Consider the following 72,089-nt stretch of genomic DNA (forward strand, 5'->3'; position numbering starts at 1 on the left):
AGATTCAAAGGTACATAATCCCCTGAGGGGGTGATCTCAGGAAGCACAGGTAGGAGAGCAGGAAGCCCGCAAAGGAAACGTCATCAGGCAACTCAAGCTTAATCCTGCGGAGCCACTTCGGGAGACACCTCAAGTCCCCCTGCCCCCGGGGGTGAAGGTCTGTGGGTGTTGCTTGGGGATTGCTGGGGAGGGCGGCCAGAAGTTCCTACGGCCTGCCTGACACATGGGTGGGGGGCGGGCAGCCTAGATGGGCCCCCGATGGGAAAACTCTCAGACAGCCACCCAGGGTGCTTTCATTTAGGGCCACCGTGCCCAGAAACGCCGCAGGCCACGGGAACGCAGGCAACAGCCAACCGTGTCTCTGGCACCAGGAAAACGAGGACAGGAGTTCAGACGGGGAAGCGGAGCAAGGAGGAGGACAGAAGGGTGGCCGGAGGAAGAAGATACACGGTCCGAAGAAGTAAGGTTGAACTCTGGCTCCATCTGGGGAGCGCATGCTGGCGTGAGCAGAGGAACCCGAGGGGTGGGGGGCCGTGAACCCCTCAAGGGGTGTGAGGCACACGTGTCCACACACGCACGCAGCAGAGTGGAGTCTGCCATTGGTCTCAGTGTCCTGAGTCCGCAGGCGTGGGCTTACCCACCTGCCTCCCCAGGCGCGTTCTCCCTGACCCCCGCTGTCCCAGCCCAACCCACGACTTGCCCTCATTGCCGATGTGCTGATCCGCAACGTGCTTCCGCCATGAGGACCAGACTCATCTTGGTCATTCGGGCTGATATCACAGAACACCTTACACCCAGGGGCTTCGACAATAATTCCACGTGTCTCTCAGTTCTGAAGAACTGGAGAGTCCAAGATCGAGGTGGCAGCAGACCCAGGGTCTGGAGAGAGCACTGCTTTTTCTTTGTTTTCGGACAGACATCTCCTCCTCGCAGCCTCAGGAGGCAGAGGGACCGATTTCCTGTCTCTTTCTCTTCTTCTAAAGGCCTTAATCCCATGACTGGGGGCGGGGGGGGGGGCCCACCTTCGTGACCTCATCTAACCTGTTAAAAAAACAAGATCCAACCAAGTAAATTTGAAGACTTGAATTGGCTTTATGAAGCGATTCATCAGTCGGGCTGCATCCCACCCAGCACAGCAAGTGGAGAGATGCTCCAAGCAGGTGTACGAAACAGAGGGTTTGTAGAGGGCCAGACATTAGCAGCCAAAGAAAGGATTGCTTCATCGTCCTTTTAGAGGGAGAGGAATGCAAGGTGGTTTTTTTTTTAATGTTTACTTATTTTTGAGAGAAAGAGAGAGAGAGAGAGAGAGAGTAAGTGGGGGAGGGGCAGAAAGGAAGGGGAACAGAGGATCCCCAGTGGCTTCTGCCCTGACGGCCTTGAACCTGATGCGGAGCTCAAATTCACGAACCTCGAGATGATAACCTGAGTCGAAGTCGGATGTTCAACCGACTGAGTCGGGAATGTAGCATATTTGATCCTGCCGATGACCTCACAAGTGCAAGAAAATTTCAGATGGACTGCCAAAAAGTCTTATTCCTGGGGAGATTGGAGCTGTAATTAAGTCTCGGTTTGCTGTCGTGGAGGGTTAATGACTCCAATTTGGGCTTTTTTCTTTTCTAACAGACCCTAATCTTACCTCCCAAAGGTCCTGCCTCCAAATGCCATCACCCTAGAGACTGGGGTTTCAACCTATGAATTTAGGGGACACACACTTCTAGTCCATAATAAGCCCTCTCCTTGAACACCAACCACCTTAGCTGGATCCCTCCCTCCTTACCTAACTCTTGCCAAACCCGTATTTCTGAAGTCAAGACGCTGCCCTGAAACGTTGGTGCCACTCAGACTCCTGCAGGTGCAATAAGTTCCTCTATAACCAAAGCCCCACAAAGTCACCCAACTTTGAGAAATGTCGCTCTTGGGAGATTCCTTCCGCAGCCACACGGGCCCTGCCTTTGGGGGTTTTTCCAGAAACTAGAGGCAGCTGGATGGAGCCAGAGTTTACCTGAGTCTCTTAGGCTCTGTCATTTGAGCAGCAGGCTCTCCCTCCCCCATCTCCACACCCTACTGGGACCAGTCCGGCTGTTGGGTTCACCACGTCTAACCTCCGACGGTCTCCACCGTGTCCGTCTCCAGTGTGGTCTAGCTGTGCGCTCCTTTGGTTCCTTGGTGCGCTCCTCCATTCCGCCCTGGGTCACCAGCACCCACCCTGTGCCGTGCCAGGCACCGCTTGGGATCCAGGAGTAAGAGGGCAGAAACCCCTGTCGTCTGGAAAAGGCAGTGCACTTTAGCAGACAACAGGGAGAATGCACACAACAGCACTTTCTCACCGCGAGAGCTCTGCAGCTGGCTCCGTGTAATTGCGTCAGGGTCCTTACCCAGCAAAATAAATAAATAAATAAATAAATAAAAAATAGAAGCCTTTCTCCAACCCAGGATTGCAGGAGACAAAATGAGGGGGGAAACCAGACCTTGACTTGCTAACGCTTCCCAGGCCGGGAGGGGTTCCCGGCGACACGAGCTGGTAAAGGAGGAGGGTCCGGCTTCCCAGCGCCCGGAATCTGAGCACAGACGCACCAGTGGGAGGCTGCTTTCCCGTGGAGAGGCTCTGGTGAAGTGTTCGCAGCATCAGAGAGCTCTCAAAATGCCCAGTGTGACAAGCAGCCGGGTCTTATCTGAAGCGCCATGTGCTTGGCGTGAAGTCTGGCGGGGCCTGATTCACAGGAACCCCTGAGGGCGGTGGACAAGGGCGTTTACAGACCTACGTGCTCTTTTAATTGTTTTTTTCTTCTCTCCCCCGAAAAGCAGAAGCGAAGAGGTTTAGGGGGCCTCAGCCGGGCCCTTTCCCCATTCTCCTGGCACTCCCGCTGGTTCTGAAGCAGCCCTCGTCCCTGCCACTGTCCAGCAGCCAAAGTACGAGTACAAAGTACAAAGTACGAATTCACTTTCCTCATCCCTGGAAAGAGATGTCCACCTCAACGATTGAACAAAGGTTATTGAGTGGCAGTGGAGCTTGTTCCTGGAGAGCAGAGGAATTTGCAACCCGGGACATGCACGCTTGGGGAAACCAAGGCACGTTTGGAGAACAGAGCGGGAGAGCGTCCTTCCACAGAGGAAAGGAGGAGCTGGGAGGGAGGGGTTTGGAACAAAAGCTGATACAGGAGGGAAATGAGAGCTACAGGTGGTGACGGTTTCTCATTGGCTACCGGCTGCTGCAGGGCGGAGAGGAAACCCGTCTTCCTGCGGGAGGTAGCTGAGAGATCTCCCTTCCTGGCTTCCCCACTGCCTTGGGAACGAGGTTTCCTTCACATGCACACAGCGCCAAACACGGGTGCAATGATGGTCCGCGGGTCCTACCTTCCCTTGAAGATGCCTGCTATGGCACAATGTCTGTCTGCACTGAAGGTCCCGCCACCAAAGACCCAAGTGGGACTTCTCTGACTGTAATAGCAAATGCGCTCCTAAGGCCCGGCCCTGCTCCAATCCCTTCTACACTGTAACTCATTTATTCCTCACCAACACCCAGCGAGGGCAGTGGGGGCACCTGCCCCGCTCACAGATGTGGGCAATGAAGTGCAGCTCAGTTCTGGGCTTGCCCAGTGTCACCAGCTAGCTAGCACGGTGGGCACCCTTCTGCTGTTCCTCATTCCCCATCAGGGGCTCTGTGCCCTGCACCCCGGGACAGCGAGTGCCAGGGCCCTCACCTTGGACTCTAGTTGCTATGGGTCTGAGGTCCGTGGAGGCCTCGCGGGATCCCCTTGCTGAGCCCGCAGAGGTCCCGGGATGAAAGGAATTATGTTAAACGTCAGCATGTTTTTCTTGTTAGATCGTCCATGCTTGCCTTTCCACGCATGCCCATTTCAGTCTCTCCTTTTCCTTTCCAGACCCCAGGAGCCAGAAACAAACACACACAGTCTTCACATCGATGTAAATAACCATTGGTTTTATTGAACCCATCTGCTCTGGCTATTGGTTGAAATCACAGCTCTGGAGTGTTCGCCAAGCCCCCCTTGGGCATCAGGTTTAGCTGCTTTCCTCCCCGGGCACGTCCGCTGTGCTCCCTTCCAGAAGGACCCGCACTGCAGACGCTGTGGGCTCATTTTCTTGGTATCCTTAGAGCCCAAAGTCTACCCGTTTTCTCCGCACTAACAATTACGTTGTCTCTCTCTCCTCCCTCCTGTCACCCCAAAAAGCTGCCTTCTTCCTCCTAGTCCCGCAGACTGCCCAGCCCCATCGTTCTGTCCTTAGGTTTGAAGGTAGACAGAGCCAATGCGAGCTGGAGACACGGCCTCTGGTGCCCGCCAGCCCCACCCTGGCCCCCGTGCAGCTGTATGTTGCTTCTCCCCTTGAACTGAGCACCCTTCCCTTGTAAATAACTCTTAACAATTACAGCTCAATGTACCAGGCATTTGTTATGTGATAGACACTGGACGCCTATGCAAGTTTTATTTTGTTTACCCTCATAACCACCTCCAGGAAATAGAGGCACGCATAAAGGTGAATCATCTACACAAGATCATACGGCTGGGAAGAAGAGGGGGCCCCTGGATCTGAACCCCGCAGTCTGGGTCTCGTGTGAAGCTTGTGTGGCTGATCCTTGGTCTTCTGGTTGCATCGCCTTTCGCTTTCTGGGTTTTGGTGGGTTGTGTTGGCACCTTTTCCTTATTTTCTGTATCCCCAGTGTCGCTCATGATTTGACCCTATGTTACAGTCAGTGGCCTCATCCTTACTTCTTCTCTTCTGTCTCTTGCCCCCTACCTCCAATCAGTCGTCAAGTCCTGTGGATCCATTCCTTTAGGAAATATTTAGTGAGCACCTACTATGTGCCAAGCACACAGTAGGGGAACGTGATCGATGGGAGTCCCATGCAGGGGGTTCTTTCCAGTCGCTGTGCCTCTTACCCCTATATCTTCTACCCTCTGCCTTAGCCCTCATTCAGGCTGATTTGCACACCCATCGGTAGAATCGCCCCCCACCCCGCTCCCCGCTGTGCATTTTGCCTTTCTCTGCACGTGGCTGACAAATATATCTTACATAAGCCCACCTCAGAGCAGGTCTTAGCTAGCGCCTTCGCCTGGAGCTCAGACTCCAATATTCTCTACAAGATAGCATGCCAAATCCCCAGTTCTGGAGCTCTGGGCTCGCCTAGACCTGTTGGTTCCTACTTGTCCAAACATTCTCCCCGCTGCACTCCTGCATTCAGGGAAAAGACAGCATTCCTCGGCGGGCGACCCGCTCTGAGCCCTGCATTGAGTCACTTCGTGTGCTCCCATCGAAATGCACCTTCCCCTGACCTTCCAAATCAAAATCTCCGAAGGTGGGGGGCGCCTGGGTGGCGCAGTCGGTTAAGCGTCCGACTTCAGCCAGGTCACGATCTCACGGTCCGTGAGTTCGAGCCCCGCGTCGGGCTCTGGGCTGATGGCTCGGAGCCTGGAGCCTGTTTCCGATTCTGTGTCTCCCTCTCTCTCTGCCCCTCCCCCATTCATGCTCTGTCTCTCTCTGTCCCAAAAATAAAAATAAAAAAAACGTTGAAAAAAAAAAATTAAAAAAAAAAAAAAAAAAAAAAAAATCTCCGAAGGTGGGATCCAGGAACCTGCCTCTGAACCGTCTCCCTGGTGACCGGCATGCGGTCCACGGTCTGATACCCACTGGCCTAGGGGACAGTTCGGGAACTACACATCACCACTCCCCACGACCTGGCTGTCCTGCCAGGCCGGGGTTCACTCTGTTCCACACAAGGGACCCACATGCCAACCCTCCCACTAGGTCTTCATCTCCAAATCCTGCCCGTTCTTCAAGGCCCGTCTCAGGTTCTTCCTCTGATTCCCACCCGCCCCTCACCCCCTCTGAAATTGATCCCACTCTCTTCTTTTGCTATTGGAACCGTCAGAGGCTCTGGGTGTTTCCGTTGCATTTGCTATTTTTTAGTTGGTTTGTTTTTTAATTTTTAAAAAACATTTATTTATTTTTGAGAGACAGAGACAGAACGCAAGCAGGGGAGGAGCAGAGAGAGAGGGAGACACGGAATTCAAAGCCGGCTCCAGGCTCCGAGCTGCAAGCACAGAGCCCGACACGGGGCCCGAACCCACGGACCGCGAGCTCCTGACCTGAGCCAAAGTCGGCCACTCAACCAACCGAGCCACCCAGGTGCCCCTATGTTATTGTTATGTATGTGCCAGACTTAGCTCCAGGATAAGACTGTAAACGTTTCAAAGAGCTATCTCTTAATCACCTGACCAGGATGTCCCAACACAGCAGCCAATCTTTAAAAATGTCTCGGTATGTCACTCTTCTGCTCAAAACCCTCCAATGGCTCCTCGTGGCATTGGGAGTGAAAGTCACAACTCTTGTGACGCCCCTTAAGGCCCCGTGTGGTTTGGTCCCCTTTACCTTTGTGACCTCCCCGCCCACCACTTGCCACCTGCCAGACCTCCAGCATGCTCCTGCCTCAGGGCCTTTGCACCGGCTGTTGAATCTGCCTACATGCCCTAACTCGGTATAGCAGTGGCCTACTTCCCTACGTCCTTTTAGAATGCGGTCAAGTGTCACTTTCTCAAAGTGACTCCTACACTCTTGTTACTCTGCTGTACTTTATATTTTGTCCATTTGCTATAAGTGGATTCATTTAAGATACTGACTGCTTCTTCTCGTCACCCTCCACTGCACTGCAGCTCCTGGTGAATCTTCATTTTGCTCACCGCCATATCCCATGCACCCACAACAGGGCCTGGCAAGAGAAGATGCTCAGTGAATATTTGTGGAATGAATGAATAAAATAATGAGTTGGAAGTCCTCAGCCCTGGCTTAATGCTTTGCTTATCATAGGTGTTTAATTATTGATTACTGATGGGAAGACTTCAATGCCGATCCAGTCCACTTTCTGGTGACAGCTGCCCAGGACAAACAGGTACAGACCTCAGTCTTTCCGCTTGCATTTTTCGGACCAAACCAGAGTCACGGATGGACATAGTCAGGAAGAAGGCACGTTCACGGCTTACTTGGCACCCTGTCCTCACGTCCATCCGAGCCAGGAGGTGGGCTTATTTGCCCTCTACCTGCCCCTGCTCTGGGGACAATTCTCACCGCAAGCAAGGACCCCAGCTTGCAGCCCTCAGGTTGATCTTGCTTCACGTCCCACTCTAACCTTAGCAACCGCACCTGTTGGTGGCTGGTCTTGACCTTTCGGCCCATTCTCTTGGAGCTGTCTCTTACCCTTTCCTCCAATCTTCAGCAGCTGCCTCCTGCTGCGCTGTCCCCAGAGCCCGGTTCGGGGCGTTAATTCCGGTCTTCTGGGTTCTGCTCCTGCCCTTCTTTCTTCTTTCCCAGTGCCTGACTCCTGATTCCATTTGCCTGGCCACTGGTGTCTGAAACACCAAGACCCACAGGTCAATGGCTCCCAAAGAGAACCACCAATCTGATTTTCAGTAGGCACCCTGCACATGCTTTTGAAGTTCAGGACGCCATAGCTGCCTGTCCCATCCCAGGCTGGGGCAAGGGCAAGGATGCTGGCCTCCATGTTGCCCACAACTAGGCAGGTATCCAGGTCCTGCCTTTCTTCCTCCGTTTATAACCAACCAACCACTCGTCTGCTTTCCAGGCTCACCATTCCCTGGTATCCCTACCTCCCTGGTGTGCTCCTGCATCTAGAATCCCAGCCTTAGCTGGACCCCAGACTCCTTTGAGTTGGCCTCTCTTTTATTCTGAGTTCTACTGTTATTCGGCACCCAGCATCTCACCACCGCGTGGACTTGGGTCCTGGGAAGCTGGAGGGAGGTGGGGAAGTGGAAAGCGGAGTGGCAGACCTGGATGGGGCCCACTCCGTGTTTCCCACAAGCCCACGCCAAGAATCGGGACCGAGAACAAAGAGAGTTTTGTGCCCTGGTGGTGGGAATGCAAATCGGTGCAGGAATGGGGGTTCCTCAAAAAAAATTAAAGAGAGAATTACCATATGATCCAGTAATTCCGGTAATTTCCCGGAGAAAATTTTGAATTCGAAAAGATATACGTGCCGCCATGTTCATTGCAACGTCCTTTACACCAGCCAAGAGACGGAAAACGCCCCCTGGGCTTGAATAAAGAAGGCCAAGGGGACACAAAGAGTCAGTGCTGGGGAAGAGAGGCAGAGAGAGGCCTGGGCCCTCGGGGTCACGGTGCCACCTGCATGTACGAGTTTCCTGTTTGCTGCCATAACAAAAAGTACCACTAACGTAGTGGCTTAAGACAGCAAGGTTTCTCGTCTTACAAGTATAGAGATCAGAATTCTGAAATCAGTCTCACCGGCCCAAAGTCAAGGTGCTGGCAGAGCTCTGGTTCCTTCTGGAAGCTCCAAGGGGGAAATCGTTGTTGGTTTGGTTTGTTCGTGTAGCGTATTCAGCCTCCCACACCTCCCCAGCTTCCAAAGCCCCCCTCACCGTACCATTGGGCCCGCTTATCCCTTCCTAGCTTTACCTGGGAAATCCGTGTCCAGGTGGACCCCCAGGTCGGAGGGGACACGAGGTCCCGGGGGATCTATCAGTGAAGGGACCCGTGAGCAGGGACCTCCTGCTCGGGTTTAGGTAAGTCTCCCACGGTCACTTGCATTCCCGCTTTGGAAAACCTTCTCTGGAAGTACTTCCTCTCCAGTCCCCGCTCTACACTGGTTTCTAGGGGATCTGGACGGAAGAGGACGCCAACCAGCCACACCCCTCTTGACACTGCAATGGAAGGCCTCTCGGAAGACGTGTTGAAGATCCCTGAAGAAGGAGATGAACTATGGGGCCAGGGGGCGGGATGCTCCCAGTTGAGGGAGAAGAAGCACAAAGGCCTGAAGAAAGCGCTTAGCAAGCTGAAGAAACAGAGGGAGGCCAGCATTACGTGTGACCTTGGCGCCATGAGAGGACTCGGGGGGCGGGGTTTCTAAGAGAAACGCAGAGCTGACCATCCTACGCGCGGTGACGCGTGCGTCCCGAGACTTGCGTGTATAGTATCAGATACTGTTTCAGTGCTTTATTTACATCAGTTTAACTCTCAGAATTGTGCGTGAGTAGGTACCCTTCTCCCCGCGTCACAGCTGAGACAACTGAGACACAGAGAGGTTAGGTAAGTTGCCAAACACGCAGAGCTAACAGGTGGTGGAGGCCGGAACTCGAACCCAGGCCATCTGGTTGCGCAGTCCCTGTTTTAAGCACGGGGGCTGTACCTCCTTTCCCGAGGACTGGACACAAAAAGATCACTCTGGGTGTGCTGGGCGGGGGGGAGGCGCGAAGAGGTGCACAGAGGATCATCACACCCGGTACGGTACTATATGATGAATACATGTCTTTGTACACTTGTCCGAACCCATAGAACGCACACCGCCAAGACAACCTATGACGTGTCCACGGAGGGGCATCGATTGTAACAAACACACCACTCCAGGGGGGCATGTTGGTGATGGGGAGGCCAGGCACGGGGGAGGCCAGGGGGGTAAGTAGGAAAACCTCCACACCTTCCTGTTAATTTTGCTGTGAACCTAAGACTTCTTGAAAAAACAGAAACTTAAAAGAAGTCCAGGATGCGGAAATTAAATGACGCAGCCCTTCAGTTCCTAGATATTTACCCAAGAGAAGTAAAAACGCATGCCTACAGAAATACTCGAACACGAACGTTCTTAGCAACTTACCAACTTGGAGGGCGTGTCTGTACTTCTTCACGGTAGCCAAAAGCTAAAATCAGTGTGAACGTCCCGCTTAGGGGAGATGATCAACAAATCGCAGTCTATTCCTATAATGGGATATCAATAACAAAAAGAAACAGACTATTGATACACAGTAAAAAAAAAAAAAAAGAAGAAGAAGAAGAAAAGAAAAGAAAAGAAAAGGTACAATCTCAAAAACAAGCCTTCTGATTTGGTGGATCGTGGAGGGGTGAAGCGAGAGAACAGACGGCCAAATTAAGAGGGTCTTGTAGCGTCTAGGTAAGACATGTGGTGCCAGGCCCGCGGTGGTAGCAGCGAAAACAGAGGAAAATGAATGGAATTAAGAGAGATTTGCGATCTGGAAGAAATCAAGGCTGATTCCTGGGTTTTGAACTTGAGCAACAGAGTGGATGGTGATGCCTTTACTGAGAGAGGAGCAGGATTGGCGGGGCTGGTCCCCAAGCCCGGTATCCTTGCCCTTGGGTAGTCTCTGAGCCCGCGCCAACCCTCAGCCCCACTCTAGAGAAGGGCCAGCGCCCAGATGCCAAGGTTAGCCTGCGCTGGCGGGCCCATGCCAAGAACCACAAAAGCCTCATTTTATTTAAAACACGGGGCTTGGCAGAATTCCCTACCTAGACAGAGACAACCCATTATTTCATCTCGGGAGCTGCATTACAGCCTCTGTTTTCGTGTATCTATTAGCCAGGCCTCGCAGCCGAAAACCCAACCATTCCATCAATCACTCCCCCCACCCCCGCCCCTCGCCCAGAGGCAGCAGAGGCCGGGATCCCGCAGTGGACATCCGACATTCCAAGACGTTTGCAACTGGGACCAAGCCCCAAAGACTTTCCTGTTTGTGCACAGGGGGCCTCGTTGCTTTATATTTTTAATTAAAAGCAGATTTTTATCAAACCCCCCAAAATCTATTGGGGGAACTGTAATTTTGCTTCCAATCTTCCTATTTAATACTCCCCTAATGCCCATAAAAAGCTTTGGAGTTTCAGCTCATGATTTGAATCTTTACAGATAATTAGCTAGTAGGGTGACTTGCAGAGAGAAGCAGGTATATATTTTCACAACTTGGTCGGGAGTGGGTGGGTGAACCGTGGGAGAAGCATCCCCAGGCAGTCTTGGGACATCTCCGCTCCCGAAACATAAACACGCAATTCATTTAAAGGCACGATCATTCAGGCTCCTTAATTGCTGCCATAAAAACCACTTTCCCCTCTCACTTCTGAGGCACCTTATTCTAATGCCTCTTGGCTCTCCCCGCCTCGACTTCCCCCTGCACGACCCCCACCCAGCGTTTCACTGACCCTGCTCCCCGGCACCGTGGCTCCCCCCACTCGCCCCTCACTCCCCATGGACAGGCCTCTCCTGTGTCTCCCTGCCCTCCTGCTCCTCCCTCTTCTCCATTTCTCCCCCTTTCAGACCCGGCGACTATTGTCACCCCCTTCTCTGTGGGTCAGGAACTGTGTTTTCACATATGTACTTATAAGCCTTACAATAATCACAAGAAATAATAGCGTTACACACACACACAACCACACATGTACTCATTCACACTATACACACACACACACACACACACACACACACACACACAAACACGCTTTGACATTTAAAGAATCTGAGGCTCCTAGAGGTTAGAAAATTTACTCAAGCCCATTCGTTTCTACTTTATTTTTTCTCCTTTTCCACTTCTCCTTCACATATGATAGATAGATAGATAGATACACAGAAGGACAGACAGACTGACAGAAGGGCAGACGTTAGCATAGTTAGATAGTAAAAGAAGGGTAGGGGGACACCCAAAGACATAGGTGATAGAGAAATAGATGGATAGGTAGATGAATGATACATGGATGATGGATGGATGGATAAATTATAGACGGGTAGGTGAATGGACAGATGGATGGATAGGTAGATCTACTGAGCAGTTGATAGATGATAGATGGGTGGATGGGTGGATGGAAGGATGGATGGATGGATGGATGGATGAATTATAGACGGGTAAGTGAATGGACAGATGGATGGATGGATAGATCTACTGATCAGTTGATAGATGATAGATGGGTGGATGGGTGCATGGAAGGTTGGATGGATGGATGGATGGATGGATAAATTACAGACGGGTAGGTGAATGGACAGATGGATGGAGGAGTAGATCTACTGAGCAGTTGATAGATGATAGATGGGTGGATGGAAGGATGGATGGATGGATGGATGGATAAATTATAGACGGGTAAGTGAATGGACAGATGGACGGATGGATAGATCTACTGAGCAGTTGATAGATGATAGATGGGTGGATGGGTGGATGGAAGGGTGGATGGATGGATGGATGGATGATAAATAGACAGGGGGAAGAAGTGGGACTTGAGCAGCTGGCAAAAAATTAACCAAATACCTCACTCCACCTTTTTGTCCATCTTCTCATGAAGCCCTCTCAGTAACATTTCCCCCCTCCACCTTTCATCTCTGTGCTAGCTTACTGCTAGTTCAGTGAAAACTCCATGAGGTAGATTTTAAAGGCTGGAAACAAGAAAGTAATGGAGAGGCCACTTGCCTGCCCAGGTGTGAATCAGGACACATGAGATGGTGGGTGTGAAGGCTGTTTCTTGAAACACAGTAAGGCTCTCAAAGGTGGGAAGGTGTCAGAATCATCCATAACTGAACAGAGTTCAAGGGCCCAGGGAAGGTGGCTTATACCAGTGGTTTTCCACCTCACTGTGCATTTGAATCACCCAGATGGCTTCTCAAAATACAGACTGTTGATTCGATAAGTAGGGCCTGAGAAATCACATTTCCGGCAAGTTCCCAGACGCTGCTGCTGCTGGGCCAGGGACCTCCCTCGAAGGACCTTTGCTTCTCGAAAATTCTTTGCAGTGATCAAAGGTTAATTTGGCTGTTATGATGATGTTCCATCATGTCTCTTTTAATTAAACTGTGTAATCCGGCACATTTGAAAATGAAGGAAACAATGGTGGTTCGATTGTTTTCGAGGTCAAGATTTCAGAGGATGACCGATTAGAAATGATCCACTGAACCCCCCCACCCCCCGTGTTTTCTGACACCGTCTGGAACTCTCATCCCTGCCCGCCACGGTCCTACCCACCGGCCTCCTCGTCCTGCATGATGAGAGCAAAATCTTGTCTGTCTTGCTTTCCATTGGAACTCTGAGCTAAAACTCTGGAATTTGTGTGTGTGCGTGCGCGCCCGTGTGTCTGTACGTGTAGGTACATGTATATAGACTCACACAATGTAAAAACGTGTGTGAGTGCTGCGCCTGGTGAACGAATGAGCCGGTGAATGGATAGGTTGCCCTGTACAATAAGACTGCCATGAAATGGGCAGGAGAACGGGCTCAGAGATGACCCACCTGGGCTGGAGGCCCCGCTCCACCATAGAGACTGGCTGTGCCACTCAGGGCTCAGAGCCCTGAGCAGGAAATCTCTGATATACCATTGCTCCTTATCCTAACAGGACCCCCTTCCCCAGGCGGGGTCCCTTCTGTAAGTACATTTAGCTCCTCGACGGAAGGCATCTGGCCTCCCCAGCCCTGTGCTCATTGCTTGCTGGCACCAGCTCAGAAGAGCCCCAGTGAAGTGGAAAAGTCCTTCCAGCAGTATAAAAACTACTCGTATTGATCTCCCCCTTACCGTAGCCTCTCTCTCTCTCTCTCTCTCTCTCTCTCCATTCCTGGTGTTTCTTGCTCTTCTGATTTTACACACCCTCCTGTAGGCTTCACGCTTGACACGAGATCCCCTGGACTTTGCAAAGAGAGCGTGTGACCCTCCCCACTGTGTCACATTCAACATTGTTTCTCGCAGCCGGGAACCTAATTGACAAGGCCCAGCGCGTAATGAGAAAGGGGGTCCTTGGGTTCAAAAGTGATCAGGAATGTCAGGACAGGGACAGTGGAGCATGAAAGCACGTGCAGGACCCTTGACGTGTGGGCTCCTGGATAAGTTTCTGCACAGAGCAGAGAGACTCGGCATCCTACCCGCCGCCCCAGCTCTGGGGGAGTTCTGTCCTCATCTGACATTTTGTCTGTGGGATTACAGGGTGGCCCTTGAATTTATCTCCCTCCTGGGCGTTCTTCGGTTTCCTGTACAAGCGTTTCTTGCCCGCCAGTCCTGTGGGGTCCCTTTGAAGTAGCTTCTCAAGTGGCCCTCCCTGACCTGATAGAATACTCAAACAGGTGGCTAGAAGAAACCCCTCAGGGGACGGTTCGCATCCCCTTCCTTCCCCGCCTCGCCACAACCGCTGACTCCTGGCAGAAACGGTGTTCGTTCTCCCTCCAGAGCAGTGGGCGTCGTGAAATGGACTTGAACGGAGTTGCTCGCAGGTGCCCGCCGAGATGGGCATTTCCTCTTCCGGTGAAGGAAAACAGCAAAGTCTTGGGAACCACACCCCGATTCTCAAAATGGGTCAGCTCATTATCGGCAGGCATTCTCAGAGGCCTCAAGGGGAAAATAAGTCAAATACAAAACGGCTATTAACTTCCCCAAGTTGCAGACCAGCTGGGGAAATTAGGAAAACTAATAGAAAAATAAATCTTGCGACCCTGACACCGAGGCAACTCAAAAATGGAAAAGAGGAGATCAGTCACAGGGGAAGGGTCGTTTCCCTCAGACGGCATCTGTCTAGTGGGGCTGCATTCCGGATCCCCCTGGGGCAAGGTTAAGGAGAATTAAAGAGGGTTCTGGAATCGGGTTGCACCTTAAAATCAAGCAGGGAGCTTTAAAAAAATGTTTTTTAATGTTTTTATTTTTGAGAGAGGGAGAGACAGAGACAGAGTGCCAACAGGGAAGGGGCAGAGAGGGAGACACAGAATCCGAAGCAGGCTCCGGGCTCTGAGCTGTCAGCACAGAGCCCGACGCGGGACTCGAACTCACCAACCTCATGAACCGAGAATCATGACCTGAGCCGAGGTTGGATGCTTAACGGATTGAGCCATTCAGGTGCCCCTCAAGTTGGGAGCTTTTAAACCAAAACTAAAGCAAACCTGAGCCCAGGCACTACCATGGGCAATTCAAAAGAATTCCTTCTCTGTGAAAAGTTACTTTTGTAGCTTTTTACATAGAACATTTTAATAAAATGCAACATACACAGAACACTATGCTCAAGGTTCACAAATCTCATCCAATTTTCACAATTAATTAATCGGTCAGGACCAATCTTGCCCTCCATCCTCTCTCCACCCCCAAAATACAATTCTTTTGAAGCAAATCCCAGATGCCAACTTCAGAATGTTCTCTTAAAGATGGTTCTGTAAAAAAAAAAAAAAATAACCACAATACCATATCACACCAAAAAAATTAGCAAACAAACTCTGTAATAGTAATTCCTCAGATAATCTGTCAAAATCTAATTTCTCATTTGATATACGTTTTAAACTTTAATGTTTATTCTTGAGAGAGAGAGAGAGAGAGAGAGAGAGAGAGAAAGTGAGGGAGGGGCAGAGAGAGAGGGAGACACAGAATCCAAAGCAGGCTCCAGGCTTCCAGCTGTCGGCCCAGAGCCCGACGCGGGGCTTGAACTCACGGACCGCGAGATCATGTCCTGAGCCGAAGTCGGACGCTTAACCGACTGAGCCACCCAGGCACCCCTCCGTTTTGTTTTGTTTTGTTTTGTTATTTTAGAGAGAGAGAGAGAGAGAGAGCATGAGCGGGGAGAGGGCAGAGGAAGAGAGAGAGAATCTTAAGCAGGCTCCACACTCAGCACGGAGCCTGGTGAGGGGCTCAATCCCACAACCCTGGGATCATGACTTGAGCTGAAATCAAGAGTCGAACACTCAACCGACTGAACCACACTGGCGCCCCTCCTTTTTTTTTTTTTTAAATGAAGAAATGAAGACAGGTGTCCTGTGCAGCTTCTCACCAGAAAACACACGTTGTCCCCTCTTTTCTTAAATAAATGTAGAACACCACACTCTTTAGCTTTTTTTTTTCTTTAAAGAAACTTTGTGTCCAATGTGGGGCTTACATTCAAGATCCTGAGATCAAGCCACATGCTCTAGTGACTGAGCCAGCCCCACACCCCACACGCTCTTAGCTTTTTTCACTGATTCCTGGAGCTTGCTCTCCCTCCGCCCCCCACCCCCCACCCCTGCTCTACAGAGAGGCTCACTCCTTTCCACAGGTGCCTGATACCCTATGATGAGGATGGGCCACGGATCGTTCTGGGCTATTTCTAGTTTTTTGCTAGTACAAATAGAGCTGAAGTATGGAAATTTATATGTATGACTTTTATTTTCTGCCTCCCTGGTGGATCTGACGGGTAACCAGGGTTGAGAACTTCTGATCTAGAGAGAAAAGCAGGTTGTTAAGAGACCTAAGTTTGGGTCCCAGCTCTGCCCTTAACGTCCCTCTTGGAAAAGCTGGATAGAAAGATCTGGATAAAATATCTGGATAATAAGCTACCCCACAGAAGGTGGAGAGAGTTTAACGAGCTAACGCGGGCGAGGTGCTTAAATTCACTCTCAGCACATTTTAAGAGGTTCGTGTGGCCGCTGTTGTTGCTGTGAATCTTTAAATGTCTGATACGGCTTCCCTGCCCGGTTCCTCGGCGGTCCCGACCCCCTCAGGATGTCGGCACAACAAACTCAGATCATCGCCGCGAAATTTCTTGAAACAGCTCTAATCTCCCGAGGATGCAGAGAAGGGGTATTGTCTTCATCACCACGATCCCCGAGGGGGAGGGGCCACGGGGCAAGCGGTCACTTCAGTGTGGTGACACCCTCGTGTCTGGAGTTGCCCACCCAAGGCTCCCTGACCCAACCGAGTCAGTGAGACGACCTGTCAATTCACTCAAACCAGTAATTTCATCGATTTTTTATTTTCTACTAAATTGACAGACTGAGTACATTGACCACATCGACTGGCTGTTTGGATATCATTTAGACCCAGCTTGAGTGGAGCTAATCGCGAGGAGGGAAATGATTATTATTGACATTGCCGCAATGAATCAGACACCCCGCAAGCTGGGACCCTCCCCGTGTCTACCTCTTCCTGTTGTTGCCGGGTCCAGGCCCGGAGAACAAACCCACTGCACCGCATTACAGAGGAGATCAAAACAGAGGGCAGAGGGGGAGTGGGGGCTTTGAAAAGGAGCGATCGATACAGAAGTGTGCATTATCATTACTACCCAGTTCTACACGTGTGGCAGAGCTAACAGAGCCAAGGGGAGTTAGAGGCTCCCCCGGGAGGGTGAAGGATGAATGGCCCCCAATCCCTGGAACTGGTGAGTGTTACTTAACTTGGAAAAAGGGACCTTGAAGATGTGATTAAAGATCCTGAGAGGGGGAGATTTTCCTGGACCGCGTCGGTAGGCCCAACGTACCCACTGCCGTCCCCATAGGAGGGAGACCGGGAGGGGATGTGGCCACGGAAGGGCAGCAGAGTGGGTGACGATGGGAGCGAGCGGGTGCGGGGACGGGAGAACGCCCAGAGGCCCGCAGTGCAGACAGACTCCGGAAACTGGCAAAGGCAAGCACAGGGATTTTCCTCTAGAGACTCTGGAAGGAACCAGCTTTGCCAATGCCTCGATGTGGGCCCGGTGACACCAGTTTGGGGCTTCTGGCTTCCAGAACTGTGAGAGAGCCCTCGGGAACCAACACGCTCACACCGGTGGTCTCCTAGCTGCGATCCTCAGGGTGGGAGGGGCGCCGAAGGACTAAAATGGATCCAAATCCATTGTTCTCGACGTGGGTTCCATGTAAGATTGCACGGGGTGGGGGCCGGGGGGGGTAGACAGCAACCTGAAACAGAGGAAGTTGATAGCTGCACATCCGAAGCACAGAAAACACTTGGCTCAGTGCCTGGCACATCATGAAAATAAGACGCGGTCGTGAAAGTGGTTGTGGTAGTTATCACCCTGCTCCGATTCTTTCGTTTCCCCGGTGACAAACCTCTGCTCAGTGCTGTTGAGTGACTCATCCAACGGCATCCAGCTCTTAGCAGGAGGATCAGTAATAATAGAACCCGGGTCTGTACAATCGCAGCGACTACTTCAGCCGGGACCCTGGATCTCCCCCCGCAATGGTTAATGCCACCAGCTGCCTTACGTCACCGTGGCCTTAACTGTCGCATTACAATACCGTGCCTTACGTTAAAATCAAACTTCCGGGGGGGGCCTGGGTGGCTCCGTCGGTTGAGCGTCCGACTTCGGCTCAGGTCATGATCTCTCGGTCCGTGAGTTCGAGCCCCGCGTCCCGCTCTGTGCTGACCGCTCAGAGTCTGGAGTCTGCTTCCGATTCTGCGTCCCCTCTCTCTGCCCCTCCCCCGCTCATGCTCTCTCTCTCTCTGTGTCTCAAAAATGAATAAACATTAAAAAAAATTTTTTAAACTTCCGCATAAAGGCTGTTTTTATCTTATGCTTTATTTTAAGCTTCTTTATTTATTTTGAGAGGGGGTAGGGGCAGCTAGAGATAGGGAGAGAGCAAACTCCAAGCAGGCTCCACGCTGTCAGCACAGAGCCCAACACGGGGCTCGAACTCACGATCGTGAGGTCAAGAGTCGGGCGCTTAACCGACGTAACCGCCGCCCAGGCGCCCCGATTTTATGCCTTGTGTTTCCGAAGCCACTGCCAACTTCCAAGGGAGGGGGCCGGCCAGTCCGGGAGCTCTGTGTGCCGCCCATCACCTTGGCGGGCCCAGGTGCCAACGGGTGATGTCGGATCAGAAAAGGGGGGCTGCGTCTGGTCCTCCCCCGCCTCTGTCCCCAGCAGCCGGAGACATGAACTCGGCTCTGCCTGCTGAGCAGATTGTCGAGGAGATGGCGGGGCGGGGCCGGGGCATGGGGACAGGGACAGCGAGGCAGCGGCAGAAGCAGCTGCTGGCTCATTAAGGGCACTCGAGTGAAATCTGGGCCACACGGGCCCAGCCATATGCTCACGCGCGAACCACAGCTGTCTGCCGCCGGGTCTGCTCGCAACAGCAGCAGCAGAGGCGACACGTTCGCCCAGCTTCTGGAGGCGATTCTCCTGCTGCTCAGTGGCTGCTCTGACGTCCCACCGAGGAGGCGGCCCCTGGGCCGGGCATCAGGCAAGAGGAATAGGGCTTGCAGCCAGGGCCAGTCCTGCGAAATTGCACTGCAGGAGAAGGAGAAGAGGGAAAGGACACACAGCCCGTGGTCACGGCCACACCCAGCGCTCTCCGTGACCTCGCCTACAGAGGCGTGGCTTCTTTTCTAAATAAAGCTCCTCCCCTGCGTTCGCTCGAGGTTCTCGGCCACCTCATCCCTACTCAGCCCTCCAAGGCTTCTTCCCATGCTTCCAGTCCGCCCAAACAGGATGAGGTAGTCGCTGGCCCCTTGGAACACGAGTTTCACGAGGGAGGTGGCTTTGAGCATCTTTTCAGTGCTCTGTCCTCATTCCCCGTGGGCCTGGAACACGGCGGGCCTTGGAAATACCTGTGAAGGAATGAGCGCCACTCATTCAATACGTGCTGGGTACTGAACACCGTGCCAGGTGGCGACTGGTGCGAGAATTTTGCCGGGTTTCTATACCTCTTTGTGTCTAACCCTCACTTACAGGATGTCCGTAAGTCTAAAAACGAAGACAAATCTCCACAATGCCCTCAAGGATGTCTCCGACGGGTTAAAATAGAAAATAACAAGATTTCCAGACTTTAAGAACACCCTGGAGGCGCCTGGGTGACTCCGTCGGTTACGCTTCCGAACTTCGGCTCAGGTCACGATCTCGAGGTTTGTGAGTTCGAGCCCCGCGTCGGGCTCTGTGCCGACAGCTCGGAGCCTGGAGCCTGCTTCGGATTCTGTGTCTCCCTCTCTGTCTACCCCTCTCCCTGCTCACGTTCTGTCTGTGTCAGTCTCTCAAAAATGAATAAATGTTAAAAAAAAAAACTATTTTTTTAAAGAACACCCTAGAAAGCATTGGGTTAATAACACGTTTGTTGTTAACACTGGGTATTGACTATACTTCGATAAAATGTGAAAATCAAATGAGAGACTGTGGGTAAAACACGGAGCCCAGTCGCTGACCCAGAGTACAGCTCGGCGGTTAGCGGTTATTCTTATGTTGCTATTTTTACAAAGATTAATAAAACAGCACTCAGTGTAGGAGACAAACAAGCAAACAGTTACCGTCCAAAGTGAGAGGGGCTGTCACAGAAGTAAGGACAAGGCCCCGTGTGGCCCCAGACTCTCTCTCTTAAAACGTATCTAGAACCACAACCTTTGCACATCATATCCACTGGGCCTATTCTAGTCCAGGCCACCCACATTCTCAGATTATTTCAGTGGCCCTCCCGACTCTTCTCTCTTCCCACCCCGCCCCCGCCATGCCCTCCCCCCACCCCTATAGTCTATTCTCAACCCAGCAGCCAGGGATCCTGCTAGAATGTAAGTTGGCCCTTGTCGCTCCTCTGTTCAAAATCTCCAGTGCCCACCCCCCCCCCCCAACCCTCTCCAAGTGAAAACCAAAGTTACGGGGCAGCCGGGTGGCTCAGTCAGTTTGAGCATCTGACTCTTGACTTTGGCTCAGGTCATGAGCCCAGGGTTGTGGGATTATACCCAGCGTGGAGCCTGCTTGGGATTCTCTCTCTCCCACTGCCCCTCTCCCCTGCTCACTCTCTCTCTCTCTCTCTCAAAATAAAAATAAAAAACAGAGTTACTACTGCCATACCATGATGATTAATTTTACATGTCAGCTGGGCCACAGGGTTTGGTCAAACCCATGTCAGCTGGGCCCAGACGTTTAGTCAAACCGTATTCTCAGTATGTCTGTGAGGGCATTTCTGGATGAGATTAACACTGAATCAGTAGACCGAGTCGAACAGATGGCCCTCTCTAATGCGGGTGGGCCTTGTCCAATCAGTTGAAGACATGAATGGAACCAAAAGACTGAATAAGAGGGAACTCTATCTGCCACACTGACTTGAGCTAGGATGTTGGTCTTTTTCTGCTTGGGACTCCAACTGAAAGATTGGCTTGGGTCTCCAGCTTGCAAATGGCGATCGCAGGACTCCTTAGCCACCATAACTGTGTGAGGCAATTCTTCACAATTCTTTTAGTTATATATGTATTATCTATATTTATGTTATATTATTATATATATTAATCTCTTCCGGTGTAGATACAGATACAGATCCTAATGGCTCTGTTTCTCTGGAGGACCATGCCTAATACACCTAGAGGCCATGGGTGGTCCGCCAGCTGCCCCAACCCCAACCCCCTCCCTTGTACCACCGTTCCTCTGTCTCCTTTCCCCCTCTCTCTCCTTCTGTTCCAGCCATGTTGTCTTGTTGCCCCCCAAACATGAGAAGCCCTCTTCCTAGAATGTTCTTCCCTCCAGGATACGAGTGCCTCACACTTTCACTTCTTTCTGCCAACTATTAGATGACTATGAAGCTTTCCCAGATGCACGTACCTGAAATAGTGCACACACACACACACACACACACACACACGCCTTTCCACTTTATTTCCCTTAAATTGCTTTAATTTTCTCTATAGCATTTATCAGTATCTGCCATACCGCATGTTTACTCCATGTTTTTAAGTTTACTTATTTATTTTGAGAGAGACAGAGAGAGCCTGCCAGGCGGAGAGGGGCAGAGGGAGTGGGAGAGGCAGAGAATCCCAAGCAGGGAATCTTCCCCTGAGAGCGCAGAGCCCGACGTGGGGCTCGAGCCCCATGAGATCATGAGATCATGGCCTGAGCCGCAATCAAGAATCAGATGCTTAACCGACTGAGCCCCCGAGGCTCCGCAGTGTTTACGTGTTCTATTTGTTTAATGTCTATCCATGTGTCTCTTCCAACTAGAATATAAATTCCTTGAAAGTAGCAAGTTTGCTATACTCCCAAAACCTTGACGACTACCCAGCATCTAGTACCTAGTAATGCCTTATGCCTATTTGTCGATTGGATTAATGAGTAGATGAAAGTTTTAAGTTTGACTTTAGAAGGAGAGAAAGGCATTCTACGTAGATGTCAATAAAGGACATATAGACAATCGGTAGAAGATTAGGGTTTGCTGAGTGCTGCTTACGAACTAGGCAACAAAGAATTCAGGGGTTTGCCCTCTAACAAGGACCCAGAGGACAGACTCTCCATGCTGCAGATTAAAGGCTGATCTTTATGCTTTTACAGCCTGCAGAGCAAAGAGCATATGTGACATTCTGGTCTATAAATTAAGGAGCCCAACCAGGATATAAGCTTGAGGTGAGTGAGTAGCCCTGTGAAGGGCCAAGCCTGTCCTCAAAAAACAGCTCTGGGTCAGCTCCAGCACCGAGATAAATTAGAGACAGAAGCCCTAAAGTTCAATGCCAATGAGAACAGCTGCGATAATTTTTCATTGGAAATAGCCCACCAGAGCCATAAAACCTCAATGAAGAGATCAAACAGAGAAGGTGTAGTTTTAAGCAATGTGACATCCCAGTAACATCTCCAAGAGAAGCTGGGGGGTAAAGTATTGCCCCAAGTAAGTAAAGGGGCGGTCCCGCGATAGACGGCTATCAGAAGAAAGGCGAGACAGTTCAAGTTGTGGTGCACCTCGTGCACCGGAAGAAAGGGACAAAGGGCTGGAGCCGGGGAGAGGTGGCTCCAGGCTGCGCTAGAGTAGCAACGAAATGCACGACCCAGCGCTCGCTAACTTCCGCCAGCCATGACACGGGGGGTTAACCGCTCTACCCTGTCCCCCAGGGTAACAAGAGTCCAGTGAGAAAAGTTTGCATTAGACACTTAGAGAATGATAAGCCCCACGTAAGTGTGAAATAATAGCAAAAAGCCATCAGCAAGGAGTGTCGCGTGAGATGTCCCACGGATGTAAGTTAGGTGGGAGACAAGACCAACTTCCGCCACAGCTTGCCCCACTCAGCCACAAAAGGGCTTCCTGCCCGCCTGCCTGCCTCTTCCGCCCATCCTAGTGTTGTTTCAATCGATGCTACATTGTCAAGCCGGGCATGGACAGCAAGACGTCTCCTGGAGCCCTGTTGACAGGTGCAACGAGCCATCACAGACTATAAACATCATGCATGTTTGAAATGACGTATGTTCCAGGTTATTTATCACGGCATTGTTTATAACAACAACAACAACAAAGACTGATAGAGGTTCCCCGGGCAGCTCGGTCGGTGAAGCGTCCGACTTCGGCTCAGGTCGTGATGTCACGGTTGGAGAGTTTGAGCCCCACATCAGGCTCCGTGCTGACAGCTCGGAGCCTGGAGCCTGCTTCAGATTCTGCGTCTCCCTCTCTCTCTCTCTGCCCTTCCCCCGTTCGCACTCTGTCTCTCTCTCTCTCAGAGATAAATAAACATTAAAGAAAAAAAAGATTGATAACAGTTTCAGGGTGGATTTCAGCAAATCAAGATACCGCCAAAGGATGGAATTCTGGGCAACAATTTGTAAACTCCAAGAAGCTTTTTGTGTACTGAAGTGACATCATTGCCAAAACAGATGAAGTTTTAAAAAAGAACAGAATGGTAGGTTTGTTACTATTTGTGTAAGAAAGGGAGAGGAAAGGAAGATATGAGAGGGGTTACTTAGATTGCACAGAATATCTCTGAACGTATACCCACGAGCCAAATAATATTGTTGCCTCCAGGGAGAAGAACTAGGCAATGGAGGGGTGAATGAATGAGAAAAGAGAGTGGGCAATTGACTATTCACTCTACGTCCCCATGCCTTTTGAGTTTTGTCCAACATGAATACATTTCCTAAAAAATTAAATTAGAAATAAAAGGCCAATATAAAATACATTAGATGTGCTCATTTGTGGAAAAATTCAAACACAGCAAAGTATACAGAGAAAATAAGCATGACTTCATAGTCTCATCACTGAAGATGAACATGACTTCTTTGGAAATGATCATTATTGATGTTTGATATATTTCTTCCCAGTTGGTTTTTTTCTTTGCATATTTTGCATAACTGAGATCAGTTGGCCTATAGATTTCTATCCTACCCTAACATAATAGCATAAGCATTTTCTCTCAACACTAAAATGTTAACAGAAGGATTGTTTCAGTGAATGATCTCTCCTCTGTCATATGCACGTACCATGACTTAACCAGGACCCTTAAACATTTAAGTAGTTTTCAATTTTTGGTCATCATTTTTGGGCATTGATCTCTGTGTCTCTGATTGCATCCATAAGCCGAATCCCTAAAAATAGATTTGCTGGATGAAAGGGTATGAATATTTTTCAGTTTCTGTAATATAGATTGCCAGAGTCCCTCCAGGAACCTTGTATATGACAGCGCCCTTTGCACGGTGACCCAGGACCACTTGCCGTCACGGTAAGATGCCAGAACTTCAAGAAAGATGCCCTTCTTTCTCCAGCTTTGGATCAGAAATCAATACAAAAGGACGACCTCTCTGAGAGCCTGCAGACATAAATTATACGAGTTTGCTGCTTGTTTTCTAAAACCATCTTTTCTGGATTCCTGAGGAAGATAACCAGACTTGGTAGATATTCGTAAAGAATAACACTCCTCCGAGCATTTTTGGAAATACTTGCTGGGAGAAAACCTTATTTCATAAGACAACTTTCTCTACTTACAATCAGGCACCCCCAGCTTTAATTTAAGCCACGCAACCGTGAGCCAAAAGAATTACCAACGGTATGTGGATTTCAAGTTGGTTTGAGAAGCAAAACTTCTGGTATGAATGTGGCGACCACTTTGCCTCGTTTTACTTCTTCCCCCACTAGGAATCACACAAAAGCAAAAGGAGAATTATAAACTGTGCGACTAGTTTCCACGGAATTCAGAGACGGAGATCATCCAAATTCCAAAGCGCCTGGAAGGGCCCCCCAGGTTGGCTGAGACTGGGCTATGAATTGGGGGGACCGAAAAATAAGAAGCAGTGGGGTGACAGAAGAGCCCAGTGGGGACAAATTTCAGAAAGTGCCACTTAATTGATGCAGTCAGAAGGTAAGGGCTGCTTCCAGGGACTGGGGGAACAGAGCTGGTGACTTAGGCCCTCCGGGCCCCAGCTGGCGCACGGCAGCAGAGAGGAGGCAAGACGCACAGAGTCACGGGCTGGGCCATGGCCAGGTGGTGATCTGTCTCTGGGGAGCAGAAGAGGAAGCATCAGGCGCTGCCTGGGCCCCTCCCCACACACGACCTTCTAGCAAACAGCTGACTCAGAAAACCCAGCCTACGCTGTGATGAATTACATGATGAGGGACAACAGTGGGACTAGTGGGGGTAGTCATTGCTGGATTAAGGATACGGATGCAGCCGACCTTTGAGCAACACAGGTTTGAACTGCACGGGTCCACGTATATGAGAAATTTTGCACAGTAGATTCAGTACAATACTTCAAATGTATTTTCTCCTCCTTATGACTTTCTCGATAACATTTTCTCCTCTCTAGCTTACTTTATTGGCAGAATACAGCATATGATACATGTAACGTACAAAACGTGTGTTCATCGACTGTTTATGTTAGTGGTAAGGCTTCCTTCTGGTCAACGGTAGATTTTTAGTAGTTAATTTTGGTTTGGTTTTGGTTTGTTTTTAAGTCTATTTATCCATTTTTGAGAGGGGGAGAGAGAGAGAGAGAGAGAGAGAGAAAGAGAGAGAGCTAGTGGGGGAGGAGCAGAGAGAAAAGGAGAGAATCCCAAGCAGGTTCCGCACTGTCAGTGCAGAGCCTGACACGGGGCTCAATCTCACAAACCGTGAGATCATGACCTGAGCCAAAATCAAGAGTTGGACGCTTAACCGACAACCACCCAGGCGCCCCTGGTAGTTAAGTTTGTGAAGAGTTTAAAGTTATATGTGGATTTTCGACTGCCTAACTCCTACATTGTTCAATGGTCAAGGTGGCAGTTATAGTATGTATAACATCATATAGATTATAGCTAAAAACAACAACAACATAGTAATATAATAATATAAATATAATATATTTAAATAATAATATAAGTATAATAAATAAATATTAATAATAAAAAATATATATATAATAAATGAATATAAATATAATACTAATAATATAAATAATTCAGCACCCACACAGAGACTCCATAAGAACAACTGTGGGCAAAAGGCAGAAAAATCATCGATTTCTAAAATTTCTCAATGAAACGTGGCTGGCAAAACTCAGGAGAGAAGCAGGGGGGAAAAAATGGAACAAACATCACAGAAGTGAAAACGAAACACCGAGGGACAAAAGAAGACACTGCAGAAAACATAAAAAGGGACGTGGAGACAGATTTGCAAAACTGGAAGAAAAGCCACAAAATAAAATAGGGAGATGCAGCCCGGGAAAGGTACGAGTACGGATGTAAAAGACAGGCAGAGGAGAGCCGATATTAGATGCCCTTAATAAAAAATAAAGTGAGCCAGCGCGATGAAGGAGAACAAATATTTAACAATACAAGTCAGGAAAATTGTCCCAAAAGAAAAGGCCTGACGCTGCCTGTTGAAGAGGAACACCGTGGTCAGGGAAATCGACCCGGGAGAGTCAACACTGAGGCATCTCCTGGCATAGCCGTTGGACTAAATTTAAAGGTAAAGAATCCTTTGATCGGGAATTTAAAAGTTCGATTTCAAGAGGAAAAAAGAAAAACAAACAAACAACAGGCTGACTGCAGATTTCTCCCCAGCAACAGTCAACCCTTGATGACACCGGAGAAAGGCCTAGAACGCCCCAGGGATTCGACCCCTGAGCCAAGAATTTTCTGTTTATCCAAATTACCTTGCAAGTATAACAAACGACCCTGGACAAACAGTTGTGAACCTGCACAACCCAAGGATCGCTGGCCCACAGCCCTTCTTGAGGAAACTTCTAGAGGATAAACTGTAGCCGTGTAAGAAATCTCTAAGGCTCCAGAGCAAGAGAATTGGCCGGGTCCTCCACATGCGCGAGCTCAGAGCGAAAAAATGAAACACACACACGGATTTGGGTGACAGAAGACAATGTGAGTGTCACATGCCCTGACAAGCTAGGAACGAGGCAGGGTAACAACAAAGTGGGCGAGAGAGGCCCAAAAAGGAAATAGGTCTGCTATTTGCCTCATGGGTAACAGAGGACAGAGGGAGAATATTACATAAAGCTGCCAAGTCAAGTAATCGAGGTGGAGGAGAGGTAATAAAAGCCTGTTGACAGTTCAAATATAAACTGCAAGAAAGATATTGTTATTGACCAAATTTAGAAGAAGACTGAATTAAGGAAAAGGAAGGAAAGACAAAAGGATAGGAAACATTTTAGGTTTATAACTGTACATACTAGGAAACCATTAGATGCTGTGTAGAAAAATCGGGACTAAGAGAATTAGATAAAGCTATAATTAATTTTGCGAAAGTAACAACTGGAAAAGTACCAACCCTCTTAAATATCAGAAGTACACACACACACACACACACACACACAGAGCAAAGATCACAGAGTGAAACACTTAAGAAGAAGCAATTATAGATCCTCGAGAAGGACACATAAAATATGAAAAACTAAACCCAGGCAGGCATATCAGTATGCAAACGAGCCTCAATTATTTTTAAAAATAAAAGTTTTTCAGGCCATATCGCAAAGAAAATCCAAACTCCAGGCTCTAAAGAGACATATGGAAAACAAAGCAATTTTTAAAAATAAAAGCCTGGACAAAGGTATGCCAGGCAACTACACGCAAAATGAAAGCCGGGTTTATGATATTAATATTAGACAAAGTGGCAGTGAGATCAAAAAGTATTTAATGATACAGAGAAGGGCCCTTTTAAATGCTAAAGGGTGCAACTCGCAATTAAGATAAAACAGTTATGAATATTTATATATCCGATTACCTAGCAGCAATATTCCTAAAGCAGAAATTACCCAGACATATAGAAAAATAAACAAAAACCTGCCAGCTGCAGAAGACTTTAACTTCATTCTCTCAGTCCGTGGTAGGGCAAGTCAGCAAAACAGAACATAAATCTCTGGCCCTTCACACCCAACCCAGCCACCTCTGGGATGTATCCTTCAGATATCCTTATATGCACACAAAACGACATGGGCACAGACCATTTATTTCAGCATCGGTTCGCAAAAAAAAGCACGGCTCTCTTTTCACCAACAAGGGACCAGTTAGATATGATGGTATAACAATTCGGCGAATTGTCCCACAGAGAGAAAAAACAGAAAAGAGAAAGGATGAGGCTCTGCACGTATTCATGGAAAGAACTCTGATATATGTTTATTTCAAGTTAAAAAGAGAAATCAGGAAAGTACTGGAAAGTGTGTGTGGTTCACTGCAAACCACACACACACATATACATATACATACAGGAGTCTGGGTATAAGCATGACTGCATTACCCATGTATTTAAAACCCACAAAATCAGGGGCGCCTCGGTGGCTCGGTCGGTTGAGCGTCCGACTTCAGCTTAGGTCATGATCTCATGGTTCCTGAGTCCAAGCGCCTCATCAGGCTCCGTGCTGACAGTGCAGAGCCTGCTTGGAATTCTCTCTCTCCCTCTCCCTCTGTTCCTCCACTTGTCTCTCTCTCTCTCTCTTTCTCTGTCTCTCTCTCAAAATAAATAAATAAACTTAAAAAACAAACAAACACAAAATCATATGTGCAGAAGGGCCCTCGCCATTGTTCCTATCTGCTACTAGATAAAGATTCAGATCTGGTTCCGTGGTCCTTCAGTTCACGTGAAAATCAACACAACAGACCTTCTGCTTTGTTTACACACGTTTATCAGTCCCCTTCGCAACATGAATCTGGGCCCAATTAAACAACCCATAGCAAAACAGCCTGTGGCATCCCCCTAACCAAGTCACTACAGAGCCAAGTCTTATACTCGAAGCCTCTGATCCGGGCTGGCCGATGTGGCAATGGCTTGAGCTGTGACTCACTCCAACTGAGATGTGCCGCGAGCGTAAAATACACCCCAAAGTTCAGGGGCTTTGGATGGGAAGAAAGAGCGTAAAACATCTCGTTAATTTTGGACATTGCTCACATGTTGAAATAATATTCTAGGTCTTTGGGGTTAAATAAAGGACGTTATTAACAATTCATTTCCCCCGTTCTTTTTTACTTTCTTAAGTGGGCTACTGGAACATTTACCATTACATAAGTGGTTCCGTGGACAGCACTGCTTTTGTGGGGGAAACGTCAGCAAACAAGCCGGAGGAGTGAGCTGATGCTGGAGTAAGAAGGAACCCTAGAAATCTCACTGACTGTGACAGTGTTTTTTTCTCAGCCATAATGCGTGTGCAACGCGATCAGCAGGGGAATCTGTTGCTGTCATCGGCGCAGTACCCAGGCTGACAGAGGCTTCATCCCGGCTCATAAGCTCCTCGTCACTGGGACCACGGGAAGGGAACACGGTGAACCACGCGTTGGCTCTCAAAGCATCCTCTTGGAAGGAAGACACACATCATCAGTGGTCACATTTCATCGGTCAAAGTGAAGCCCTTGGAAATGCCTGATTTCACGGTGGGCGGGAGAAGAAAGGTGGAAATACACACACGACAGCGGTAAGTGACCATGACCTCTCACCGAACGTCCTGTACAAGGCTAAAGCTGGTGTCGAATTGCCCACACGTGTTGACCCCAAATGACTTGATACTAACTATCTTTCAAACTTCCGAAGGGTTGACTTCCATTCAGAAGGAACCCGATTTGGGGGAACACACGATGAAACGAAGCCCTGCTAACTCATCTCTTTTGACCTGCTGATGTCACCACTTAAATATTCAACCCGCTCGACCGTAAAGAGACCCATTGCCGAGTTCGGCAGCCCGTTTTATAAGAATTGATGCTGATGGGGCACCTGAGTGGCTCAGTCGGTTAGGCGTCTGACTCCCGGTTTCAACTCACGTCATGATCCCACAGTTGCGTGAGTTCGAGCCCCGAGTCGGGCTCCGCCCCGACAGTCAGCGCAGAGCCTGCTTGGGATTCTCTCTCTCTCCCTCTCTCTCTGCCCCTCTCCTACTCGCGCTGTCTCTAGCTCTCTCAAAATAAAGAAATAACATTTGTAAAAAAAGAATCTATGCTGAGCCAAATCTGCTTCGTGCTTTGTACTCTCATTCAGAGCTACGCGGAATATATTTCCTCAATCTGTCACCAAATAGCTTTCAGATATCTGGAGACCTCTACGGCTTCAGAAGCTCTCCAGGCTACCTATTTCAACTGCTCCTCATGTAAAATGGTGCCATATCTCCTCATCGCCTTGCTTCTTTACTAGAACGCTGTATTCTTCGGCCAAACATACCACCTCCTTCACCGACAGGAAGCCATGCATTTAGGTCCACCGCTATGTGGTTTGTCTGGGCTCAGCCATGTCACAGCCAAAGAGAAGCTTTAGATGGGATTGCGGGGGTCTTCTCAGATCACGTGACCTTCCCCTCTGTCAAAAGGGTGGGCACATCCACACCGGGGACCCGCCTTCCGCCTGGGCCCCAGAGAAAGGAAATGCAAGGAGCAGAGACCCGCAGACCCACAGCGGTCCACCTAAAACATAAGCAAGAAGTTACTATCTGCTTCTGTAAGCCACTGAGATGTGAGGCTGTTTATCGCACGGGCAGAGCAGGCCAATCCAGAAATAACCCCAAAGCGGCAGTTTTAGGAAAGGTGGGATTTTTACGAATCCTGCCCCACTGACAGGAGATTTTCTTCCAAATGATGCTTCACAGTGCGATACCTAATTTTATTTATTTCGTGAATATTTACATAGCAGTGACTATATGCCCAGAACTATTCCAAGCATTTTACGCAAATTCATTTACACGATCATCAGTTGCCTTCCCTTCTTATCCCTGTTCACAGGTGAGAATACTGAGGCAGAGAGAGTTCAAGGTCACACGGCAGGTAAGCACCAGATCAGAGTTCAAACCCAGGCTATCCAGCTGCAGAGCCCACGTCCTTGACCACTATGTTATGCAACTATCATAACCATTAACGTTTGTTGGGCTTTGTGACACTAAGCACATCCAATCCTATGTGATTCCCCTAACACCTCCAGGAAGCCGGGGAAACGAAGACTCAGAGATGCAAAGTCACTGACCCAAGGTTACCCAGTGACTTGATGGCAGTAAAGTCCATGCTCTATAAAGAGGAGGCTTTTTCCATAGAGAAGGAACCTCCCAATACTAATGGAGTCAATCAGTTGAAGTCTTCCCGTTCAGATCTGGCGGGAAGCACAGATGTTATCAACCAAATCTTACCACCTCTATTATTTCCAAGACTTCCCTTCGTGCTTATCACTGTCACCGTCGCTGAAACATATTTGCTGCCAGGAAAGGCATGGTGCTGGGCTCCCTTGCCCCCGTTACGCTAATGAGGGTGAAAGATGAAATGAACACACCACCCCACCCCCCCCCCCCCCCCCCGTGGGTAGGGAGGCATCCGGCACCCCGGTCGGGAGGCTGTGGTTTTCACAAGACTGTGCAGCAGCGGGCTGCCCCGGACAGTAGCAGGAACAGAAAACACAATCTTCCCATCCTCCTCCTGTGTCATTATCGCCAGGGAGGGCCTCGGCATTAGAGGAACGGTGTGAAATGGACAATTCACACATCTTCAGTTTCTCAACAACGTCGGTGCCCGCGGCTGCCACCGCTGCCTTGAAATCTTCTCACAACAAGAAAAGTATTAGACACGGACCAGCGGGGAAGCTCGTGGAAACAGGCATGTGCCCGTGTGCGCGCGCGCGCACACACGCGCACACACACGCACACGCACGCATACTGCCTACACCCCTTTCTCTACTCCCCGGAAATGGCAAGGAATATGGGGGCGGGGGCGGGGGCGGGGGGGGGGAGGGGTGGGGAAGGAGGCAGCAAACATTCGAGGAAGGGCTCCTCTTTCCTTGCCGGGATCATCAGGAGAGCAGGGGACGTCTGCAGCCCCAGGTAACAGGCCGATGGCCTCAGGGGAATCTCCCTTCTCCAGACTCTGCCTTCAGAGTCAGACCACTTCTGGAACCAGGCCCCGTGGTACAAGGCCCTCCCAGACCTTGTCTGGTACCCTGGCCCCCTGCAGACAGCATACAGCCAGGGAGAACAAAATCCCGCCTTGATCCCTGCCTGAGCAGCCCTCCTGGAGCCTGCTGGTCCCGGGTGAAGGCTCAGCCCCTCCCACACCTCTGAGCCACTCTGGCCTTTAATTAGGAACAATTACAGAGCTCAAAGTTCCATACTCTGAGCGTTGAGACTTCAGGCAGTTCTGCCTAAATCCTAAAACAGAGCTGCTTCTCCACTGGCACCCATATTAGGGTTCTCCAGAGAAATAGAACCAATTATATATATATATAAAATTTGAGAGAGAGAGAATGAGATGGATTTATGCCTAGGATTATGGAGGCTAAATCCCATGACCTGCCACCTGCAGGCTGGAGAACCAGGGAAGCCAGTGGTATAGCTCTACTCTGAGATCTGGGGACATTGAGAATGTAAGTAGAGGTCCAAAGGCGGGAGAAGACCACTGCCCCAGCTTGGCAGGCAGGCAGGAAGCAAAAAGGGCTAATTCCTCCTTCCTCTGCCTTTTGGTTCTATACACAGGCCCTCGACGGATCAGACGACGCCCACCCGTGTTGGGGAAGGCAATCTGTTTTATGGAGTCTGCCCATTCCAGTGCTAATCTCATCCAGAAACATCCTCACAGACATACCCAGAGATCGTGTTTAATCTGGACACCCTTGGCCCCGTCAGGTTGATATATCATATTAGCCATGACGGCACCTCTAGCCCAGGCCACAACACCCTGTTCGATAAACTGCCTGTAACACCAGTTCCTCCAGGAAAGAGACCCGCCATGTTTTGGCCGGTGTCTCCTTTCGAGGCCGAGTTCATTGTCATAGAAATCCACCTGATTGCTTCTTGCTCAGTCACTGCCTGCCTGCCTGTCGCTGTCATCGCGTTCGGTCCTGTTCTAACACATTTCATACTCTAATAAAATTTTGAGGCTGTATGTCCCCCCACCAAACCCTACAGTCTCTGGAGCAAGGACCGTGTAAGTTCTGTGTCTTATTCATCTGGGTATCCCTAACAACCAGCCTCCCCGGAGGAGGCCCCCAGTCAGTAGTGGTTGAATGGACCTCGTTCACCAGCCATGGTGGTCTGGCACTCCCAGCTGGATGGTTAAGATGCAAAGGGCTGGAAGGCTCAGATCAGCCCGGGCGAGTTACCATCAGAAGCCAAAAGACACCCTCGCCTCACAAAGCCCAGCTGAAAGAGACTCTAAGTTTTGCCATTTGCGGTCCCTGTTGCTATGGGAATAGAATGCCTCGTATGTGGCGTATCCATGTAAGAGGAATGTGTCTTCCAAGCATGACCTTGAGTGGCATTCCCACATCTGGCAGCACCAGAGGCCACTATAGGAGCCCTGGAGTCTAAAAAAGGGGGCACACACCTCCTCTGCCCTTCTCTTTATCCCCTCCCCCTCCGTCTGTCCCCCTCTTCTCTCTCTCCCTTCCTCTTAAGCCCAAACACTCAGACAACCAACTGGCTTCTCAGAATCTCCTCTCCTAAAGATCAGTGTCTCATCTGTGCAAAGGCGGGTAACTAAATACCCCCCCCCCCCCCCGCCCAGGTCATGGGGACACTTCGGGCAATTTTGTCTGCTCCGTAACGGCGGGGTCCACGTTAACGCAGCCCCTCTCACTGGCTGTGGCCTGGATGGCGGACAGGGGTAGAAAAAGAAAGGAAGCAAACATTGACTGAGCAATTACTCCGCGTCACTCTGTCCAGGGGGGGCTCTTCCTCAATTTGCTGAGCCGTGCCAGTCAGGAGGCATTACTACCTCCGTCTTTATAGATCAAGCAGTTAAGGCCTACTGATCTCCAGGAGCAATTAAGGTGTGAACCCAAGACTCGAGCGTGACTTAGATTCTCTGTATCCCCCTCGGGTCCCTGAGTTTCGTCTCACGGATAATGAGGGATCAGCAACTCCAGTACTTTCCCCTTCTAATCCACCTTCAGGGCTTCAAGCAGGTTGCCTTCCGTTGAACCGCTGACCCCCCTCCCTCCTTCCCTCTGTATCACGGAGATACTCAAAGGGTTGGGAGGGCAACAAGCGAGGGGGAAGAAATCAGCCACCCCGCATCGTAGGTCCCTTGGTCCTCGTTCGTTGGCCGGTGTGGGCTCATGTTTCCCACCTACCGGCCACGTCGGAAAGCTCTGATGTGCCCTCTGTGCGATTTGGGGGACACTGCCTCCCCAGCCCCATTCTCTCGTTCTGGTCCCTATTTCCACTCTGCCCTACGTGAAGGCAGTGATTCTCAGAGTGCGGTTCCGAGGCAGCCGCTTCAGCCTCACGGAAGAACTTGCTAGAAATATAGTTTCAGGCCCCTCCCTGGCCCCACTGAATCAGCAACGCTGAGGGTGGGGCCACCCACCAGCAAACTGTCTTTTAACAAGCGCCCCAGGTGACCCCCCAGCACTCCCACGTTTGCAAACCCCTGATTTTAAAGGCTGTTCTCCCGCCCTACGAACACGGTACCTCTTTCCAGCCCACCCTCCACCCCCTTTATTTCCCGTAGGACCCAATTTGAGAAGGGTGGCATTTCAGTGGCAGGTGAGATTTAAACACTGCTAAAACTGACATTTTTCCTCATTTCCAGCTCTGTCAGATACCTGATTGCAATTTTATAATACTCCAGAGGCCCCCCCCCCCCTCAGAAAATACCAATGCAAAATAAGAGCAGATTATTTTAAAATGCCTGTTGGCACATTGATGCCACTGGCCGGTTTATACTGACTAATTAATCCTGATTTGACCTGAATTAATGCCTGATCCATGTAAAATGATGGAGATTTGCTGGCATGCAGTAAATTCGAGAATTAAGACCCAAAGGCATGCGGGAGAGGATTCGGCATCAGACAACCGTGAGGAGTAAAGTCCTTCTTCAACGGGTGCGTTCTTTGAGGTCCAGTATTTCTCCCTTTCTCCTCCCCACCCCCATGCCTCCTTCGAGGAGAAAAAAAATTGCCAAGACTCGAGCATATTGTCTCCCCGTCTCCCCAGTAAAGGTAAACTGACAGGGCTTTCAATGAAAGGCTCTGCATGATCGGAATTAAATGTCAAATACGATTTTCTGTTGGCAATTCAAAGCATTGGTGTCAAAACCGTAACTGACAGCACGACTGCAGATTAGTATCTGTCTGGAATGGTGGCGTCACAGTGCGGGGAAGGTTTATGATTTAGTAGATTAACACAGCTCACGCTACCACTTAAGAGAGAATTTGTTCAAGCCGGAGCCGATTAGATTGTGACTGCCGATGAGCGGGAGAGCCCCTCCCCCGAAGCTCGGTCGGGTGCTTGATGGCTCCCCTTGCCCCCTGTGGGGGTCTGCCATCGTTACGGGTGACAGGCAGCAGAGGTGAGTGGGCCACAGTCTGCCAGCAGCCAGGCTGTCTCAGGAGCCACCCGTGACGTGTGCTGGCGATGTCTCAGGGAAAATGGAGTTCTTATTGATCCAACCAATATGAAAGGGCCTTCCAGGTTGGAGATTTGATTTATTTAGCGTCTGCTCCTCACGTGGGATGGAGGGAGGAAGCGGGGGTGGGGGGCTGGGGGGTGGGGGCTTCCTGGCAAGTCATTGAATCACGCCCTCCACCGCTAGGTTTCTTCCACCGCTAGGGAACGCATGGAGAGCAGGGCCCAGAGCGGTCAGCCGTCTTGCCCAAGATGGCAGAGCTTGGGAGGAGGGAGAGAGGTGGTTGGTTCGTCTGGCTCGAGGCTCACAAAGTGACGGACACTGTCTTAGGCACTCTTATCTCCAACGTCTTGAGCGACAGTCACAAAGACTTAGATATTCAGAGGCAAGTGCACTCCGGACATGGGCGAGGGCTAGATCCCGACCTGTCCGCTCAGCGTTCTCTGCGACATCTTACGAAGAAGTATCCCTAGAGCAGATACTCCAACCGAAAAGGGGATAAAAGGGCTTTGGAAACCATGCTTCCATCTTGCACACGCTGCACGTCATTTCTGCCGAGTGACAGTCCGTAGGACCCAGATAATAAAATAAAGAAAATGGATGCTCTGTGTCTTGACCGGCCGTAAATCGTAACCGGTCTTCCGCAAGCCTGATTTAAGAGTTTCATCTCGCACCGACCATGTTTGCTCTTTCTTTTTTTTTCCCCCCTCTTGTCCCCACTCCTGGGGAAGAGGGAGGAACGGTGAAAGCCGTCAGTTCAGAGCAGCATTTATATTATCCAACAGCGGCAGGATGTGACAGCATAGGAGACTCACAAGATAATGTTGAGACTCTGGTTTTAGAATGTTTACTCTCTTCTGGGTGAACTCTGACATCCAAACGCATTAATGCGGTGCCATTTGCAACTCTCATGCCAATCTCTATCCTTGTAAGTATCAGAATTTTAATGCCTGCTTCCCTGTTTGAGTTATGGTAATTTATTGTAATAGTGTATTTTGACCTTTTCAGTATTTTGTATTTTTATTGGATAGCTGTTTCACCTCTTCCCTCGAGGGTTAGCCAGGCTGAAAATGAGAGAGAATGGTAAGACCAACCAATCAAAATACAGAATATTAAAAAGGTCAACACACAAGAGCAAACTACTAATTTGGCAAACACACAAACTCAAAGAGAATAAAGGCTCCAAACAGCATGGTGGCCAGAGCAAGAATAAGGGGGTGGGAGGAAGCTAAGGGGGTCCTCTCAACCTATAACCGAGCAGTTAGTTCAACCACTGAGTGTAAACTCGTCCGTCCTCCCAACCAAAGGAGAGGAGAAAGCCAGTGTATCCTCCAAAGGGTGTAAACACCATTTCTGTTTCCGCCTGGTCAATGCAGATGGCAAAGAGAGGCGGTGGGGTTGAAAGGTCCGAGCCCAGAGATGCCAGGAGACCTTCAAAGAAAATGTGGAATAACCAAAGGACGCCCCAAGGACACAATGTTTAACCCCCTACCTACACGCCGATGAATGTGTCCAGAGTCTGGGACGGGTGTTTATCTCTTTCTTTTTGGAGACTCTCCAGGGAGGGAAGTCCTCAACCTCCCCCATGGACTCTTTCTAGTTGCACTAAACTAAAGAATAATAACAAGCATAGCTGACTATCAAGGTTAATAGGATGATTAAAAATGCAAAGCATACTAACTCAAGTGGACTTCCAGGTCTAGTCTGCCGGAGGCCATGGCCATCCAGTAACCAGGAAACACACTGAACCAATTACCAGGGTGTGGCCCCTCACCCGCTGAAACTCACACTGTTGTTAGCAAAACACAGCAACATACACAGAAGGTGTTCGATATCCCGGGATGATTGGCACCAGAAAAGGGACCCTTGAAGGGAATCCAGGTGAAACAGGGACCAAAACTCTCAGGGTAAAGAGGGAAACGATTTTGACTGCCCTTTCATCTCGAAAAATAAGATGAAAATTTATGAAGAGGTCATTTTGTTTTGTTTTCTATTTAATAAAATGGAGGTTAAAATTCTAATCATATTCTCAAAGTACAAAGGATTAAGGGTTGACTGGGAAGTCGGGGCACAACTCTCTCAGCAAAATTTTATGTTAATGTAGATACATCGCCCTTCACAGCACCTTGGGAACAATCACAAAAATCACACCTTTTATGAAATATTCAGAGGACTATTTTATAAATATTCAGGGCACTAATATACGTGCCCCCTCTAAATTCTTTTATAGTCCAGCTTTTCTCTGCCTTAACAGCTCGATCTATGATTCAGTTGGCTGATTTCCTAGTATTCAGTTGTAATCTGGGAGATCCTTGTTTGTTGACATTTTCAAGCAACCTGAACCATCCCACTAGATCACGTCCGTCAAGCTCATGAAATCCTGTGTTGTTTACAAAATTTGCAATTTCCACTTGCTTTTGATTTACACTGTGCTGACAAAACATCTGAAAATCGTCTGCAAAACTGGCCAAACATTGATGTCATACAGGTTTGTGTTACACAGAGTTATGTTTGAGTTGGGTCTAATTTTTAAAGTCTGCCAAGTGAATATTTGATGGCTGTTAATTCCCTGTGTGAATTTTTAACGACAGGTACTCTCACAATGAAAAACTCAGGCGCGTGGAGCCCAGGTTTATCTAAGCGCAAACCAGAATATTTTCGACCTAAAACACTCCGTAACAGACACGAAGGAAAGGGACTGCTGAAGTATATCCAACCATTAATACTTTGTAGTCTGACTCTTAGGTATGGCAGGCCCAGCAGGTTACGTCGTAGGAGAAGAATTTTGGGGTTAGAAACACTATATAGATTTGCAATGGCTGTTCTTTAAGAATATTTAATACGTATCATACTCAGATTACACTGTTAAATTAAAAAACGCTCTCTCAAAAAATACATGCTGCACATGATCCCTGTTTTTAGAAAAACTATCCTTTATTAAACATTTACTGGGTACCACGAACGGTACTTTGCACTTTATATGCCTTATATTATTTAATTCTCGTAACAGCCCGGGAGAAAGGCATCGATACCTACAAGTTATAGGTAATGAAATAAGACCCAGAAGTCAAGCAACTTGCCCGAGATGAAATGTGTAATTAGTGGCAAAGACTCAGTCCTGACCCCAGGCTCAGACTCTTAACCTACTCCGTCACAGTACATAGGAAAGGCTTCTAGAAAAATGAAGCTACTGGGTAAGATCGTGAATGCCTGTATTCGCTTCTTTGTAGTTTGCCACATTTTCCACGTTTTCTAAATTAAAAGTGATTGATCTATACTCAGAGAAAAGAAAGCTAGTTTTTATTGTAACAAGTTAAAGTTCGAGGAGCATCTGGGTGGCTCAGTCGGTTGACCGTCTGACTCTCGATTTCAGCTCAGGGCAGGATCTCACGGGCCATGAGATCAAGCCCTGCATCGGACTCAACACAGAGCCTGTTTAGGATTCTTTCTCTCCCTCTCTCTCTCTGCCCCTTCCCATGCTCATGCTCTCTCTCTCTCTCTCTCAAAGTAAGTGTATAAACTTTAAAAAAGAAAAAGGTAAAGTTAGAGACTAGAAATCACCATGTTGCTTGTAGCTAAAAGGCAGAGCTTTGTAGAGAAACAGGGAAGAAAGTCTGGCTCAGTTACAGCTTGAGGGAAGTCTCCCAGCTGGCAAGCAGCCTTCAGATGGAGAGTTTGGCACATCCTGTAAGTGCCACTGACATAGACACTGCCCACTTGACCTACTGAGCAGCTTAAAAGAAGTGGCGTGTGTGACAGAAAAGAACATTGACCGGTCAGAGCCGGAGACAAGGACGTCTCCCACATCCTATGGAGACCCATAGGACTGCCTGTCCCCTCGCCCCACGGGCCCCACCTACAGCCCAATCCTCCCTCTGCTGTGAGGCCGACTCTGTCCCAGGTCAGAGCACTGAGCCCCACAGGAGGATTGCTAACCTCTCCAAGACTTCAGCCCCCCAAGAATGGGGCCCTGCCTTCCCGCGGGCCTCGGCGACTGCCTGCGGCTGTCCCAGCTACCTGGGCGTCCTGAAGGCACCCGTGCGCCAGCAAGGCCCAGCCCCGCTCCAGCTGGGGCTCACAGCACAGCCAGCCATACCTTCAGGGACCTCACCGACACCGCCAACCTGATGCGTGAGCCGTCCTTGTTGTTGGCCACCACAGCCTTTCAGCCAAGCTCTGCATTCACGGTCACAGTCTGTTCCCAAGTCTTTAACCCGGGCTTTGCACGGTGCGCTACAGGGAGCTGAGATTCTGTTCTCTCTGCTGCCAGAGGGGCAGGTGGACCCTGGACCCTGCCTCTCTCTCAAGCAAATGGAGTGTACCAGGGCATGCACGATTGGGGCAGCATGGACTTCGAGCCGCCCTGGTGGGTTTTCTTGGTCCCCACACGCCATCCTCTTCCCTCTCCGACCTCCTGAGCTCCTGCTTTCTCCCCGGTAGCTGAAAAAATTATAATGGCGTTGCTTGTTTACGGTGTATCAGGCGCTCTTACGATTGCTCTACATCTAGATAGCAATGACATGAATTACAAGTTCTCTGGACCTCTTTTGCTTCCCCTGAAAAGCGGGGTAGTTTAATGAGACCCTCTCCAGTCTTCTCTGGGAGCTCCCGGAATGAGGGGCCAGAATTACCGCGGCCTCGTCGCCTTACATGGTTTGAGAGTACGGCACCTTTCAAGGAAAGGAGATCAATGTAGAAATACAGAGGAACGCTTTCTCTAGGATGCAGTGTTCAAGCCCTTAACCTGACCTTGAAGAAAGAAAAAAATGTGTTGGGATTTCTAGTAGAAGTGGAATAATCGGAGGAGGAGTTGGCATCCCGCTAGAGGAAGCACGTTCATGGCGAAGTGGCATCCAAGAGCTTGGGATGGAATCGTGGAAGATGGGCCAGTTGGAAAATCAAGTCCAACAGGAAGAAAACAGCTTCCAGGGAGTTACAATCCCAGACCCAGGTTCAGCAACATGACTGGGCCTCTCCACACAGCACTAACCAAGAGCTAATATATAGTATTTATTCGAGAAAGACGGTTCCAGGGTAAGGAATGAGATTTAGTTACCATAACACACATTACTTCTTGGAGCTCCCAGTTCCCCTATGAGAAAAGCCATTTTTCTTTTTCAATATACGTCTGATGTTTGCAATCCGTAGGGCTATTGTCAAATGGTTTCCACTTACTTGAAAAGACAATTTCTCTGCCTTGAGGTTTTACCTATCAGATCTTGGTGCTGGTATCCGTTCCTGTGGCATTACACCAGCTACGGAATTATGCACAGGGACGACAAACATCACCTGTCATCCTCGCCCAGAAGTGGCTCGACATACCATATCCCACTTCGCAAATCTGGGTAAAAAACTATCGTCCAAAACAACATGAAAATCAAGAGTCCTCTCTCTCTGAGGATCCATGGAGCCTCCCCTCTTTTTTCCAGGCTAAATAATCTGTAATTATTACCTCTTTCTCTCTTTGGTGTGATAGATCATCAAATCAACTTTTGTTCTAGGAATTTTTTTTTTTTCCAGCTAATTGATAACCTCCCGCCTCACAGGTACCGGGCTTGGCAATAAGGGTCTTTTTCTTTATACTAAGATAGCACCTTACTCTAAAGAGGTCTAAGCATTTGCAAATACCGACTCATTATTTATTGCAGGTATTTCACGGAGTTCGATCGTTCTAAGTTACAGAAAAAGTAAAATCAATAACTGTTTCTTATGTAATTACTGTCCATGCAGAGCCTATGCATTTCCGTGCATTAGTCATACTCCAGTTATGGTCCGAAGTCACTACTGACCAACCAAGAACTGGTAGTATAATTATGGGAGGGTCAGAAACCCTGGGGGGCTGTGAGCTTGTACCACGAATCTCCGCTTTCTCATTTGAAAAATGACCAAGTTGTGGCTCTCTTAAGTCAGCAATATTAGGCTGTTATTCTATGCCATGTGGGCAATCTGCTCCATAAGACCTACATCAGGCACGGGGAAGACACACGCACGTCCTCTCTGCAGAGAGCTGGTTGCTGTCTTTCTCTTGCCCCTCTGAATCAAAGCCAATTCCTGTCTTGATTCCTCTAGGCAGACTTATCTGACTCCTCTGGTTCGCATTGAACTTGCCTCAAATGAACCCTGGTCCTATTTTAAAAGTGTACTCCAGCAGGGAGCATATACTGCCATGTATTTTTCTGAGTGCTCTTCACAGCCCGTCCAACAAACTAAATTGTGAGCACTTAACGGAAGTGCTTATGTGTTCAAGCCCCGATCCCCCAAATCAGACCATAAACACAGTAGGCAAGAAATCCTTTGTTACTTTTCTGTTTAGGTTACTAGTAATAAATTATGAAAGAGACCCTTTCTGAAAATCTAGGGGCCCAGAATATACAATTATGCCAATGGGCTCTCACTTACAACCATGCAACTTATGTCCAAGCCAAGACCTATTTTTAGTCTCCTTTCCCCATTCCATTGTCTCCTTCCTGCTCTCTCCCTCCACTTCCCTCTAAGTATGCTGGCATTACCACTATGATGCTCCTCTTTGAAACTCCTCCTTAACACCTCCCTGCATGAACAAGCAAGGGGCATGTGGTGTGACCAAAAGGATATGAAATTTCAGACCAATACTTCCAGCTGTGATGGAAGAAAAACTCATCACACAATGAAAATCGGGGTTGGAGGGAAAGAGCTCTTTCCCCTTCTCATCAAGAAGATGCCAGATCACTGGCTATTCCTGGGGACTATGTCTTACTCCAGACCTGATGGAAAGGCGAGAAGGGACAGAAGGAATGAGTCCTACCTATTTTATCAGTAAAGGATATCTAGAGAATTCTGCCTCTGGCAATCTGGTGTGCCAAGATACTCTGAAACAGCCTTTTACCACCAAGCTAGTCAGATGTTGGAAGAATTACAATAAAAGTAAGTGCATTGCTGAGCTCACAAGAAAATAAGGAAAATCCCCAAGGGCAAGAAGAAGAAGGAGGAGGAGGAGGAGGAGGAGGAGGAGGAGGAAAAGGAGAAGGAGAAGGAGAAGTTGTTCTGTAACATCAGACTTCCAAGCAAATACTAGAGTTGAATTGCCTTGGGAAAATGTTGATTCCAAGAATCTAGAATTTTGGAAATGAGCAACCACTCCTAAGGGCATAAGAGCATCTCAGTGTCCACGCAAAGCAAAGAAGGGGAACCTAAGAATCCTGCATTTACCAGAGGATCCAAGGGCCACACCCTAAGTGAAAGGGATACAAAGATGTTAACAGCACATTTCACAAGCTAGACCGAAAGGATGAACATTGTTCTCTAGAACACACGGAATATTTACCAAAAAATAAATATGTACCAGCCCACAAACAACCCTCAAAGTATTTTTAAGAATTGGGTATCCTGTAAACCGTATTTGCATACTATCTATATTCTTTTGCTACAGTACAATTGAGATAGAAATCAATTTTTGAATTAACTTAAAATAATAATAAATCGGAAATTTTAAAAACATGTTTCTCCATAACTCATGAATCAGCATAGAAATCATAATAGAAATGTTTAAATATTTATAATTAAATAAAATGAAAATACCATCTATCAAAACTTGTGGCATACAGATAAAGGAGTAGGTAGAAAGAATTTATATTCAAATTCTGACATCAAAAAGGCAAGGCTAAAAATTAGCGAGTTAAACTTCCAACTTAAGAACTTGGGTGGAGTAGGGGGTTGGCAGATAAGAATACACATCTAAATAAAGGAGAAGAAAGGGATAACAAACACAAAGGAAGAAAGGACAGACATTAATGCAACAGAAAACACAGACAAGTAGAAGGAATGAACAAATCCAAGAGTTGATTGTGTGAAAATATCAATAAAGGGGTGCCTGGGTGGCTCAGTCGGTTAAGCGTCCAACTTCAGCTCAGGTCATGATCTCACTGATTGTAGGTTCAAGCCCCGCATCGGGCTCTGTGCTGACAGCTCAGAGCCTGGAGCCTGCTTTGCATTCTGTGTCTCCCTCTCTCTCTCTACCCCTCCCCAACTCGTGCTCTGTCTCTGTCTCTCAAAAATAAATAAATAAACATTTTAAAAAGTTAAAAAAAGAAAAAAGGAAAGATCAATAAGATACACAAATTTCTAATGAGGCAGAAAGAGAGAAGTCACAAAGAAATAATAGAAGAAATTTTTTAAATGACATAACTAAAGATAGAGTACAAGTTAAAAAGGATAATACGAGACTATTATGGAAAACTAAATTGGGTTAAATTAGCATGATTCCAGAAAAGCAAAACTAATTCAATATGTAAAAACCCATTTATGTTCATCTTTCTTCCTTCATTCATTCACATCAATTCAGAGCAATTAAAGTCTCACTGTAACGTCACATAGTTATCCCTTTTCTTTCCTTTCCTTCTGGGTCCACTCAACCCCAGCCAAAGGAACTGCATTTGGGGCCTGGATTTCTTTTCCACAGACTGAGAAATTTCCCACGGGAACATTAAACACCTTCACAATGTGGTATCCCAACCTCTTGAATGTCTAAACTTTCCAGAATCTCAGGGAATCATAAGGAAACAAATATAATCGCGTGGGGCCCATTTCCAGAATATTGAGAAAAATCACTTACTCTCCAAACCAAATGCAACCATTAACTTACAATCTTAACATCAATTCCCAAGCAGATGTAATGTTTCCTGAACCCAACATCTCATCGAATCTATATCCAGGCTGTTACCACCAATCATCCGTAAGGAGCTCGTATTAGTTTGATCAAAACAACACCAACAAACCAGAAAAATGCGAAGGAGGAGCCAGAAAATCCCATGGGGTTCACCTGTGATGGAAACATGCCAGTCAGTCAGCCATGCCAGGCGTCCAAAGCCCAGCACCTACAAAGGTAATACTCATTTGAAGGAAGCGTCTCATCAAGACCCCAGATTGGCCCTATCCCGACAAAATACCTCTTGGAAAGTGAATAAAGGACCAACCTACCACATCCTTCCTCAAGACCTTTCTTTTACGGTTCACCCAGTAAAGCTTATTTCTCTCAACAGTTTGTTCAGGATTCCTTCCTTTCCCTCCCCAGCCCTGCATACGTGGTGCCGTAAATTTCCCTGAAGGGGGCTTAGCAGCAGCTCCCTTCCGTCAAAATCTGTGGCCTCGTATCCTTCCCTAAACCCAGGGGCACCCTATACCCTTCTCTCTGTACTTCTCCAAACCTGAAGGCTCTCAAGGCTTGCTTGCTTGCTTGCTTGTACAACATTTCAGTTTCTGTGGCAACTGCCTCTTCCTTCCATTCTGGAATGCCTCAGCTTTGCCTCATAATGTCATCCTCCAGGGAGAACATCCCCCTTAGTTTCCATATCTGTCCCAGCTGGAGTCACCCGCTTAAAAACTTTCCCCTTTTAAAAATTTATTTATTTAAATGCAAATTTAAATACAATGTTTAACATACAATGTATTCTTGGTTTCAGGAGTAGAACCCAGACTCCCACTGCTTGAACCCGCCTACTATGTATTTCTAGGAACGTCATCGCTGAACGGGAAAAAAAAAAAAATCAAGAACAAAAACAAACACAAAACTAAACAAAAACAGGACAATAAAGTGAAATTGGAATCTGTTAATACTAAATCATGCCGCGGTCCAAATACTAAAGGCATTTTACACCAGAAGACTGCCGATTTTAAAGTGAGCTTTTTCAAGAACCCAGAAGTTTCCATCCCTGCCAAGCCCAGATTCCTACTAATCAAAATCAAGGCACAAACTCTCTCTTTGAGTTTTGCTAATGAAAACCAGAGCTCCTCTTCACAATGCAAGTTTCTTCTGGAGGCTAAACCAAAACCCCCAACTTCTGTGCGTAAACTCACCTCCGTCTGCTGGACAACAAATGTTGGTTAACGTCAAAGGTAAATGGACCGGACCCGGAAACCTTGGCCAGCACTGACCGTGGCTGCCTTCATCCCCATCCCTACTGTATTCCCAGGGGAGCCCAGGGCTGAGGATTTAGCTTCAAAGCTCCATTTGGTCAAAAGCCTGGTGATCTAGGCTGAGCCCCACATGGAATTCGAAAGGTCGTCTAGTCTGTCTACCTGAAGGTGTCCTGTGGAGCCCTGAGCGGCAGTGTTCCGCGCCCCTTCGCAGACATGGCACATGGAACAGGCCAGGGAGGGGCCCCACTTGGCCTTTGTTTGTTCGTTTGTTTGTTGAGAGAGAGAGAGCACGGGCATGGGTAGAATAGAGGGGCAGAGAAAGAGAGAGAGAGAGAGAGAGAGAGAGAGAGAGAGAGAGAATCTTAAGCAGGCTCCACACTCATCACAGAACCCCACTCATCCCACGACATTGGGATCGTGACTTGCACTGAAATCAAGAGTCAGTGCGTGACCAACTGAGCCACCCAGGTGCACCTCCCCGCCCCCGAACTTGGCTTTTTTAAGGGCCGAGCTGCTTCTCAGCCTGGCCCTCCAAGCATCGAAACAGCAAAAGTAATGGAATAAAGCCTCTGACAGCCTTCCCCTCTCAGGAGTTCCAAGGAAATAGAGATGAGATTACGGCCACGAGAATCTGTCCAGCTGATGATTGGTGCCAGGGGTGACAGGCTGCTGTTTACTGATTCATGGCGTGGTAAGTAGCAAAAGGAGACAGCACGGAGAGCAGAAAGCTGTCTATATTCCTGGAGCCGTGTTCTTCTGATGCGGCCACTTGAATCAAGCCACATGCACCACGGGCTGACTCTGATCCTCAGTAACAACTGTTTAAAAGCGGACAGAGGCAAGGCTTCCGGATTTGTTGACTCGTGTTGTTCTTGGGGAAGCAGGGGGAGTTAAGGGTTCTGTTTCCAGTATTTCCCATGGGAGGCTGTTTCCAAAGGGACACAAATCATTCACTGGAGGCAGGATACGTTACTAGTAGTTTGGGGTTCGCGGCAACCCACGCCCGGGCCTTCCAAGAGGTCTAAACAGAAGGCATCTTTTTTTTTTTTTTTTTTTAACTCATATCCGCCAAAAACGAATGCTTCCTCCTGGCTTGTAAGAACTAACAGTACTCAGGTGTAATGATCACATATCCTGAAAGATTGCTAAATGCTCCGGGAGCACAGGAGGAATTTTTAACAGAGAAATTCCGGGAAAGGACCTTGACACTGATAAGAGAAGCAGGGCTGGAAACCTGGGCTCGGGTCATGGTGTTGGCCTTCACAGACTCATGCATTTGTCCAACAGGTTTTATGTGCCCGGGCTGCTCTGGGTTCTAAGGACGGAGCCAGGAAAAGTCCTTCCTCAGAGCACAGGGTGCTTCTGCAGGTAGGACTGGCCTTGTGGGGGCTCCAAGTTGTGTGCAAACCATGCCCGTCCCCATTCTAACTGCTCCGTCAGAAAAGAAGAAAGACATCTATTCTTCTTGTGGTCAAGAGACCATCGGTTCCTATTCTGGAAGCACCCAAAACTAAAGACAGCCACATTTCAAATTAGCAGAGAAGCCTTGGTTCGACTATTGCCGTCCTGGATGAGTGCTCTCTGCAGCAGCCCCAGCAAGGCAACAGCGACCGGTGCTTAAATACCCCCAGTGACAGGGAGCTTGCTCCTTTATTAGAAGCTCTTCTCGAGTGACCTGTGACCCTCGGGACGCTGAAGTTGAGCTCAGTTTGGCGTCCTTGCTGCTTTCAATCATTGGGTTCCCCCTTGGGAACCATGCAGACCAGGACTGATCCCTCCTCCCCAAGACACCGAACACATGTCCGGAGCCCTCCCTCCTGGCCAGAGACCATCCGCTCTCTGATCCGTTCACCACACAACAAGGGCCAGCTACTGAGGCTCACTGTGTGCCATTGCGGTTGCCAGATACCTCTGTGTTAACTGCCGTGTCCATCCTATGAGGACGGTATACCCATTTTATAGATGGGAAAACCGAGGCTCAGAGAGGTTAAGTACTTTGCCCAGAATTACTCAGCTAGTACGGCAGAATATGGACTCAAAGCCATGGCCTTCTGACTCCAAAATTCACCTCGAGGGCTCTCTATCCTGGTGGTTCTCTTAAACTTCAGTTTGTCCGTACAATTAGTAGGTCTGCCCACGGTCCGTCTCCCTCTAAAAGCACACCCACGCTTGCCTTCGCACGTCTGTCTCGGTGTTCACTGTTCCCTTACAGCATGAAGTTATTAGTGGGTAAAGGACTAGTAGAATTATAAAATGGGTATTTATAATAACCCACTGTGCCCCACAGATGTAAAACAAAGACTTTCACTTGACCTATGTCACCCCCTTTGATTCCGCTCAACAAATTTTGGATGGTCCCCACATCACACACCAAACTAGGCACAAGAAATACAAAGATGATCGTAAAAGCTGGCCATCCCTCTCAAGGGAGACAAGAAAGTAAATGAGTAATCATGAGACATGAGAGTCTCTGGATGAAGAGCCCTAGGGTCCTGGTAGAGGGAAGAGTAAGTCCTGCGAGGTGCTGGAACATGGGAGCGAAAGTTAGGGAAGAGTTTGCAGGTGAGGAGACCATCCTGCGTGCTCGCTCTCAAGGAACAGAGCTTTTTAACTAAGAAGTTGAGGGTTGAGAGGGCGGGAGTCCGGGCTCATTCCAGAATAAGCAAAGCCATTATCACGAAGTGGCCTCGTGTCACCCAGGGACACAAAATTTTCCAGTAAGACCAATGTATCAGATATACTAGGGGGAAGGTGGGATAGAATGTGAGTTGTTGGGACGGGATAGACATACTAAGCCTTGGCATTTAGACTGAGCAGATAGCCACCAAGAAAGAATATTTTTGGGGCACCTGGGTGGCGGAGTCGGTTGAGCGTCCGACTTCGGCTCAGGTCACGATCTCGCAGTTTGTGGGTTCGAGCCCCGCATCGGGCTCTGTGCTGACAGCTCGGAGCCCGGAGCCTGCTTCGGATTCTGTGTCTCCCTCTCTCTCTGCCCTGCCCCCACTCACGCTCTGTATCTCTCTCTCAAAAATGGATAAAAATTTAAAAAAACAAAAATAAGAAAAGAAAAGAATATTTCTATGTTAGAAGCCAATCTATGCCTTACAAAGATATCTCTGATGACTTTGTTGTGAATTGTAGAACCCCCTGTGCTTGCCATAATGCCAACCGAGATCACGCTTACTCTTTTCCAGCCATGTTACGTAGTTCACTCTCAACTAACACTCCTTTTCACATATGGCGCTGTCAGCCTATGTCTCTCCAGCCGTAAGCAGTTGAACCTGTGCTTGGGACCTCACGTTTACCCAACGTATTGATTTTGTTAAAATCAGACCCCGCACCCTCTCATTGGCACCCTTCGGGATATTGATTTTTATCTCCATCATGCTTACTAGGCTGCCAGCTTCAAGTTGTACATTCATTTAATAAACCTCTTTCCAAATGTTCATGCAAATCACAGATTAAAAGGAAAAAAAATCATAAGGCAAGGGCAAAGCTCCAAAGCATGTCACTAGACACTTTCCACCGGATTAACATTTACTTTTAAATCAGTCCCTTTAAAAATAAAAGCTCTTTAATCAGTAGCTGCTCCACTCACGTGTCCTTTCTCTTGCCAAACACCGTGCTGTCAGCATTCTGGATGAAGTTAATCGCGCAGAACTTGCTCGTGGTGAGCCCACGCTGGCTGTTAGGTCCGTGGTTTCCTCTCCTAGGTGCTCACACGCCAGCCCTTTGATCTTCCACCAGGCTTTCTGGAAGCTTTTTCAGTTGCAGACCCCATCTTCTTTCTTGGTTGGAAATCTGAACTCCATTTGTTGGTCTCCAGTTTTCCAAACCACTTAGGTTTTCCGTGGTTCACAAAGACCACCCATAGCAGTTTGGGTGATCTGATCTGACGAGTTTCTTTCAGTAACATGGGCTATAATTTTCCGGCCTGGAATGCCACAAGTGTCCGTTTCGTCATCTAGAAAAAGGAGACTATAACAGCATTACCCCGTACGGTGGTTTGCTAATTAAATGGCATCATGCACTTAAAGGGCCGCTGTCTAGCGCGTAGGAAACATTCCCCCCAAATTTGTAACAAGCCACCACATCGTTTCCTCCTGACAGCACCTCCAGTTTGATTGGCCTAAAAACTCACCTCTTCCAGAAGCTGCATTTGCTCCTAAATTTCCTAAATCTTTACACGATGTCACTATTCTTACAGTCACTGAAGCCTGACACTCAAAAGCATCTTTGATCACCACTTGCCTTCTCGCCCACATCAATCGATGTTAAGTCTGGTAGATTTCATCCCTGCAATGCTACAGACGCCAACCCCTTACTTCCATCCCATGGTCACTGTGACGGGCCGAATGTCCGTGTCGCCTCAAAGCACATGCACTGAAGCCCTTAATGCCCAGTGTGACTTATTTGGAGACAGGTCCTGTGAGATGATAAAGGAATGATGAGGTCATAACGGCGGGGCCCCAATCCAACAGGGCTGTTGTTTGCGTAAGAAGAGGAAGAGACCCCAGAGATCTCTCTCTCCACCACGTCAAGGCACAGTGAGAAAACGGTCATCTACAAGGCAGAAGGATCTTCACCGACAATCAAAGTGGCCAACACCCTTGGCCAGTCTGAGACTTGTCAGCCTCCAGAACGGCGAGAACTAAACTTTTGGTGTTCAAGCCACTCTGGCTGTGGTTTTGTTATAGCATCCCAGGCAGACGAAGACAGCTACCATGTTCAGGTCTCCTCTACTCCTTACGTGCTTTGCACCAACGGCCTCCTGACTCTTGCCCCAACTCCCACCTTTCCCCACTCCATCCAAGTACCAACCAGGCCCGACCCTGCTTAGCTTCTGAGATCAGGCGAGATCGGGCACGTTGAAGGTGGTATGGCCGTAGACTACCTTTCTCTACTCCAACTCACCTCTCCCACTACTCCCAGCCTCCCAATACTTCCTGACTTCTGCCCCTACATCACCAGAAACTTCCCATTGTTTGCCAAACTGAGCATAAATTCACCAGCACTTTCGAGGTATCCCAGGTAAGCTTCGTATATAAGCCCTCTTTATGATCCCACTCTAACCCTGGAAACTCCTGTTCCTCGATCCTGATATGCCCTCTGCTCTATATAAGCCCTCTTTATGATCCCAATCTAACCCTGGAAACTCCTGTTCCTCGATCCTGATATGCCCTCTGCTCTAGCCAAACAAAACTTCTCATAGTCCCTAAGAACATCGTCGATCATTTGCATTTTTTGACTGATCTCTGCACCCAAACAGAAAGACTGACTGACTTAATAGTGACAGAAACAAGTAAGAGTTTATTATTTTCATATAGCAAGTCCAGAGATGGGAAGTTACTTCTCTTGGTTTTGTGGCTCAATAATGTCACCAGAGATCAGCAATTTTTTTTCTTTCCTCAAGATGCAACTATGGCTGCCACAGCTCCGGACACCAAATCTGTGTTCAACGCATGAATACAAGAGAAGGAGAAGAGAAGAAACAAGGCAATCAAGCCAGTCCCGTTTAGTAGAAAAAGTCAAAACATTCCCAGAGTCCCCGTAGATTCCCATATCAACTCATTGGCCAGGGTACTATCACATGGTTACCCTTCCTTGCAAGAGAGCCTGGAAAAATGAATATTTCATCTGAGCAAGGTATGCATGGCAATACCCACAACAATATTGGGACGCTGTTAGCAAAAAATTAGAAGGCAGTCGATAACTGAGTGGGTGACTAGTCTAGCCACAGTACCTGGCACTCGTGTGACGTGGGAGAATTTTTGTCTTTATTTCTCTTCACACACCTACCAAACTCTCCTGTACATACTTTGTGTTCAATAGGCTGATTGTGTTGCCAGTTTATGATTGCCTACAAATGGTTCTACATCCATTAAGTATCCGCTGGTCTCAGGTATATTGGGGAAAAACAAGAGTAAAAGAAATTAATATTTGTCCTCAAGTCAGACAAAGTGCCTGCTGCTGAATTACTTCCCCAAAACACAGTCGTTCTGAGGGTCCATTCATTTCACACCCTCGGCACCAACACTGACCTCTGCTCGGCGACTCCTTTCTTCGTGGGAGAGTATACATAATAACCCTCGACCGGGAGCTTGGCCGAATTGCTCTGACGTCTGCATTTTTCTGGCTTGACTGGACAAGATTTTCCTATAGATGAGTCGAGAAAACTTTGCTATGAAGCAATATAATGAAACATTGTTGCAAAAAGAACATTGAAAAGGAGGCGGCAGCCATCAGATATGATGCTACAGAATAACTAATGATATATAAGTAAATATTTGAGTAAATCCGGATTATCAAGGAGTGCACAGTTTACATATCTATAATCACTGATAAGATACATTATGTGCAGGGGTGTTTACATACAGATAGTGATGGGTCTGGAATAGAAAGAAGGATGAAAATAAAAGCAAAGAGGGTTTTAAAAAATTTTTTAATGTTTATTCATTTTTGAGACAGAGAGACACAGAGTGCAAGTGGGGGAGGGGGCAGAGAGAGAGGGAGACACAGATTCTGAAGCAGGCTCCAGGCTCTGAGCCGTCAGCACAGAGCCTGACGCGGGGCTCGAACCCACAAACTGCGAGATCATGACCTGAGCCAAAGCTGACGCCTAACCAGCTGAGCTACCCAGGTGCCCCAACAAAGAGAGGTCTTAAAAATATATTTACCCAGGGGCGCCTGGGTGGCTCAGTCGGTTGAGCATCCGACTTCGGCTCAGGTCATGATCTCACAGTCTGTGAGTTCGAGTCCCGCATCAGGCTCTGGTGCTGACGGCTCAGAGCCTGGAGCCTGCTTCGGATTCTGTGTCTCCCTCTCTCTCTGCCCCTTCCCCGCTCATGTTCTGTCTCTCTCTGTCTCAAAAATAAATAAAAAACATTAAGAAAAAAAAATTTTTTTTAAATATATATATATTTACCCAAATCTTCCTAGCGGTGATCTCTGGGCACTACATTATAATTGGCTTTCTGGTTTTGCTTGTCGCTATCTCCCAGATGTTCTCAAACGAATCTGCTTTGCTTTTATAATAAAAAGAAAGAGGGGTTGTTTTTGCTTTTCTTAACTTTTGGGAGTTTTAGGAGGCCAAGCAGCCTTCAGACGCTTCAAGCGATGATCTGAATTTGATTCGATGAGACAAGGGCTAGTGAACTTAAGTGGCCACAAATTCGCGAGAGCCTCTGTTGATGACCTCAAACCATTTGCAGCGCAGGAACGAGTCACGAATTTGCATTTGCAGCTTTAGAAACACCAGGAGCAAAATATAAAGGCAGCGTGAACCTAGAAGTCGGTGGTGCGCCACAGAAACTAATCTTCCACGGAGGTCTGCTTAGGCGTTTCATGTCTTCAGAGACTCCCATTCACTGCCAAGTGTGACCCCAAACAATGAAGCCATTCAGCAGGGAGGAAGGATCTTCAGTGCCGTGAATGCTGCCACCTGTACTTTGAGCCTCCTTGACGAAATCAACGCTGGAAAGCTCATTGCTCCTCTTGCTTTTGTTTCAGTCATGGAAAGGCTTTACACAGGATGGACTCACCTCAATTCGATGACAATGCCCATGACATTCAAGTGATCCCTCTTTTACGTGCAGTGCTGAGCCAAGTGTCTGCTTTATCTCACGATGCGCATGACAAAGCAGAAAAGGCTGGGAAGCCCTGGACAGGCTGAGCCAATGGCACCTTTGCTGCTGGATGTGGTGTCGCTCCCAAAATTAACCCCCCGGAAATCTCAGCAAAAGCATGCCCTGCCCTTTGGAAGCCTCCGGTTTTGACAGGTCACTCTTTCCATTTATGAGGTGCCGGGATTACGACTCACGTGACAGGTGGCTACAAAATAAGGACACTGGCCTGAAGGCATGCTGTTGCTTTTTAAACTAAAAAAACACATGGTGCAGGGGTTAAAACAATACTTCTGACCTGGAATATACAACGACGGAGCCCAAGTAGTCAGAAAAAAGATCCTGAAGGTATAAAATACAACTGATTATCTCAGTTTCTGGCTGCATTAGACGTGTTCTGAGCTCTAGATTTTCTTCCAGGTGGTCCTGCCTGGAGCCTAAGACAGGGAAGAGGAGGCAGGGGTTCAAGATACACGCTCGATCCATAAATAAATACGGTGCATTGGGTTGTACATCTCTGGAAAGTGAACTTTCCGGGAGGACGAGGGTCTTAATGCTATGGAAAGGTCAACTACACAAAGATTGTTGTCAACTCAGCACTTACTAGCCCCTTTGAAGGTCTCCCGACTTAAGCATCACTTGAGAAAAGCATTTCCCAGAATCCCCTTCCCCAGATGGTGCTGAGTTAGAGTTTCCCAAGGAAGGACAATCGTTGGAAGAGAGATTTGGAAGCCCATTATTTTCTGAGGGCAGATGAATCAGGACAGAAGGTCAGACAGGAGACTCCCAGAAGCTTCCCAGAGGACTCTTTTGAACCCCCCATTTTGATACGCCAGGCTAAAACCATTGACTGTGGATTACCACCAACTTCAGTTCCCTATGTCTTCCAACATCTAAATAAATCTCTAAATCCTACACTAAAGTTATTTGTACCCAGAGCACAGAGGGCTTTTTAGGCAGTGACGCTACTCTGTATGATACGATAGCGGTGTTTACACATTATCGTACATTTGCCAAAACCTATAGATCGTACAAGACCAACAGTGAACCCTAATTTAAACTGCAGACGTTAGGGGCTCCTGGGTGGCTCAGTCGGTTAAGCGTCTGACTCGATTTCAGCTCAGGTCACGGTCTCGCGGTTCATGAGTTCGAGCCCCGCATCGGGCTCTGTGCCTGGAGCCCGCTTCGGATTCTGTGTCTCCCTCTCTCTCCGTTCCTCCCCTGCTCATACTCTGTCTCAGTTTCTCAAAAATAAATAAAAGTTTAAACAAAAATTTAAACTGCAGACGTTGGGTGACAATGATATGTCATTGTAGGTTCACCGATTGTAACAAATGTACCACTCTGGTGTGGGGTATGGGAGCCTGTGGGGGCGGGAGACAGGGGATATGTGGGAACTCGCTGTACTTTCTGCTCAATTTTGCTTTGAACCAAAAATTGCTCTTAAAAAAAAAAAGCCTATATTTAAAAAAATTCTTTGTGCCCAGGATGCATAGAATAGCTTCTGTTTTCCTCACCAAACCTGATGAACCCACGGATTTGCTCATTGAAGTAGATGGAAATCTTAGGCAGAACCATTTGAAGACCATAATACAGGTGGAAACCAGACTGTGAATTTAAATATGAAGCATAAATCAGAGTTGTTACTGCATTCTCTCTAAATTTATAAAATTGCATTTTTTTTTTTATTGTTTTTACGGTTCCGATATTTTCCCCTTTTATCGCGTCACGTTATGCTGGGCTATGTGATGGTACTGTTTTACGTCATTTTTTGGCATTCAGGTGGATCTCTCTCTCCACGTCCCTCCACATTCAAATCTTGCTGAGCGTGTACGAAAGCGCTCAACACGGGTCCTGGCTCCCAGTAGGAGCTCAATCAGTGTTCATTTCCTGTGTTATTAGGCATCTGTCCTTTACCTGTGCTAAGGGATCATCTCTGCCTTCAAGGAATTTGCAATCGTCTTAAGAAGACAATACAGAGAGAACAGATGAATAAAAGAAATCCTAATAGTTGAATGTAGCAATTTAAGAAACATCCCACGGTTATGCGTGGTTATAACTGCCAAAGAGATGATCCTGGCCAAAAAAACAACAGAGTTAAGAGGTGGCACCGACATTCTTGAATGTGTATCGTCTTGGAAAACCTTGTGCGCTTTGGAAGACCGGCCAGTGAGAGCGAGCCAAGGAGATGGAAAACTGCATTTCCTTCCCAGCATTCTTCTCCAGAATCTTTTATATCCAGTAGGATTCTCCAGGTTGAGCGGAGCCAGATATCTAAGTGGATTAATTGTTATTTATAATAACATTTTGAACCATGAAGCACGGGTGACCTCCCATCACCCGCTCTCCACTAAATTGTGCAACTGTAACAAACAAATAAATGGGATTTGCCTCCCTGCCAAGGATGTGCTGCAGTCATCCATCCGCCACGGTCATCAATTAAAGGATTAAATAATGAATGAACTGGCAGAGTTCAACTATAATCTTCAGACCCAAACTCCAAAGATGCTCCGTGAACAGCAGTATGGGATTTATGGATTTCATGTTCCTTCCCCTCGCTCCACGAGGGTGCACACGGCCACGAGCACCCTTGTGCACGGTCACCAACATGCACACATAAGCACGAACACACACACACATTTGCACACCACCACCACCCCCATACGCACACACACTCTTGCCCGTGGCTTCTCTTGCCACTTGCGTGGTTTTCTTCAATTAGGTAATGAACTTATTAATCATGGAAGGAAATGCATTTATCTTGGAGGGAAGTTGCTTTAATCCTTTGGTTTAGACCAGGATTGCGCTGGTCACCTTGGCCAGCAGTCCCTAGCTGGAGCGAAGCCAGGAGAGGAAGACAGGCACTCAGAAAACATCAAGCCAGCAGACGTCAGCTTGACATGAGAGACAGTGCCTTGGAAGAGGGGCTGTGTGGCACCCAGAGGCTTCCAGCTGCCCCGGAACAGCCACCTGGGATGCATTTGCTCCAAAGGCTGGTAAAGCCATAAGTATGCATGAGTTCAGCAGAGATCTAAAGACACGAAACCCATCCATAATGTGATACTGAGAGCTTGTTAGAGATATTGATTAATCATAGCGGTAATTTACATTTATAAATCCTTTACAACGGGACAGGCACTGTGCCAAATACTTGCCATGGATTATCTCACGTTAAGCCTCACAATAACCCTGCAATGTAAACACGGTGATTAACCTGGTCTTTGAAATGAGAAACTCGGTGCTCAGGGAAGTTGAAGCAAAATCACATAGCTTGTATGTAAAGTCGAGTTGAGGTCTAAACCAGTCAGATGGGTTCCAGAGCTCGCTTCGTATCACACCACATGCCTAACTCCCCTCATTGCTTTAGCATTCCTAGACTTCTGAGACTCATCGCATAGAGAACACCCATTACCATATTCTCCCCAAACTCTCCCTTAATAACATAATGAGAAACAGGCTAAGTATATACACACGCACATATACACGTGCACACACACATACATGTGCAGCAAGGGGGTGACCGCTGCGCACACACATACACACGCACACAAATAAGTGTGTGCACATGCATCCATACGCACACACGTAGCCCAGGAAGGTGACTGAGGGCAATGCAGAGGGCACGCTTAACTCTCTCTCTCTCTCTCTGCCCACCAGGCAGGATGAGCAGATTGAATCGAGCTTCCGAGCACAGTCTCTTGAAGCATCCCTACCGTCCCCCACACCGTGACAGGAGTCTCAGAGGCTTGTTACCACGCTAACAGTAGACAGGTGACATCATCTGGGAGTCCCCAGCATCTTACCAACCTGAAAGTTCATGACACAACGTACGCAGGCTACATACAGCCCGCAAGCGGGCAGAGAGCGCCCGTCGGAGCCCACGGATGAGTCACCCGCCCTCAGCAGCCTGTCTCAGAGCTAGCCCAAGGGAACAACGCTTGGCAAACACACAGCAGGGGCCTGTTAGCGAAGATAAAGCCGATCCACTGAAGCCAGGTCGACGCTGCCGCGTACCCCCCAGCCCATGCGTTTCCACCCCGGCACCAGGACAAACAAGATCATCCGACCGATCCGCCCCCTTCCCTATCGTCCCTGACAGCCGTGCTCCTAAGACATCAGTCCTGCTGGATTTTCTGTGGCTGCCAGTACTGGCTGAGGCTGGCGCCACGCAGAGGGGTACGGAAGGGAACTCTGTGTCTTTTTAGGAATGATCGCGGCTCCCCAGGCCCAGGGGCAACCGTGTTGCCTCCGGCCCCTCGAGGAGCTTGCCTTTGTCTTCCAAAGGCACATGTGGCATCTGGAAACATTCCTGTGCCTTGAAAGCCACCTGCTCCCTGATGGAGGCTGCCCGCACACTAAGGCTACGCTTCCCTCTGTCGTTTTCTAAAGAGCAGAGTCTCCTCTAGTCTCCAAATAAACTTCTCTCCCAAACACAAACGCTGACATCCAAATGTCTGGTTTCTCGGGGCCTCTTATCTCAATTCACTCGCTGGGGAAGCCGAGTCCGGTGCGGTGTTTTATCAAAGTCCCCGCACCTCCCCGAGACACCAGCCGAAAGGAACACAGCCTGGCTGAGGTCAAGAGAACCAAGGAGAGAGGCAGCCCCCTCCGGGAAATTACGCGGTCCACCGCGGAGGAGACTATGGGACAAGTTGACATCTGTGCCAATGCTAAGCATGCAGCTGGGCAGAGCTGAGCCTGGCCTTGAGGCGAGAAAGGTAGGACTGGGTCTCCCTTCCAATGTTGTGATGTCAATCTCCACACTTCAAACAAAAAAAGAGACTGTATTTTTTAAAATTCTAGGTCTCTGCTGATGTTAAGGAAGGATGGGACACTCTGCCTTAAGGACACAAGGCCGGCTAGGGCCATTGTCTCTTGAATGGAGACAAGAGCAACAACGCCCGAGATTCAGATGTCCTTGGCACATCACTTCTCTGCCAGGGAAGCCTTGCGGGAGCTCCAGCTCCGGCAAGAGGGCATTACCTGGACAGAGGAGCCACAGGGACATCTCGGCTCTGTGCTGTGACCCCTCACCACTCCCTGGTTTGCTAACAACGCTCAGTATTTCCTCGCGACTCACATTCTCTTTTTAGAGAACGACTCCCTAACCCCACCCCCACCCCCACCCAGAGCCCGCAAGGGTCCTACTCGTCACAGCCAGGACTGGACATCGGATTCAAAACCACTCTCTGGGCCCCAACTAGTTCAACTGTAGTCTTCAAGAGGGACGCCTGGGTGGCTCAGTCAGTTAAACATCTGGTTCTTGGTTTGGGCTCAGGTTGTGATCTCACGGTTCATGAGTTCAAGCCCTGAGTCTGCTCTGCCCTGATAGCACGGAGCCTGCTTGGGATTCTCTCTTTCCCTCCTGCTCTCTCTCTCTCTCTCTCTCAAAATAAATAAACTTAAAAAAAAAAAAAAAAAGAAGAAGCTGTACTCTTCAAGAGAATTTATCTTAAAGATCCAGAGCTTCAGATAAGCAGCCAACCCTGGACACCAAGACAGTGGTCATGGATGCAAGTTCCAACGTTGCCACACGTTAGCTATGCAGCTCTGGGCGATTACTTTAACTACTCCATGCAATCGGATGCCTTGAGGTTCCCCGGTCTCCTGACTAGAGAGACCCTCTTTCTTCAATTAGCACGTGTCAGACTTTCTGTTCCTGGCAAGCAAACGATGCTCAGTTAGGTCTCAGAGTCTCCTCCACCATCCGTGCCACGTGGAATTAGCTTGGCCTCCCGTCAACCGGGGCCACCGTCACCGCAACCCCTTGGGGACGACGGGCTGTCCGCGAAGCTCTGATGTCCTATGACTCCTCTTTCTCCAGGGCTCTCCCTCACTGCTCCGCCCACAGGCTTCCCCTTGCCGTCTGTGCTCCCGGTTGCAATCTCTCCCTGGTACATTAGGACCAATTTGAACATAGTAAGTGAACGGAAAAACAGAAAAGTAGCCGGCTTCAAGTCAGTGTGCAGTCTGGATCATTTCTGTGGAAATGTCCCATAGCAAGGGCAGTGAGAAAAGCCCACTGAGTTCTGAGATTAGCAGTGAGTCCTCAGTGATGGTATCCATCTTTCCAGGTTTTACCGCAGTTTATAAGTCTACCCACATGGCCCCCAGTTTACACAAATTGGCCCCAAGGCAGTGACTCAAACTCAAGACACACAACGGCAAGACTGGGCTGTCGCTAGGGGGATGACCTCACCACGTCCTTCCAGCCACTGCCAAAAACCATCATCCTAGGGACACAAAGTCATCCTGGTCACCAATGACAACCTTAGACGGGAAGAGAACCAGTGTGGAAGAAACTCAGGCCCGTCAGCTACTAAATACGTCAAACAACGATTTGATTTTGCTCACGATTTTGTGAGTCAGGAATCTGCAGGGGGCGTGGGTGGGCAGTTCGCACTTGGGACCTTTTACACCATTGGGTCAGATGTCAGGTGCACTGTGGCCATGAGGACTTGACTAGACTGGATGTCCTACATGGCTCACACAGAGGGCTGCTACTCCACGCTGCTGTCAGCTGGTTGCTTAACAGGGTCTGTAGACGTGGTCCCCCCTGTGTAGTTGGACCTCTTCTGTGGTGGTTGTCTTCCCCAGAATAAGTGGCTCAAGATACCAGGCAGAGGCTAGGTGGTTCATATACCCTAGCCGCAGAAGCCGCTCAGCATCATTTCCGCCATATTCCGTTGGCCGAAACAGTCACAAGATTCACCCAGATTGGAGGAGAGGAGACATAGACACCCAGTGGGAAAAGTATCCAAGAATCTGGAGACAGTTTTTAATGGCCATTATGTGATTATCCCCAGTGCGAAACTGGGAGGTTACGACGATGACTAAATTGTCAAAAAACACATCCCTAAAAATGAATGGAATGGGAATTCAAAGCCAACCTTGTCTGGTTCCAAACCAAGAACCCCTTTGGTGGGGTCACAAGTGCCCAGTGAGCTGGACAGTCCTACATTCTTTGCCTTCCAATCCAAGCAGGAGAGGGGAATACATATGCATTCTATTTACAGAAACTACAGAGATTTTAGAAACCCTTCTCATTTCTTTCTTTCTTCCTTCCTTCCTTCCTTCCTTCCTTCCTTCCTTCCTTCTTCTTCTTCTTTTTTTTAATGTAAGCACCAACAGGCCACCTGACTGCCTTGCCTCCCTCAATTATTCCAACAGTTAAACTCTGCCACCCCCACCTCCATGTTGCCCCCCACCCAGGGCTGTGGAACTTAAGACGTAAGGAGGTGATGTCACCATGCTGAGGGCCAGAACAGAAGAGAGCTCTCCAACCTGTCACCACTCTACCAGTAAATGGTGTCTTCCCAAAGGCTGAAGCCATATCGCTCTCTTGCTCTGAAAGGATGGACGGAGCTATTGAACTGGAAACCCTAATGCGTGCAAGGTCCTGGGGTTTGAGAGCCGAAGGGTCACTCTGACTCCTCCAATTGTTCATTTTGAAGACACTCCTCAGAGATATTTCCTGCTTGTCCATCTGGAATGACGAGCAATGATAAGCACAGACGTTATGGGTATCAAACATGAACACCTACATCATCTGAACTGCTCGTTGGAAAGAGTTGTCATTTCCAAATGATCCTTCAGGTGACCATAACAGATTATAGACTTAATTGCATCCTGTTCATAGCCACAGAATGTTTCAGCTGAGTGGCTTCTGTTGCCAACGGTTCCCCCTCGAGGAGGAAGGAGTTCACGCCCTCCCGTGCCTCTGGCCAGTCCGAAGACCAGGTGGTACTGAAAAAGCCCTCCAGCAGAGCAGCTGAGCACTGGTTTTGAAGTCTTATAGCTCTGCATTCAAATCCTCCTCCTGCCCCTGAATCCGGCCAAAACTCAGCCTCTTCACGCCTCGGGTAGCTGACTATCAGATGTAGATTAGAAAAGCATTTTCCTCATTTGGGTTACTGGGAGATCACCTTAAGTGACACTAAATGGCGTGAGCTTCACACAATAACTACCACCTGGTAAGCACCGAACAGACGTTAGCTATTACGATTATACCAGAAATAACTAGAACGTTTGGGGGTAATGCTGAAGCCCAAGCTGGAAGGAAAGAGGATGAGTCAGGCTTCAGGGGCCTCACGGCAGTTCTAGGCAGTCAAGGAGACAAATCCCACGAGATCAAGCAAGGGAAAGAAGATGCACAAAACCATGCAGGATCTGGCGCTTGGAAAGATTAGAGTCAACAGAAACCACAGATAAGCAAACGCCCTCTAGTACCGTGCCAGAGGCTCTTGTGGCTCTCAAAAAATGTTCCGAAACATCGGACAACCCAACATCCACATCCAGAAAGAAAGACTTGTGAGGTCAAAGAGTAGCTGGTGTCTGTAATACAGGCAGACACAGACACTGAGGAGAAGTATCATTTACTGAGCACCTACTATGTGCAAAGTGTGGCATAGCCACTTCTGCAGACATTATACCATGGACGCCTCACGCTACACGGAAGAACTGGAACCCTTGCCTCTTTTTGTTTAAAGGTAAAGAAGTCAAGGCTCGGAGACGTTAACGTACTCAAGGTCATGAGTCAGGACGCGGAGGCACTGGAGTCTGAAACCCAGCTAACTCTGAAATTGCCATTTTTTTTACTCACTCCATCTTGAAGTTTCAGAGAAGACGAGCAGGTGCTGAAGGGCTTCGAGAGATGGCTGGCCCCTCTGCGGTGAGGAAGCGTAGAAGATTGTCCTAAGGTCCCGTGTCACAACTGAAAGATCAGCCTCTCATGTTTTCCTTCAAAATCCCATTGTCTGATCCCAGTTGCCGTTTCCTGCCAGAAAAGCAAAAACATGACGGTTCGACTCTGAATCCGTAGTTTCCTGACCTTTGCACTTACTTCCTCCGCAACCGTGATTTTCCACTTCCAGTCGAGCTCGTGAAGGAGCGGCCGGGCCTTCCCTTAAGTGGTTTGTTCTGAGGAGGCACTGGATTGGCGGTGCCCGAAACAGAGGCCCCGGTCAAGGAAGAAGGAAGGTTGCCAACTGGGCAAGAGGCCTTAACGAACGGAAATGCGATTACAAAGCGTTCCTCCAGATCGGAATTTGCATACAATGAAATACACACTGAGGGAACCCATTGAATAATGAAAGCTCGGTCACAGGCGTGATGTAGAAGTGGCCTTAACACAAGGCGTCTTTATCGCCGTGCTCGCAAGTCAGTCGTGATTTTTCGTTTCCAAAAGTGAGGGGCGCCTGGGTGGCTCAGTCGGTTAAGCATCCGACTTCAGCTCAGGTCACGATCTCACGGTCCGTGAGTTCGAGCCCCGCATCGGGCTCTGGGCTGATGGCTCTGGGCTGATGGCTCAGAGCCTGGAGCCTGCTTCTAATTCTGTGTCTCCCTCTCTCTCTGCCCCTCCCCTGTTCATGCTCTGTCTCTCTCTGTCTCAAAAATAAATAAAAACGTTAAAAAAAAGATTTTAAAAATAAAAAAAAAAGTGGCATTGCTCTAGATTACACGTTTGTTTGCTTATTTTTTTTTTATGTACTTATTTTGAGAGAGGGAGAGAGAGCACAAGCAGGGGAGGGGCAGAAGGAGAGGGGGAGACAGAATCAGCATGGAGCCCAACGCGGGGCTCAAACCTGCAAACCCGCAAGATCATGACCTGAGCCGAAACCAAGAGTCAGACGCTCAACTGACTGAGCCACCCAGGCGACTCTCTCTGTTACATTCAGAACTGTGGTTGGGGCGCCTGGGTGGCTCCGTCGGTCAAGTGTCCGACGTCGGCTCAGGTCATGATCTCGCGGTTCGTGGGTTCGAGCCCCGCGCCGGGCTCCGTGCTGACAGCTCACGGCCTGGAGCCTGCTTCGGATTCTGTGTCTCCCTCTCTCTCTGCCCCTCCCCTGCTCGCACTCTGTCTCTGTCTCAAAAATAAATAAAACATTAAAAAAAAAAAAAAAAAGAACTGTGGTTTGTCCCCTGGAAAGCAGCTGAACATCTTGTCCCCTGTACCTAAGACACGTGATGACAGGGTTCATGCACACTCCTCATCCAGCCCCATATGTGGATTCAATCTGGAATGATTCTTTACAAGGGGATTTGAGTTTAGCATTGCATGGGAAATGCCTGTGTCAAGAATTCAGTAACATGTTAGTGCACTGTGTCGAAACAACTATGCTGGTAAAACACTTCACATTTCGCTCCATCAGCAAACAATAGAATCACACACAACTCAGCATACGCCATCTCATCAGGTTTCCAGAACACACTGTGATCAGTTTACCTGCAGTCATTGTTTCTCTTGTCCTGTGTGAAAGGCTGGAGCTTCCAGCATTCTGGATCCACTACGGACACCTTTTTCCTTCGTGCATCTTTCCCAAAGGAACTCTGTTTCGGGTATGATTATATAATCCCAGAGAGAAGCTTGCCCGTCGACCCCAAATACTGCCTTCTTCAAATAATGAAATGGAACCCTGGGCTTATAAATAACGCGTACAAATTCACCTAGGGGGCAATCGGTGAAACCGAGCTTAGAACCCGCTGACTTATAGACACATGTGGGTAAAGCAAGGGTTCAGCTAAGGCACGGCAAAATTCGAAGGGGAGAAAACGAAAGCCGAGGTGACATCTGGTTTTTAAGTGAGAGAATATATATATAAAAAAGCAAGTGGCCCACATAAGTACTCAATAGCTATTTGTCAATTGAAAAATAAATAAATAAATAGGGGCGCCTGGGCGGCTCAGTCGGTTAAGCGTCCGACTTCGGCTCAGGTCACGATCTCGCGGTTCGTGAGTTCGAGCCCCGCTCTGTGCTGACCGCTCAGAGCCTGGAGCCTGCTTCCTGTTCTGCGTCTCCCTCTCTCTCTGCCCTTCCCCCATTCATGCTGTGTCTCTCATTTCAAAAATAAAAAATAAACATTAAAAAACCACACAAAAATAATAATAATAAAAAAATAAAATCAGTGAAGTGCAAAAAAAAAAAAAAAGGTTTCATCTGGTTTGTATCTGGTTTAATTTGCGTGAAAAGAAATGCACAGTTTCTCATATTTAAAAATAGACCCTTTTAAGCAAGCAAGGAAAATAGTATGCTCTTGGGGATAGGATGAGAATCTCTAATTTTATACCAACTCAACATACGAGATTTCAGATTGATATCTTATGAAGCAATATGTAGTAATATATCATTACCTCAAAGTTCACATTTGTAGAATCTGAAATGTCTAAGTAACAAATTATAAAGGGCATCAGTAACATGCAATTTTGAGCATCTTCTGTTATCTTCTGAGGACAAATTCTATCCTGGCACTTGCTGCAAGAGAAAAGGCTCTTGTAGAAGTCAACAGCCTTTGAGTCGAATCCTAGGCTAGCCACTAACCAGCTCTGTGGTCACCAAAGAGTCACTTAACATTTCTGGGTCTCCGTGTCTTCAGCTGTAAAATAAAAATGTCCGCTTATGTGATCTCCATAGCCCTTTCTTGATCAAAAGTGCATGATTTGATTTTTTTTTTCCTCCCCAAAAGACCAAGAAGAATAGAGACAGTGATGGATACGACCATAGCTCTGAGGGTGGCTAGAAGCCTTGCTCAGAGGAAGAAGTCAACAGCCAGGGGTCCCACTGAGAACAAGAGACATCCTGGGAATTCATGTCTTCTTTGACATTCTCCTTCCCCCTCCTTCCCATCTCCTCCACCCCTTTAGCGGATCCCATGCATTACGGGAGTCGGAACCTCTGGCCCACCTTTTGCAATCAGGGCTCTTTCCCAAGGACCTCTGGTTTTTCCCTACCTGTCCCTCTACCTTCGTGACTTGGAATTTCCGGGACGTCTCGGCATAAACACCTTTCAGAGAAGGCACACATTCAATTTTGCAAGCGGAGGAAGGTAGCAGATAAGACTGCAAAATCAAAACTTCAACTTAGGGAATGCTGTGAAGGAAGCTTGATGGTGGATAGTAGCCAATATGCGAGAACTACGCCGGGCCGGGGGTGGAGGGTGGGGGCGTGGTGCTCTCTTCTGCTTTTCGGGAGGTCCCGGAGCTTCTTACCCACGTTTGACTTGCAGCCAGCCTTCCAGGTTAGGAACTTAGACGACTGTGAAAACAGAGCTCCAGCTTCTTAAATGGATGTGTATTTTGGGGTGGGTTGGCTCTAATTTCCTTTCCCTGACTCTTAAGTGGGTTGTCCGTATTTCTTCCCAATATATTCTTTCTCCCACCATGTCAACCCTCCCAACCACTATTCAGTGCTTTGACATTTATTGCTAATAAAAATAATACTACTTATCATCTGAAAGTTAGTAGTATAGTTTGAAAGTCTTATGTACATTTATTTTTCCTTGGATTTATGTCACCCTCTCCTCCAAGCAAAGAATAAACAAATAAAAGCACTTTGTCAAATTTATAACCTACTCAAATTCAGAGATTCCTGAATAGGAAACAGACCAGGGACACTTGGCCAAGATTAACTTAACTAGAAAACCAAAACCTTACCTATGGTGCTTTGAAGAAAGATGTCAGTCTTTGAAGATTGTATCCACACACAAAATGTGAAAAGTGGATAACTCGGGCAAAATTACCTCAGTAACGGAGGACTTCCAGGTTTACCTTTTCCCAGAAATGCTCAGGTAACAAAGGCAAAGGGGGTTTTCTGGCCTCAATTATGTCCTAATAATTGTTTCAATTCTCTGCTTCCTTTTGAGTGTGAATATCCAGGCTAAAAGGCTTTAAAAAACAGGCTGAGAAGGTTTCCCAGACGTGAAATAGATTTTACAAAAGAAACTTCTGGCAAGTTTAATGTAAGTAAATCAGAAACATATGGGCTATGTTTCCCTCAAAATACCCGTGGGTTTGAAAGCCCAGAAAGCACATAAAAAGTAGAGGGAAGCTGTTTTCCAAAGCTAAGCTTATTTGAGAAACTTCATGCTGTACCAGAAAGCCTGGCTCAGCTCCCCAAAGCAGAGGATGAAGTCAGTGGTCAGGAAGTCCCCCAGCCCCTACCCTACTGCTTACGCCAGTCTTCATTGCTGAGGATGATGTGACTGATGGCCCTATGACCTGTGCCTGTGGGTGTGACTGAGAAAAGCATTGCTCGGTGCTTCCCATGCTGAAGACATGACTTCATAGCTCCTTTGCAACCATCCGCAGTGAATGCTTACACAGCCTGTGTCTGTTCTTGAGGGCTTCTCATGCTAAACAATCGGGCTGGCGGTAAGCGTACGTTTACTGAACGCTTCAGCATGTGCCCCACGGGAAGGATAACAAAGAAATGGACAGTCAGATGCCGGCCCAGGAGGTGCGTTGTAGACGCACACTCAGAAGGGACTTTACGATTCCTGAGTTCCTCCCTCCAGCCTGTGTGGCAATCCGGGCTACCACTTCCAGTCCATATAGTGGGAGAAAAACTGAGAGAAAGAAAAAAAACCAAAACAAAACAGCTTGAGTACGGAGAGTCAGAGAACCTGAGATCAGGTCCCGGTAAACATGACCTACGACCTGTCAACTGACCCCTCGGAGTCTCGGTTTCCATCAATTAAAAGGGAATAATGGTCAAATCAACTATAGGCGTTCCCTAGGGCACCTCTATAAATATTATGTCTCTTCCCCACCCAGGTCCTTAAATAAATAGAAAAACAAAACCGAGAGGACGATAGAGACTAGAATTTTCACCTTTATTCCCGAGGGAAGCCAGGTGAGACGACAGAGTGGAATGAGAGATAAACTGGACTTCCACCTGAGCCCCAGAAGGAGGCAGACGGGTTGCTCAGTCTCAGGCCACTCTGGGCTGGGGCAGGTGTCCACACGCTGGGGGGATGTCAAATTAAGGCTTAGGGCTTGAGGAGTAGAGGAAATCTCAGACTCTCAGTAGACAGGTCACTCCCAAAAGGAAATAGGAGAGCCAGGCTCAGCTCAGCTTGTCCAGGTTATTCTTTCCAGACTACCAGTCGGATAGCTCCTCAGCTGCCATGAAGAGGAGTTGATGATCGGGCAGAGAACATCCAACGGTGACTCATAAGATGTGTTTTCTTCACCCAAATGGAAGTATTAGGAGAAGCCTGCTAAACAAGGGAAAGCACGCGAAAGCCTTCTATGCTTTTGCTCAGTTCATCCAACATTTATGCAACATCTACTATTTGCTCAGTCCTCGCAAACTTAGTTTAAATAGGACGTTGTTCCTTATTTAAGATGACAGTCTGGTAGGAGAAAGAGACAAGGAAGCCAAAAATGACAGTACACAACGGATGTGCTAAGTAAGATGCTGAAGTCTGCACAAAGTGTAACCAAAGTGCAGAGAAGGGACATCTAATTGAAGGGACAGCTAGGTGAGCCTTCTTTGTGGAAATGACATTCGAGAGCTAAGGTCTAAAGAATACAAAGGAACGAAGTGGTGAGAGAAACCAAGATTTGGGGAGACCTTCAAGGCACAGAGAAGTCCAGAAGAAGCCACAAAGGAAAAGGATGGGACATTTCAGAGAACTGAGAGTCATTCTGCATGATTGTAGGAGAATTCATCTTAACGTTAACAGGAATAATCAGAAAAGAGCATGACAAGGGCCCCTGGGTGGCTCAGTCAGTTGAGTGTCCAACTCTCGATTTTGGCTCAGATCATGATCTCAGGGTTCATGGGACTGAGCTCCATGTCAGGCTCTGGGCTGACAGTTCAGAGCCTGCTTGGGATTCTCTCACTCCTCCTCTCTGCATCTCTTTCTGTCTTTCTCTCCGTAAATAAATAAATGAATAAACAAAAAAGCAAAAAGACATGAAAAAAGATGTGAGATGTATATACGTACACATATACACACATACACATACATATAATGGAATATTGCCCAACCATAAAAAATAATGAGATCCTGCCATTTGCAAAGAAAGACACAGATGGACCTAGAGGCTTTGTGAAATAAGTCTGACAGAGAAAGACAAATACCATATGATTTCACTTATATGTGGAATCTGAACAACAAAGCAAAAAACAAAGGCAGAAACAGACCCATAAATACAGACAACAAATGGGTGGTTGTGTGAAGGGGAGGAAATGGGGGAATGAGCAAAATGGGTGAAGGTGAGTGGGAGATACTGGCTTCCAGTCTTGAATGAATAAGTCGTGGAGGCAAAAGGCACCACATAGGGGAGATAATCAATGATATTGTAACAGTGTCGTATGGTGACAGATGGGAGGTACACTTGTATTGAGCACACCATAAGGTATACACTTGTTGAATCACTATATCACACACCTGAAACTAATGTGACATTATGTATCACCTGTACTTCAGTTTTAAAAATTAAAGGACTTAATTTAATTAAAATCTCTGACATCTGAAAAATTTCTGATTAACAAAATGGGAGTATGTGTGTATGTGCATGTGTTATAAGTGGAGACTAGAAGAATGCATCCCAGAATATTAACAGTGGCTATACCTGGCTAATGGGATTGTTAATTATTGTTTTTCACTTATCCTTATTTTCTATCACAAACATTTATAATTTTTTTTTTTTAGAGTGAGAGAGAGAGCAGGGGAGAGGGGCAGAGGAAGAGAGAGAATCCCAAGCAGGCTCCACATTCAGCACAGAGCCTGACGTGGGGCTCAATCCCATGACCGTGGGACCATGACCTGAGCCAAAATCAAGAGTCAGATACTCAACTGACTGAGCCACCCAGGTGCCCCTACAAACTTTTTTATGAAATTACTAATAACTGACACGATCACAGGAAGTTTTCCATGTAAGTTACCCTTTCAAATGGTTCCCAGCATTAGGTTCTTTTGTATAATATTGCTGGGTCTTTGCAGCAATCAATAATCACGTCCCATGGTTCCAGGTTACGTGGGCACTCTTCCTGCTTCTCTACCACCACACCGGAGACCTTCCGGACGATTTGCAGTGAACATTAGGTGAATACAGCGGTACGGTGCCTCCCTGGTTCCCACTGGCAGGATTCATCCAGTTGCAAGCTCAGGAAAGAGGTCAGTTTCTTCATTCATTCATTCATTCATTCACCAGTGTCTACTGGGAGAGACCCTGTCCTTGGTGCTGAGAGTAGAGCCACAGAACAGACTCATCCTGGCCGCATGTAACACACCGAAGAAAAGAGCTACGAAGACTCACGTTTCCCTCCTACAGAGAAGACTGCGTGTTTTTGCACCTTCCTGCAGACACCGTTGCCCTATTTCCTTTCCTTTGTGTTTCCACAGATAAATATGTCAAGATCAGCCTGATACACTTGTTTTTGGATACATGAATATTTCCCTTTTATTTCACATAAATACGGTATATACAAAGCAAGCTATACACATGCCTCTCCATTTGATCTTTCACTTAAAAACATATCTTGAAGGGGCACCTGAGTGGTGTCTGACTTTGGCTCAGGTCATGATCTCATGGCTCGGGAGTTTGAGCCCCGTATTGGGCTCTGTGCTGACAGCTCAGAGCCTGGAGCCTGCTTCGGATTCTGTGTCTCCCTCTCTCTGCCCCTCACCCACTCACTCTCTCCCTCTCCCTCTCTCTCTCAAAAATAAATTAAAAATATTAAAATAAAAATAATTTTTAAAAACATACCTTGAAGATGACATCATAGCTGGATAGATATTGTAGATACTTGATTTTGCATATAAGCAAGCATGACTACGTTTCTAGAAGTAAAATATGCACCTGGGATTTTGACAGACATTACTACATTGTTCCCCGTAAACATCCCAATTTACTCTCCCCCACCCCCAGTGCCCCCCTGTCTAGTACCCTTCCTAACCCAACATGCTATCAAACTCTTGATTGTGGCCCAACCAATACGTAAAAAGCGTTAGTTCATTTTTGTTTTCATCTGCATTTTTATTGTGAGTCCAGAATATGCTTGCACAGGATTAAAGAACCATTTTGCTAAGAGCCTGTTTATTACTACCACACACAATCTCTTTAAGAGACAAGGACTACAGACTCTCCAGGAGAAAAAAAAAAAAAAAAAGTACGACAGTGTGCAGTACAAATCTGTTCTCAACCACAACTGTGAAGCAATTGACTACGCTTTCCACCTATAACCTGAGCATTCAAAAGCTGCTTTCTGAGACTACGGCAGAGAAATCACAGAGGGGACAGAAACCAACATGCGAGGGCTTGCTATACGCCAGGTCCCAAGCTCTATAGACACTCTCATTTAATCCTCCTAACATTTTTAATCCACGAGGCTTGGAGAGGTTAAGTACGTGCTCAAACTCACATAGATTATGAATGGCAGAGAAAGGACAGAAGCCAGGTCCTAAAGCCAGCACCCATTTTTGGTGCATAACACCACACCACCTTTTGCTCTGCTAGGGTGTTTGAAGGGCCTGCCTTCTGAGACTCACAGGCTAAGAGGCCATCTTTTGACTTTCATCATGACCTTCTACGCAGAAGTGTACTAGGGTAGTGCCTATCTCTGGAGCCCAAACGTAGACCTCGATAAGATTTCTCATGCTCCCAGCCTCCCGTGAGACTGACCTGTCACTTGAGACTCGACACTGAATTAACTTGCTGAATTATTGAACATACCCGATTATTAGTACCAGGAATCATTCGGAGATTTAAATATTATTTATAAGACCCCCCAAAATGGCTGGGAGTTGGTCTACGCGTTGCAGAACTGCGCCATTTAAAGCCGGCGAGGTAGCCCAGGTGATTCCTCAGCGGCATGCTGGTGAGTCACGCTGGGAAGGAACACAACAGAACCCCACAGCAGTGCCTTGAGAGAACCACATCTGACAACTGCAACCTCCAAACAAGAATTCCAGCCCTTGGTGTCTCCCGACCTCTCATCAGAGTCCCTAACCGTCCGATGCAGAACAATCGGAGGACAGCGTCTTCCTTGGGTGCGGGGGAGTAGCTGAGATTAGTTCAGGCAAAGCAATCCCTTCCCACGTAAGGGGTAAAGAGCCCATCAGAGGAAATGTTGCTTCGAGATTTCAAAACATCCACAACATGTGCTTCCCAGCAACCTGCCCACACGTGTGATGCTCCCTATGGGGGACGACGCAGGGTGTGGTCTGGGGATGATGCACTGCTGGGCCACCAAGACGAGATAATTACGGAAATTGGGAAATAAGCATTGAGGAACTTTTCTAGCAATTTGGCAGAGTAATTTTATGTCTGTGGAATCTAATAATAAAAAAAAAAAAATTGGGGCTTGCAAAAAAATTTTATTGAAGCCATTAAAATGAAGAAGTGTTTTGACATGGGACAAGTGCTCACACGACAGGGTCGCAATTACTCAGGATAAGGAAGCCCACGTGCGCTCGAGCACATAACGCAGGGTTTCCAGGGTCCCCTTCATGGGGAGGGCCGCATGGGGCATGGTGCCTGCATGCTGGATCAGTAGAACCACAAGTCCACCACTGCAGGGCTTTGGCCAAAGTTGAAACTACCCCCAGGACTACCGTCACACAACTGTTGCAAATGGAAGTTGTGTTTAACATTTGCAAAGTGGTAGTGGCACCTGGGTGGCTCAGTCGGTTGAGCGTCCGACCTCGGCTCGGGTCATGATCTTGCGGATCATGAGTTCGAGCCCCACATCGGGCTCTGTGCCGACAGCTGGGAGCCTGGAACCTGCTTCGGATTCTGTGTCTCCCTGTCTCTCTCTGCCCCTCCCCCGCTCACACTCTGTCTCTCTCTCTCTCAAAAATAAAATAAAAACATTGAAAAAAATTTTTAAAGAAAGAAAGAACTGATTTTGTACTTTAAAAAAAGAAGAATTGGGGTGCCTGGGTGGCTCAGCAGGTTAAGTGTTTGACTCTTAGTTTGGGCTCGGGTCATGATCTCACAGTTTAGGAGTTCGAGCCCCGTATCAGGCTCTGTGCTGACAGCTCGGAGCCTGAAGCCTGCTTCAGATTCTGTGTCTCCCTCTCTCTTTGCCCCTCCCCCACTCATGCACACACACGCATGCTCTCTCTCTCTCTGTCTCAAAAATAAATAAACATAAGAAACAAGTTTAAAATGTGCCAAGTGGCTTCTTTGGAGACAAACTTCCATTGGCCATTTCAAGAGAGGTCAGAGCCAAGACCTCCGAGAAAATAATTGAGGAGTTATGTCACATACTCCAGAAATCCGTATCGAAGACATGGGGATAGCCAAATTCCAGAGAGCTGTCAAGAATTCCCGAAGGATGTGCTAAGTGAAGGAAGCCAGACACAAAAGGATAACTATGTGTGATTCCACTCAGAGGGGGTACTTAGACTAGGTAAATGCATAGAGACAGAGTAGAAGAGTGGTTCCAGGAGCTGGGGGGAGAGGTAGGTGGGGAGTTAATGTTTAATGGCTACAGAGTTTCTGTTTGGGGCCATGAAAAACTTCTGGAAATGGATAGTGGTGATGGTTGCATAACATTGTGCGTGTACTCAATCGCACAAAATTGTACACTCAAAAATGGTTAAAACGGCACCCGAAACTACTATAGCACTGTATGTTACCTATACTGAAATTAAAATAAAAGCTGGCTAAAATTTTACAGATGGCTCCAATTGTAAATGTTGTGTACATTTGACCACAATACATAAATAAGAACTCCCAATGGGCCGTCTGAGTGCTAATTGCTTATTTCAAACAAAAACAGAACAGCTTCCAATAAAGCAGCCTCTCTCTGAGGCCTGAGTGAACACCAAAAATTAATTAATTAGTTAATTAATTAGTTAAT

At 48.0% G+C, this 72,089-nt stretch overlaps 1 long non-coding RNA gene across 1 annotated transcript; it reads right to left on the minus strand.

Annotated features, from left to right (window-relative positions):
* Nucleotides 1–6,813: 6,813 nt before the first annotated feature.
* On the minus strand, nucleotides 6,814–49,245 carry LOC132689414 (uncharacterized). Its single transcript, XR_009614995.2, has 3 exons — nucleotides 48,472–49,245; nucleotides 9,638–9,738; nucleotides 6,814–7,361 (listed from the first exon to the last, which is right to left on the minus strand). It is a non-coding gene; the product is annotated as an uncharacterized LOC132689414 (long non-coding RNA).
* Nucleotides 49,246–72,089: the final 22,844 nt, after the last annotated feature.

Source organism: Panthera onca, chromosome E3 (genome assembly GCF_046562875.1).
Source record: "Panthera onca isolate mPanOnc1 chromosome E3, mPanOnc1 haplotype 2, whole genome shotgun sequence".
Classification (NCBI taxonomy): domain Eukaryota; kingdom Metazoa; phylum Chordata; class Mammalia; order Carnivora; family Felidae; genus Panthera; species Panthera onca.